We start from the raw sequence: 72089 nt of genomic DNA, 5'->3' as shown, positions 1-72089 counted from the left end.
ACAAATCAGGAATAGGAATTCTTGGTTCTAACATAGATTTCTGATCAATAGTGTCTTGAATCTTTTGTACTCTTGCCGAGAGCTGATCCACACATGAAGACAGACTTCTAATGTCCATTGCTACACCTGTGTCCTGAACCACCCAAATGTCTAGGGGAAAAAAAAGGCAAAACACAGTGCAGAGAAAAAAAAATGGTCTCAGAACTTCTTTTTTCCCTCTATTGAGAATCATTAGTACTTTTGGCTTCCTGTACTGTTATGACTAGGCAATTCAGTACCACAGTGGACATAGAGGTCAGAGCACATACAGTGATCTGACAATAACCCAAAAACATAGAACGAGCTCTGAGACGTGGGAACTCTGTTGACCGCAATCCCTGATCCTCTCCAACAAACACTAGAGGCAGCCGTGGATTGCGCGTAACGCTCCCTATGCAACTCGGCACAGCCTGAGAAACTAGCTAGCCTGAAGATAGAAAATAAGCCTACCTTGCCTCAGAGAAATACCCCAAAGGAAAAGGCAGCCCCCCACATATAATGACTGTGAGTTAAGATGAAAAGACAAACGTAGAGATGAAATAGATTTAGCAAAGTGAGGCCCGACTTTCTGAACAGAGCGAGGATAGGAAAGGTAACTTTGCGGTCAACACAAAACCCTAAAAACCACGCAAAGGGGGCAAAAAGACCCTCCGTACCGAACTAATGGCACGGAGGTACACCCTCTGCGTCCCAGAGCTTCCAGCAAACAAATAGAAAAGCTGGAAAGAAAAAAAAAACAAACAAAATAGCAAAGGAAAACTTAGCTATGCAGAGCAGCAGGCCACAGGAACGATCCAGGAGGAAAACAAGTCCAATACTGGAACATTGACAGGAAGCCAGGATCAAAGCACTAGGTGGAGTTAAGTAGAGCAGCACCTAACGACCTCACCACATCACCTGAGGGAGGAAACTCAGAAGCCGCAGTACCACTTCCCTCCACCAACGGAAGCTCACAGAGAGAATCAGCAGAAGTACCACTTGTGACCACAGGAGGGAGCTCTGCCACAGAATTCACAACAGGTGCCGCACTGACAAACGCCACTAACCACCCAGGCTTGGGTAAGGAAAGCACAGAGGAAGTGCACGGCGCCGTACTGGTGGTCACAGCAACTGGATGCTGTAATGTGTGATTCGTGCAGTAGGATAAGTCGGGCGCTAGATAGCAACCATACACCTTCCGCGAACAGACATTCAATAGGGTAGGGGTATCCAAGGACGACTTGCACTCACAACATACACACATTAACAATTGTACACTAGCGCATGGCCGTGCGGTCATGCGCAGTTTATATAACTGCAGCACAGGAAGTGGCCAGAGAAACTTTGCCCTTCCAAGACCTGCCAAGAGGACCAATGGAATGTGCTGCAGAGCCTGAGCACATGACCCTCGATCTCCAATGGGAGATCTTGCCCTGGGCATGCTCAGTGTGTGCAGACAAGGACTTAGTCCCAGAGAAGTCCGCTCGCTGCTGACCAGCACTGGCTTTAATGGCAGAAGCTGAAGAAGCAGCAGTAACTCTCTGTACAGAGTGAGACCGAGCAAGACGCTGGGACCGACGTCCCTGCTGAGCAGGCTCCACTGCGGCTGGATAAGAATGGGAGACCGCAGCGGAGATGGCCCGAGATTCCCCCTGTGCAGAAGCGGGAACTCGAGACCTAACACACACTATGTCCATCTTTTAAAAAAATAAATAAATATAGGGTGACATGTACAGTGTAAAAAAATACATAATTGAAATACTGAAGGGCTTTTTACTCGGAGAACTCTTTTCAGTCATTCAAAACCTACAAGAAACAAAATGAACAAAACCCTGCTGTAACTAAATATGCAAAAAGCAAAAGTGCTTATAAATAACACAGTTCTTAGTAATATTGGTTTTGATCAAAAGTAGCATAAAAGCCATCCCACCACGACAAGGTGACTCTGATCGGGACAGTCCTACACTGTCTAATTTTAAAACCTTACCATGTGTCAGAGTTGACCTCAGTGTGTGAATAAGGGCAGATAAAAGGACCTGGTCCCAACCAGTGGCCAGTCTGGGGAAGCCTTTAAATGTAATTTCCAGCTCTGGAGAGGGAGGCCACACCCCGGCTTGCACAGAATGCAAAAATGCAAAGAAAATACAAAAACTGAGCTAGGTTTAAGTTGGTATACAGTACAGACCAAAAGTATGGACACACCTTCTCATTTAAAGATTTTTCTGCATTTTCATGACTATGAAAATTGTGATGTTGGTCCTTCGTTTTCGAAGATGACCATGACTTCAGGGTTAGAAGAGAATTAGTAGTTATGGGTCCAGTGGTGGCTGATGAGTTCAATCCGGGCCCTGAAGGTTCGTCCACATACCTGATATAAGGAAGCAGATGTGGTCAGTGCACCAGATTCGACTTGTGCCTTGCGTACAGTGCGCTTTCTTTTTGCGTCAAAGATTTTCCTATCTTCAGCTGCATGCACTCCTGAGGTGATCCTGCCCCGCCAACCTGGACAATCCAGGGCAAGCTCTTCCCATTCATTGGCGTTGACTTCCAGGTTTTTGAGAGACACCTTAAGGCAGTCTTTATAGCGCTTCTTCTGACCCCCAACTGCTCGCTTTCCTTGGCACAGTTCTCTGTACAGCAGTTGTTTCGGTAGTCGGCTGTCAGGCATTCTGACCACATGTCCAGCCCTCCTGGCTTGGACTTTCAGCAGGAGAGTGTAAACGCTGCAGAGCCCAGTTTGTTCCAGAATTGCCATGTCCAGGACATTGTCTTGCCACCTGATGTGGAGGAGTCTGCGGAGGCAACTCATGTGGAAATGATTAAGCTGTTTAGCAGGCCGGCTGTACACTGTCCAGGTCTCGCTAGCATAGAGAAGTGTGGTGAGGACCACCGCACAGTAGACCTTCAGCTTGGTGGTAAGGCTGAGTCCCCTTCCTTCCCAGACATTCTTATGCAGTCTCCCGAAGGCGGCACTGACTTTGGCGATTCTGTTATTAACCTCAGCATTTATGGTTACTTCACGGGAAAGTGTGCTGCCTAAGTAGGTGAAGTTATCGACTGCTTTTAGGTTTTGTTTCTTCACCGTGATACGTGGCTCCTTGTACAGTTTTCCTGGAACCGGTTGATACATGACTTCGGTTTTTCTAATGTTGATCTCGAAACCAAAACTGTCGCAAGCTTGCGAAAAACAGTCCATTTCATGCTGCATCTGCTGTTCCGTGCTAGCGTTAAGTGCACAGTCATCAGCAAATAATAATTCACGGATAAGTCTCATGCACTTTCGTAATCACCTTCAGGCGTTTTGGGTTGAATAGCTTGCCATCAGTCCTGTACCTAACCTGGATTCCATCTTCACAGATGTTAAAGGCATCACTTAACATTGCAGAGAACAGCATACTGAACAGGGTTGGAGCAAGCACACATCCTTTTTTTATGCCGTTTGTTACTGGGAAAGCCTCAGATACGTCTCCATCGTTCAGAATTTTCACCATCATGCCATCATGGAACTGCCGGATGACTGAGATGAACTTGCTCGGGCAGCCAAATTTTGCCATGATCTTCCACAGGCCGTCTCTACTGACTGTGTTGAAAGCCTTGGTCAAATCAACAAAAGTTACATAAAGGTCACAGTGTTGCTCCTGGCACTTTTCCTGATGTTGACGTGCTGAAAAGACCATATCTACTGTTCCACGTTTAGCACGGAAACCACACTGGCTTTCGGGTAATAGTCCTTGCTCAAGGTGATGTAAAAGGTGGTTGAGCAAGAGACGAGTCAATATCTTGCCTGCAGTGGACAGTAGGGAGATGCCTCGTTGGTTGTCACAAGATTGGTGATTACCTTTCCTCTTGTATATATTAATTATGCTGGCATCTTTCATCTGTTGTGGAACCTGTTCCTTTGTCCACATATATTGGAATAGTTTGGTCACTGTTTGCATCAGAACAGGGCCGCCAGCTTTATATACCTCAGCAGGAATAGCATCACTTCCGGGTGCTTTTCCACAAGAAAGTTGTTTTACTGCTTTCCTGACTTCATCTCCACTTGGAAGAACATCAAGCTCCTTGTTGGTTTCTACCTGGGGCAGGCGAGCAATAGCCTTGTCATTGATATTGGCAGGGCGATTAAGAATATTATTAAAGTGCTCAGCCCACCGTTCCAGAATTTGTTTCTTTTCTGTCAGCAGCTTAGGTCCATCTGCGTTAAGCAGATCACTGGGGTCCATATACAGCTTTGAGCGCATCGTAGAAGCGTTTCTGGTCATGGGTATCTGTATAGCCCTGAATTTCGTCGGCCTTCTTGCTAAACCAGGTATCCTTTTCCTTCCGTAGCTTGATTTGTATCTTTCTTTTTATGTTGGTAAAGGCACCTTTCCTAGCTAATGACGTGGGGTCATTTTGATACACCTTATACCGCTGATGTTTCTCTTCTAGGAGTGTCTTTATTTCCTCGTTTTCATCGAACCAGTCTTGATTATTTCTGGCTGCTGATCCGAGATGCTCCAGAGCAGTATTATAAACAGTATCTCTCAGAATTGTCCACTCTTCCTCAACGCCAATCTCCTTGCCTGTAGTATATTTAACAGTCTGCCATCAAGGTCATTGGCAAATTCCCTTGCAATTCTTTTATTTTGCAGCTTATAGATATTCAGCCTCTTTGTCATTTTCTGCCCTTGGGGTCTCCTCGCAGGCAGGATGCGGAGCCTGCACTTAGACACAATGAGGCGATGATCAGTCCAGCAGTCTGCACCGCACATGGCCCTCGTCACTCTAAAGTCCATCTCATCCCTTTTCCTGGTAATGATGTAATCAATGAGATGCCAATGCCTCGAGCGTGGGTGCATCCATGATGTCTTCTTGCGTGTGGGTAAGCGGAATAAAGTGTTGGTGATGACAAGGTCATGTGTGGCATACATTTTGAGGCGCAGCAGGCAATTACTGTTACACTTGCCAGTGCCGTGTCTCCCAATGACCCCTTCCCAGTTTTGATGGTCTGTTCCCACTCTGGCTTTAAAGTCTCCAAGTATAATGAGCTTGTCTGCCTGTGGGATTGCTGAAATAAGTGTGTCAAGTTCATCATAGAACTTATCTTTAATGTCATCTGGATTAGTCATCGTGGGAGCATAGGCACTGATCAGAGTCGTGTGTTTCTTGTTTGTAAGTGGGAGCTGAAATGTCATCAGATGGTCGTTGATGCCCTCCGGAAGCCTGGTAAGTTTACGAGCAAGATGAGTTTTGATAGCAAATCCCACGCCTGCTTCTTGTTTTTCAGTGCTGCCTCGACGACTCTAGAAGAATGTATGTCCACCACTATGCTCTGTCAATTGACCCTTGTCTGCCAGGCGTGTTTCGCTGAGAGCTGCTATATCAACTTTGTAACGAGCTAGCTCCCGAGCAACCAATGCCATTCTTCTCTCTGGTCTGTCTGCCTTGGTATTATCCAGCAGAGTTCTAACATTCCATGTGCCAAGGTTGAGTACCATCAATTTGTTTTTCTTTATTGTGTGTTGACCGCTGTATGGGAAACTCGCCAGTTGCAGTAGGCTTGCCAGGTGAAATGAAGCAGACTATGTTTGAGGCCCTTTTCTAGCCCCGTCCTCGATTGAAGTGAGCAGAGTGATCCTGGACAGGACGGCTCAGACACCCAGGAGGCCGCCTGTTGTGAATTCTGTGGCTGAATTCACTCCTGTGGTCACAAGTGGTACTGCAGCTTCTGAGCTTCCTCCCTCAGGTGTTCTGGTGAGCTCGTTGGCTGCTTTGTTATTTAACTCCGCCTGATTCTGTCTTCCTTGCTCCTTGTCAATGTTCCAGTGTTGGATCTGAGCTTCTGGATCTTTCCTGTGGCCTGCTGCTCTGCTTAGATAAGTGCTTCTTTGCTTTTGTTGCTACTTTTTCTGTCCAGCTTGTCAATTCGTTTTGCTGGAAGCTCTGAGACGCAAAGGGTGTACCGCCATGCCGTTAGTTCGGCACGGTGGGTCTTTTTGCCCCCTTTGCGTGGTTTTTTGCTTTAGGGTTTTTTGTAGACTGCAAAGTTCTCTTTGCTATCCTCGCTCTATCTAGAATATCGGGCCTCACTTTGCTGAATCTATTTCATCCCTACGTTTATCTTTTCATCTTGCTAACAGTCATTATATGTGGGGGGCTGCCTTTTCCTTTGGGGTATTTCTCTGAGGCAAGTCAGGCTTGTTTTTCTATCTTCAGGCTAGTCAGCTCCTCAGGCTGTGCCGAGTTGCATAGGTAGTGTCAGGCGCAATCCACAGCTGCCTTTAGTTGTGTTTAGGATAGGTTCAGGTATTGCGGTCTACAGAGATTCCACGTCTCAGAGCTCGTTCTATTGTTTTTGGGTTATTGTCAGATCACTGTATGTGCTCTGATTGCTGGCACACTGTGTCACTGGATTGCCTACATAACAGTACAAGTAGCCAAGCTAATGATTCTCAATAGAGGGAAAAAAGAAGTTCTGACATCATTTTTTTTTCTCAGCTCTGTGTTCAGTCTTTTTTTTCCCCTAGACATTTGGGTGTTTCAGGACACAGGTGTGGACATGGATATTCAGGGTCTGTGCTCTTCAATGGATAATCTCGTTATAAATGTACAAAAGATTCAAGATACTATTGATCAGAAATCTATGTTAGAACCAAGAATTCCTATTCCTGATTTGTTTTTTGGTGATAGAACTAAGTTTCTTAATTTCAAAAATAATTGTAAGCTATTTCTGGCCTTGAAACCTCATTCTTCTGGTAATCCTATTCAACAGGTTTTGATTATTATTTCTTTTTTGCGCGGCGACCCTCAGGACTGGGCATTTTCTCTTGCGCCAGGAGACCCTGCATTGAGTAATGTCAATGCGTTTTTCCTGGCGCTCGGATTACTTTACGATGAGCCTAATTTAGTGGATCAGGCTGAGAAAAATTTGCTGGCTTTGTGCCAGGGTCAGGATGATATAGAAGTATATTGTCAGAAATTTAGGAAGTGGTCAGTACTCACTCTGTGGAATGAATCTGCGCTGGCAGCTTTGTTCAGAAAGGGTCTCTCTGAGGCTCTTAAGGATGTCATGGTGGGTTTTCCTATGCCTGCTGGTTTGAATGAGTCTATGTCTTTGGCCATTCAGATCGGTCGACGCTTGCGCGAGCGTAAATCTGTGCACCATTTGGCGGTATTGTCTAAGATTAAACCTGAGCCTATGCAGTGCGATAGGACTATGACCAGAGTTGAACGGCAAGAACACAGACGTCTGAATGGTCTGTGTTTCTACTGTGGTGATTCCACTCATGCTATTTCTGATTGTCCTAAGCGCACTAAGTGGTTCGATAGGTCTGCCGTCATTGGTACTGTACAATCCAAATTCCTTCTGTCCATTACCTTGATATGCTCTTTGTCATCGTATTCTGTCATGGCGTTTGTGGATTCAGGCGCTGCCCTGAATCTGATGGATTTGGATTATGCTAAACGTTGTGGGTTTTTCTTGGAGCCTTTGCGGTGTCCTATTCCGTTGAGAGGAATTAATGCTACACCTTTGGCCAAGAATAAACCTCAGTACTGGACCCAGCTGACCATGTGCATGGCTCCTGCACATCAGGAGGTTATTCGCTTTCTGGTGCTACATAATCTGCATGATGTGGTCGTGTTGGGGTTTCCATGGCTGCAAACCCATAATCCAGTATTGGATTGGAACTCTATGTCGGTATCCAGCTGGGGTTGTCAGGGGGTACATGGTGATGTTCCATTTTTGTCTATTTCGTCATCCACTCCTTCTGAGGTCCCAGAGTTCTTGTCTGATTATCAGGATGTATTTGAAGAGCCCAAGTCCGATGCCCTACCTCCGCATAGGGATTGTGATTGTGCTATCAATTTGATTCCTGGTAGTAAATTCCCTAAAGGTCGATTATTTAATTTATCCGTGCCTGAACACGCCGCTATGCGCAGTTATGTGAAGGAATCCCTGGAGAAGGGACATATTTGCCCATCGTCATCACCACTGGGAGCAGGGTTCTTTTTTGTAGCCAAGAAGGATGGTTCGCTGAGACCGTGTATTGTTTACCGCCTTCTTAATAAGATCACTGTTAAATTTCAGTATCCCTTGCCATTGTTATCTGACTTGTTTGCTCGGATTAAGGGGGCTAGTTGGTTCACTAAGATAGATCTTCGTGGTGCGTATAATCTGGTGAGAATCAGGCAAGGAGATGAATGGAAAACTGCATTTAATACCCCCGAGGGTCATTTTGAGTATCTAGTGATGCCGTTCGGACTTGCCAATGCTCCATCTGTGTTTCAGTCTTTTATGCATGACATCTTCCGTGACTATCTGGATAAATTCCTGATTGTTTACTTGGATGACATTTTGATCTTCTCAGATGATTGGGACTCTCATGTGAAGCAGGTCAGAATGGTTTTCCAGGTCCTGCGTGCTAATTCTTTGTTTGTGAAGGGATCAAAGTGTCTCTTTGGTGTGCAGAAATTTTCATTTTTGGGGTTCATCTTTTCCCCTTCTACTATCGAGATGGATCCGGTTAAGGTCCAAGCCATCCAGGATTGGACTCAGCCGACATCTCTGAAAAGTCTGCAAAAATTCCTGGGTTTGCTAATTTTTATCGTCGCTTCATCTGTAATTTTTCTAGCATTGCCAAACCATTGACCGATTTGACCAAGAAGGGTGCTGATTTGGTTAATTGGTCTTCTGCTGCTGTGTAAGCTTTTCAGGAGTTGAAGCATCGTTTTTGTTCTGCCCCTGTGTTGTGTCAACCAGATGTTTCTCTTCCGTTCCAGGTCGAGGTTGATGCTTCTGAGATTGGAGCAGGGGCGGTTTTGTCACAGAGAGGTTCTGGTTGCTCAGTGTTGAAACCATGTGCTTTCTTTTCCAGGAAGTTTTCGGCTGCTGAGCGTAATTATGATGTGGGCAACCGAGAGTTGCTGGCCATGAAGTGGGCATTCGAGGAATGGCGTCATTGGCTTGAAGGAGCTAAGCATCGCGTGGTGGTATTGACTGATCATAAGAACCTTACTTATCTCGAGTCTGCCAAGCGCTTGAATCCTAGACAGGCCCGTTGGTCGTTATTTTTTGCCCGCTTCGATTTTGTGATTTCGTACCTTCCGGGCTCTAAAAATGTGAAGGCGGATGCTCTGTCTAGGAGTTTTGTGCCCGACTCTCCGGGTTCATCTGAGCCGGCGAGTATCCTCAAGGAAGGAGTCATTGTGTCTGCCATCTCCCCTGATTTGCGGCGAGTGTTGCAAAAATTTCAGGCGAATAAACCTGATCGTTGTCCGGCGGAGAAGCTGTCCGTCCCTGATAGGTGGACTAGTAAAGTTATCTCTGAACTTCATTGTTCGGTGTTGGCTGGTCATCCTGGAATCTTTGGTACCAGAGAGTTAGTGGCTAGATCCTTCTGGTGGCCATCTCTGTCACGGGATGTACGTACTTTTGTGCAGTCCTGTGGGATTTGTGCTAGGGCTAAGCCCTGCTGTTCACGTGCCAATGGGTTGCTTTTGCCCTTGCCGGTCCCAAAGAGGCCTTGGACACATATTTCGATGGATTTCATTTCTGACCTTCCCGTTTCTCAAAAGATGTCAGTCATTTGGGTGGTCTGTGATCGCTTTTCTAAAATGGTCCATCTGGTGCCCTTGGTTAAATTGCCTTCCTCCTCTGATTTGGTGCCTTTGTTCTTCCAGCATGTGGTTCGTTTGCATGGCATTCCTGAGAATATTGTTTCTGACAGAGGTTCCCAGTTTGTTTCAAGATTTTGGCGAGCCTTTTTTAGTAGGATGGGCATTGACCTATCTTTTTCCTCGGCTTTCCATCCTCAGACTAATGGCCAGACCGAACGAACCAATCAGACTTTGGAAACATATCTGAGATGTTTTGTTTCTGCTGACCAGGATGATTGGGTGTCCTTTTTGCCGTTGGCTGAGTTCGCCCTTAATAATCGGGCCAGCTCGGCTACCTTGGTCTCTCCATTTTTCTGCAATTCTGGGTTCCATCCTCGTTTCTCTTCAGGACAGGTTGAGTCTTCGGACTGTCCTGGTGTGGATTCTGTGGTGGACAGGTTGCAGCAGATCTGGACTCAGGTAGTGGACAATTTGACCTTGTCCCAGGAGAAGGCTCAACTTTTCGTTAATCGCAGACGCCGTGTGGGTCCCCGACTTCGTGTTGGGGATCTGGTTTGGTTATCTTCTCGTCATATTCCTATGAAGGTTTCCTCTCCTAAATGTAAACCTCGTTTTATTGGTCCGTATAGGATTTCTGAGATTCTCAATCCTGTGTCTTTTCGTCTGACCCTCCCAGACTCCTTTTCCATACATAATGTATTCCATAGGTCGTTGTTGCGGAGATACGTGGCACCTATGGTTCCATCTGTTGAGCCTCCTGCCCCGGTTTTGGTGGAGGGGGAATTGGAGTATATTGTGGAGAAAATTTTGGATTCTCGTGTTTCTAGACGGAAACTCCAGTATCTGGTTAAATGGAAGGGTTATGCTCAGGAAGATAATTCCTGGGTTTTTGCCTCTGATGTCCATGCTCCAGATCTTGTTCGTGCCTGTCATGTGGCTCATCCTGGTCGGCCTGGGGGCTCTGGTGAGGGTTCGGTGACCCCTCCTCAAGGGGGGGGTACTGTTGTGAATTCTGTGGCTGAATTCACTCCTGTGGTCACAAGTGGTACTGCAGCTTCTGAGCTTCCTCCCTCAGGTGTTCTGGTGAGCTCGTTGGCTGCTTTGTTATTTAACTCCGCCTGATTCTGTCTTCCTTGCTCCTTGTCAATGTTCCAGTGTTGGATCTGAGCTTCTGGATCTTTCCTGTGGCCTGCTGCTCTGCTTAGATAAGTGCTTCTTTGCTTTTGTTGCTACTTTTTCTGTCCAGCTTGTCAATTCGTTTTGCTGGAAGCTCTGAGACGCAAAGGGTGTACCGCCGTGCCATTAGTTCGGCACGGTGGGTCTTTTTGCCCCCTTTGCGTGGTTTTTTGCTTTAGGGTTTTTTGTAGACTGCAAAGTTCTCTTTGCTATCCTCGCTCTATCTAGAATATCGGGCCTCGCTTTGCTGAATCTATTTCATCCCTACGTTTGTCTTTTCATCTTGCTAACAGTCATTATATGTGCGGGGCTGCCTTTTCCTTTGGGGTATTTCTCTGAGGCAAGTCAGGCTTGTTTTTCTATCTTCAGGCTAGTCAGCTCCTCAGGCTGTGCCGAGTTGCATAGGTAGTGTCAGGCGCAATCCACAGCTGCCTTTAGTTGTGTTTAGGATAGGTTCAGGTATTGCGGTCTACAGAGATTCCACGTCTCAGAGCTTGTTCTATTGTTTTTGGGTTATTGTCAGATCACTGTATGTGCTCTGATTGCTGGCACACTGTGTCACTGGATTGCTTACATAACAGCTGCCGAACTCCACTGCTACTTCGGTGCAGTGGAGAGTGACCATATGGCCTGGGAAGCCTGCGTGCAGGTTCGTGACTACAGCTTCCAGTGACTCCAGACCTGCTTCTTTGCCGCTCTCCCATCGCCACAGGACTTTTAATAAGCAGTGGTTGAAGTCATGACTTGCGCTTGACTTGGATTAAAGTGAGGAAGAGTTGTGCAGTCGTCAACCCCACTCTCTCGCCCGTACCTATCGAGCCCCAGTTGCAAGAACTAGGCGAGACAACTGGAGATAGGTCAGGGTGCAGTGGATGGCCAGCAGTGTCCTATATGTGCCTCGCTGCGCCCTCTCATCGCTCCACAACGCTGTGCTGGAAATCGCTTGTCTGTCCGTTGAATCTTGGTTTCTTCTGCACAGTCTGCCATATCCAGTCTCCACATGCAAGGGTAGGCAAACCCTTGAAAATCACTGTAGGTCTCAAAGAAACCCAACAGCTACCCTCACCTGGTTTAGCCCGCCTGCCGAGGTGGTGTTCCGGGGAGTACCCGCTGCCGCATGCTAGCAGCTACTTGGAGGTACAGGTGAGAGTTGAGCATCAGATGAGGGCCAAAGATGGAAGAGCTGTCCAAAAAGGACACGGCAAGCACTCTACCGGAGGTGCTACCTCTATCTAGATACCACATATACCCTTATGAAAATTGTACATTCACACTAAAGGCATCAAAACTATGAATTAACACCTGTGGAATTATATACTTAACAAAAAAGTGTGAAACAACTGAAAATATGTCTTATATTCTAGGTTCTTCAAAGTAGCCACCTTTTGCTTTGATGACTGCTTTGCACACTCTTGGCATTCTCTTGTTGAGCTTCAAGAGGTAGTCACTGGGAATGATCTTCCAACAATCTTGAAGGAGTTCCCAGAGGTGCTTAGCACTTGTTGGCCCTTTTGCCTTCACTCTGAGGTCCCGCTCACCTCAAACCATCTCGATTGGGTTCAGGTTTGGTGACTGTGGAGGCCAGGTCATCTGGCGTAGCACCCCATCACTCTCCTTCTTGGTCAAATAGCCCTTACACAGCCTGGAGGTGTGCTTGGGGTCATTGTCTTGTTGAAAAATAAATTATGGTCTAACTAAATGCAAACCGGATGGAATAGCATGCCGCTGCAAGATGCTGTGGTAGCCATGCTGGTTTAGTATGCCTTCAATTTTGAATAAATCCCCAAGAGTGTCACCAGCAAAGCACCCCCACACCATCACACCCATTCCTCCATGCTTCACGGTGGGAACCAGGCATGTATAGTCCATCCATTCACCTTTTCTGCGTCGCACAAAGACACGGTGGTTGGAACCAAAGATCTCAAATTTAGACTCATCAGACCAAAGCACAGATTTCCAAACAAGTCTCTTCAGCTTGTTGTCTGTCCTTAGCAGTGGTTTCCTAGCAGCTATTTTACCATGAAGTCCTGCTGCACAAAGTCTCCTCTTAACAGTTGTTGTAGAGATGTGTCTGCTGCTAGAACTCTGTGTGGCATTGACTTGGTCTCTAATCTGAGCTGCTGATAACCTGCGATTTCTGAGGCTGGTGACTCGGATAAACTTATCCTCAGAAGCAGAGGTGACTCTTGGTCTTCCTTTCCTGGGGCGGTCCTCATATGAGCCAGTTTCTTTGTAGCGCTTGATGGTTTTTGCCACTGCACTTGGGGACACTTTCAAAGTTTTCCCAATTTTTCGGACTGACTGACCTTCATTTCTTAATGTAATGATGGCCACTCGTTTTTCTTTACTTAGCTTAGCAGTACCTGGACCCGTTGAAGCGCATTGCGTGCGAAACGGACGTCGTCCGGTTCACTCCCCACACCCTCTCGTTTTACCTGCAGCCCGAAAGGCATGTCGTTACTCCGATATATGGAAGAATAAAGGATTTTTAATACATCGCTTGGTGAGTGCAACCTTTTTCTTTTTCTTTGGATGTTTAATACGAATTGCCGTTTGGTAGAGCACCACAGCGCGATTGCATTCCACCGTTGGTCCAATTGCCATGAGAGACTTTGATCGATGCAGTAAATTGCTCACTTAAAAGCCATCAAAAATCATCTACCCTGGTGCCGTTATACTTTCTTCTTTTTATATGGACTATTCCTATATTTAACATTAGGGACACAGGTGTCTGCGATCGGTTGTGTTTTGCTGCGTTTGACGACGCATGCGTCGTTTCGTCGTCTGCGGTTTGGCGCGGTAAACGCTACATGTAGTAATTTTAGAGGCCTAGAAACGTATGCGGTTGTTAGCGGAAGAAATGCGGCAAAAAAACGCATTGCTGTCTATGTGAACGCATGCGTTGCACCACAGGAAAACATGTCTAGACACTGATTAGCCACCCCCCACATACAAACTGATAAAAGGAGGGATTGGGCATTGGCAGGTCACTACACAGCAGACTGGGAAGCAGACCAGACACAGGAAAGCACTTTGGAGGAAACAAGACTCTGAACAAGGTGAGTATATCCTAGCCAATGTCTTCATTTTCTATTTTCTGTCTCTATATGTCCTAAATAATTTCTGCCATTTCTTTCTTTCTGCATGCATCAGAATGTCATCTTCTTCTTCTGAGGAGCAACATCCTGGGCCTTCTGAAGTAGAACATGTCAGTGAAGTGAGTACTCAACTCCTCAGATTGGTAAGCATTCACTGTCACATCTACACATATGACAATTTTTTTTTCCTTTTTTTAGAGCACTTCTTCCACTGCGGTAGAGACTGAGCAGGAGCAGTGGGGTCACGGTCGGGTGGCAAGGCGGCAGCGTGTACGTATATGTGGCTGACTGTTTATTGTATCCTCACTTTACTCTTGGATGTTGATTTCTTTACTTTCCTCTTTCTTTCCCTTTTTCTTCTTGACTCCTTTTGTTTCTTGACTTTCAATATTCATGCCAGTTTTCTGTCTCTGTTTGCTTTCTTTTCCTTATGTTAATGTATTCAACATTAATGTCTTTATTTATTTTTTAGGTTCCAGAACGGGATGAGGACCTCATTTAAAATGACCTCCTCATCTCCCTGGTCCATGAGCGAGTCCCGTTGTGGGACACCCAGGTTCCACAGCACTCGGACAACGTGACAATCTGGCGGCTATGGTATGAGGTGGCCAAAGCGATGTGGGATGGCTGGGACAACGCCCCGATTCAGGTCCGAAATGCATTTTGTAAGTATTGCAATGCAATGTGATGCAGCAGAGACCTTGGCCGTGCTCATTAAAACTGTGTGTGATGACCAAACGTCCATTGTCTAACCATTCTTTTTTGTTTTTTCAACAGCGCTCAAAGTCAAAACACGTTGGCGTTCGATGAAGGATCGCTTCAACAAGGACCTTCGTCAAGAGAGCCGGGTTCCTAGTGGTTCTGGAGCAAGGATCAGAAAATATAAATACCACCACATCCTGGCATTTTTGAGACCGGTCCTTGCCCAGAGAACGTACGTATTTTTTTGGTGTATTAGGTTGTGTTGTATTGCCTTAATCTGTATGTTTCTATTCCACAGGAGTTGACGCTTAACTTTTGTAAATGTTTGGTAGTAATGTGTTTTTTTTTGGGCACTTCCCGGCAGCGGCAGAGGGCCTCGGACAGGTCACTCATGCCCGAGTTTTTGCACTTGAGCTTGGTCTTTCATGATGGACTCAAGGCGATAGGTAACCGACTGGATACTGCCATTAGCCATATGAATACACGTATCCAGGAGGTCACCAAAAGCCTTGACCAAATGAAAGCCGACCTCCAGAGGCCAGCACATCATTTTTTTAATCAAATTGAACAGGGCATGTCGGAACACCTTACTCCTGATCTCCAGCTTAGTGTCATGTAGGCCTGCAATGCTGCTTACGTGCAGGCTATGCAGCAGTCAGTATTTTCAGCAGACAGTGGCAGCATATCCACCTGTGCCAACACTGTCACGCTTGACATCAATGCCAAGCTCTGCTGCATAGCACTGCACGGCCACCTCCATGCAAAGCACTGCCGGACACCACTACTGCACCACCACCATGCTGAGTGCTGTTGGACAGCCCACCGCCACCACCATGACAACTGCTTCTCCTGCTTGGACCTCCTCCACTTCCACCACCATGCAGCAGCAGCAACAGCCGGACCCTGGCATGGCCTTCCCCACCACCACAACCATGCAGCAGCAGCGGCACACGGACCCTGGAATGGCCTTCCCCACCACCATAACCATGCAGCAGCAGCACCCAGATCAGGACAGGTCGGCCACCATCACCAGGTCCCAGCTGCAGCAGCAGCAGCACAGGGATCCTGGCATGCTTTTCACCACCAGCATGCACCAGCACCCGGACCCTGGAATGGCTTTCACCAACACCAGCATGCAGCAGCAGCACCCGGACCCTGGCATGGCCTTCCCCACCACCACAACCATGCAGCAGCACCCGGATCAGGACAGGTCGGCCACCATTACCAGGTCCCAGCTGCAGCAGCAGCAGCACCCGGATCCTGGCATGCTTTTCACCACCAGCATGCAGCAGCACCCGGATCCTGGCATGCTTTTCACCACCAGCATGCAGCAGCACCCGGACCCTGGAATGGCTTTCACCACCACCAGCATGCAGCAGCAGCACCCGGACCCTGGCATGGCCTTCCCCACCACCACAACCATGCAGCGGCACACGGACCCTGACAGGTCGGCCACTTTGACCAGGCCGCAACAAATGAGCCCACCAAGGCTCCCCAGACCACAGCACCGTTCCCAAAAAGGGAAACAAAATAAAAAACAAAGGACAATCTCAATTCCTCCCCCCTCACCTCCCAATGTGTCTGTAATGTCAGGTTTGTCTCACCCTTTCAGTATGTCTCTGCCCTCTCGTGCATCAAGCCCCATCCCCAAACTCCCAGACCCCACTACTTTAATTGCCCCTTCTCCTGCCACCCCTGTGTCATCCACATTAAGCCAGGCCTCACAGCTACACAGACCCCATTTCCGTCACTCTACCCCAAGCAGGCGTAGTTAAATTTGTTAAAAAATAAATAATAATGTTTTTTGCCCCCAATAATGTTTGGTTAATTGTGTATTTCACTGCCGGCAACACACACCGTCCGCCGAATAAAACACTTTATTTTTTGGCCAACTCATAATTCCAGTAGTTATTAAGTAGAACACTGCACATTTGTGTGTTTGGTATAGAACTATGAGGTGGCCACAAAAAAACAAAATTACTTGTATTTTCTCCATAATCTCTTCAGTCTGATTAATCTGTGTCACAGACTGAAGAGAAAATGGTGGTAATACAAAGCAGAACTATACTCAACAGGTCATGTGTCATAAATAGTGAGTTCATGATGCACAAAACTCTGCGTCATGAACTCGTTATATATGACACCTGACCTGGTGAGTAGAGAACTGCCTTGTATAACCTCCATTTTTTCTTCAGTGTGCGTAATCTATTTCACACAAACCGAAGAGACAATGGAGGTCATACAAGGGATATCTATACTCACCTGGACAGGTGTCAGAAATAGTGAATTCATGAGGCTGTTATTTTTGCCTCATGAATTCATTATTTCTGACACCTGACTTGATGAGTGTAGATCTGCTTTTTTATTATACCTCCATCTTCTCTAGATACTGCAGAACAGAATCTGGACGTAATGACGTCAACTACCTTACCACTAACAACATAAATGGTTTTTAGAGGAAATACATAGGAGACTCGGTCAAGATAGCAAAACACGAATTTTATTAACAAAAAATATTATTAACATTTAAAACATAACTGGTACAGGCCAAAACCCAACAGGAAATTTTACACAATATTATCGTGCCATGCCACAAGTCCAATATCTGAATCAAAATAGGCAGCAAATTGGTCCCGCATGTGGCCAACTTCAACTGTTGACCGCTGAGGGTGATGCTGGTAATCTGGCAATGGGTTTGCAACAAGTTCATCCAGTTCAATGTTGAGTCGCTCCTTAGCCATTATGTAATTGTGGAGAACCACACAGGCTTTGACCACCTCATCGACTGTCTCCATTTTTAGATCAATGGCTGTTGCAAGAATGCTCCATTTGGAGACAAGAATTCCAAAGGTACACTCAACTGTTCTTCGGGCCCTGGTCAGTCTGTAGTTATAAATCCTTGTAGTGTGGTTCAAGTCCTGACTGGAATATGGCTTCAGTAGGTTTTCACACATCTGAAAGGCCTCATCCCCAACCATAACAAATGACATCAGTGGGCCTTGAGTGTTGGGGAGAGGTCGTGGCAGTGGAAAATTAAAATTTCTTCCATACACACGGCGGCCCATATCCGAGTTCTTGAAAGTCTGTGAGTCATTGCTACGGCCAAAAGGTCCAATGTCCACAGCGATGAAGCGACAGTCTGCATCTGCTATTGCCATGAGCACAACAGAAAAATATTTTTTGTTGAAGTACTCCGATCCTGTTCTGGAGGGTTTGATAATGCGGATGTGCTTTCCATGCACCGCACCCAAACAGTTGGAGAAATCACACACACTCCAGAATTTTTCAGCAATTTCCATCCACATGTCCTCCGTGGGTAGGGTATAAATTCATCCTGGAGAACATGCCACAAAGCCCGGCAGGTGTCCGCAACTATTCTGGACAGGGTAAAAATTCCAAGCCGGTATTGGAAGTGGAGGGATGATAAGCTCTCGCCGGTTGCCAGAAATCTGAAATAAGAATGAAAAAAATTAATTTACAATCAATTCCATTTATGGTGGTGTTTATCTAAAGACATAAAGGAAAATACAAATAATAGATGGCAGACCAACAATAATTATGACTGGTATTTGTTTAGAATTATTACGTACCTTAATGTAACCAGGAGACGTTCCTCTGCTGGAATCGCTCTACAGAGCTGGGTGTCCTGTCTCCGTATGGCTCCTTGGACACGACCAAGTAATTCCCAGAACGAGTCTTGCGACATCCTGGTATATTCCGGGAATTTGTCCGGGTTGGCATTAAGCTCGCCATACAGCGTGTGATATGCTGCACTGCTCTTCCGGAGTTCAATAATGGGATGTCTCCAAAAACGCCTACGCCGTGTCCTTCTCTGTCGTTCTCTATTTCTTTGTTGCTCCCAAGCAAACGCACAGGCAAGAAACAGCTTGATGCTTAAATCCAGATTGAAATAAAAGCTCTCCATGCGAAGATCCAACATGACACAGGGTACAGGAGCAAAATCTGAAAATTTCAGCAGTCTAAGGCCGGCGTCACACTTGCGAGTTTTACGGACGTAAGAGCGCAGAAACTACGTCCGTAAAACTTGCAAAACATACGGCACAATTATTCTCTATGCCCCTGCTCCTATCTACCGTATTAAACTGATCAGTATTATACGGCTTTCTACGGCCGTAGAAAATCGCAGCATGCTGCATTTGTCACCGTACTGCGAAAGAAATACGCCAATGAAAGTCTATGGAAGCGTGAAAAATACGGATTACACACGGACCAGCAGTGTGACTTGCGAGAAATACGCAGCGGTGTTAGAGAGAAAAGCCGGTAATTCAGTGCGGTGTACAGTAAAATCACACTGACAGCTTCCAGTAGAATAGGTAGAATTAATGTCTACACATAGAATAGGTATATATATATATATATATATATATATATATATATATATATGTCATTGAGACACATATATGTAGATATATTAATATTTATTCCAGCGCTATACAGCTTGAAAGCCGGTAATTCAATTGCCGGCTTTTTCTTTCTCCTTCCTAAACCCGACATGATTTGAGACATGGTTTACATACAGTAAACCATGTCTTCTCTCCATTTTTTTTTGCAGATTCCACACTACTAATGTCAGTAGTGTGTATCTGCAAAATTTGGCCGTTCTAGCTACTAAATTAAAGGGTTAAATGGCGGAAAAAATTGGCGTAGGCTCCCGCGCAATTTTCTCCGCCAGAGTAGTAAAGCCAGTGACTGAGGGCAGATATTAATAGCCTGGAGAGGGTCCATGGTTATTGGCCCCCCCCCTGGCTAAAAATATCTGCCCCCAGCCACCCCAGAAAAGGCACATCTGGAAGATGCGCCTATTCTGGCACTTGGCCACTCTCTTCCCATTCCCGTGTAGCAGTGGGATATGGGGTAATGAAGGGTTAATGCCACCTTGCTATTGTAAGGTGACATTAAGCCAAATTAATAATGGAGAGGCGTCAATTATGACACCTATCCATTATTAATCCAATTGTAGTAAAGGGTTAAATAAAACACAAACACATTATTTAAAATTATTTTAATGAAATAAAAACAATGATTGTTGGAGTATTTTAGTCTACGCCCAATCCAGTCACTGAAGACCCTCGTTCTGTAACAAAAAAAACATAATAAACCAACAATATCCTTACCCTCCGCAGATCTGTAACGTCCAACGATGTAAATCCATCTGAAGGGGTTAAAATAATTTGCATCCACGAGCTTTGCTAATGCAATGATGCTCATGGCTGCAAAAACCCCGGAAAATGAAGGTAAAGTAGGTCAATGACCTATATTTACCTTCATTTGCGGTGAGGCGCCCTCTGCTGGTTGTTCCTAGATCGTGGGAACTTTCCTAGAAAGCTCCCAGGCTCGAGTTCATATGAGGACAACCAGCAGAGGGCGCCTCTCATGAACTCGAGCCTGGGAGCTTTCTAGGAAAGTTCCCACGATCTAGAAACAACCAGCAGAGGGCGCCTCACCGCAAATGAAGGTAACTATAGGTCATTGACCTACTTTACCTTCATTTTCCGGGGTTTTTGCAGCCATGAGCATCATTGCATTAGCAAAGCTCGTGGATGCAAATTATTTTAATCCCTTCAGATGGATTTACATCGTTGGACGTTACAGATCTGCGGAGGGTAAGGATATTGTTGGTTTATTATGTTTTTTTTGTTACAGAACGAGGGTCTTCAGTGACTGGATTGGGCGTAGAATAAAATACTCCAACAACCATTGTTTTTATTTCATTAAAATAATTTTAAATAATGTGTTTGTGTTTTATTTAACCCTTTACTACAATTGGATTAATAATGGATAGGTGTCATAATTGACGCCTCTCCATTATTAATTAGGCTTAATGTCACCTTACAATAGCAAGGTGGCATTAACCCTTCATTACCCCATATCCCAACGCTACACGGGAATGGGAAAGAGTGGCCAAGTGCCAGAATAGGCGCATCTTCCAGATGTGCCTGTTCTGGGGTGGCTGGGGGCAGGTGTTTTTAGCCAGGGGGGGCCAATAACCGTGGACCCTCTCCAGGATATTAATATCTGCCCTCAGTCACTGGCTTTACTACTCTGGCGGAGAAAATTGCGCGGGAGCCCACGCCAATTTTTTCCGCCATTTAACCCTTTAATTTAGTAGATAGAACGGCCAAATTTTGCAGATACACACTACTAACATTAGTAGTGTGGAATGTGCAAAAAAAAAATGGAGAGAAGACATGGTTTACTGTATGTAAACCATGTCTCAAATCATGTCGGGTTTAGGAAGGAGAAAGAAAAAGCCGGTAATTGAATCACCGGCTTTCAAGCTGTATAGCGCTGGAATAAATATTAATATATATACATATATGTGTCTACTGACATATATATATATATATATATATATATATATATATATATAGACAGTATATATATATATATTTTTTTTTGGGGACACATGGATCACTTCTATAGCGGTATGTTGGTTTTGCTAGCCTGCGGGAAAACCACGCAGTACGGATGCCATACGGATTACATACGGAGGATGCCATGCGCAAAAAACGCTGACACACCCTGCCTACGGAGGAGCTACGGACCACTATTTTCGGGACTTTTCAGCGTATTACGACCGTAATATACGGACCGTATTGTTTTACGCTGTGTGTGACGCCGGCCTAAGGGTCTATATATAGACATCCCATAATACACGCCCCCTGTAGTCCCATTGGTGCTGTCTGGTTATCTAGATTTTGTTTCTGTTAAATTTTTCACCATGCGCACAGAAAACGCAAACGAATGGAAAACGCATGGAAAAGCGTGAAGACGCAGCGTTTTTTAAACCGCATGCGTTACCTTATGCGCCTAAAAAACGCTACGTTTGTACGCATTTCAAAGCGTTTTTTCCCTTCATTTGTGGTTGCGGATTAAACACTGCGGATTCTAACGCAAATGTGAAACTAGCCTTAGGGTATGTGTCCACCTTCAGGATGGCCGGCGGTTTGGTCAGAGCGGCAAACACGCTCTGCGCTAAGCTCCGCCCCCTTCTGTGACGCGATGATGACGGATGTGTTCATAGCACACATCCGGAATCATCGCACCCCACACATAGGGCCCTGTGTTATACCTTGTGGCGATGCAGCGTCGCCGCAAGGTACACGCTGCGATCTTAAAAGACGCGCCGCATGTCCGGAGTCACAGGGCCGCCGGATGCGTGTTACTATGCATAGTGGAGACGGGATTTCATAAAATCCCCTCCACTATGCTGTAACATCTGGACGCTGCGTGTTTAACGCTGCGGCCCCGCCTCTGAGGGTGTTTCCACGTTCAGGAAACGCTGCGTTTGACGCTGCGTGGAGCCGCAGCGTCAAAAATGCAGCCTCCAGATGTTACAACATAGTGGAGGGGATTTCATGAAATCCCATCTCCACTATGCAACAAAAAACGCATGCGGCACAGCCGCGAAAACGCACATGTGGCGCGTCTTTTCAGAACGCAGCATGTCGTTACAATGAGCAAAACACGTAAGAACAACGCAGGTGACCTGCCAGTGACCTCAGCTGCAGATTTGGTCAAGATTTTACCTGCATAAAATCCTGACCAAAACCTGAAGCAATCCTGAACGTGTGCACAGACCCTAAGGGTATGTGCACACGTAGTCTGGGTCCACTGCGGATTTTTCCGCAGCGGATTCCAGCAGATTTGATAAATCCGCAGTGGAAAACCGCTGTGGATTTATTGCGGTTTTCCTGCGGTTTCCACTGCGGATTTACAACTGTGGTTTTCCATAAGGGCAGTTGCAAATCCGCTGCGGAAAATGCACAAAAGAAGTGACATGCTGTGGATTGTAAACCGCTGCGTTTCCGCGTGTTTTTTTCCGCAGCATGTGCACAGCGGTTCTTTTCCCCATATGTTTACATTGAACTGTAAACGCAGGGGAAACTGCTGCGGAGTCGCAGTAAAATCCGCATGGTGTGCACAGCCTCACTCTCACACCGCTCTGGCGGCCCACAACGGGACCTTCTCCTCTCCACCTGTAGGTAGCGCCCTCTGCTGGCCGCCGGCAGCATTGAGAGAGGCAGTGGGAGGAGCTCCTGCGCCCCGCCCCTTCTTGTATAACAACATTGCGGCAGTGACAGGTTCCGGGCGCACAGGACAGACATGGCCGCGGTGACCAGACTGTTCGCCGGCTCCCGCTGCCTCCTGGCCGTGGGTAGGAGCGGAGTGTCCTCCGTGCAGCGGCCGCTGAGGGCTGCAGGGTGTCTGGGCCCCGGAGCTGCGCGGCCCTTCAGGTAACCGCTGGTTATGACGCAGGTCGCGGTGACCCCGGCGGGGCGGACAGTCGCTCCTATAGCCGCCACTGACAGCCGCTTCTCACACTACTGTCCTGGGGAACTACAGCTCCCAGCAAGCTGCTCGCGGCCTTACGGTTAATGATAGCGGAGTCTGCTCGCAGGGCTTTGTGGGAAGTGTAGTTTTGGAGGCTCCTGGTGTTTGTGGCAGAACTTTCTTCTCTTCCCGGACAGGACCTGCTGCGTCTTGTAGTCCCACGGTATGGCCACATGGTGACTGGTAATGAGGGGCTCTGCGGGGGTCTGGTTACCTGGGCACAGGCTGGCCCAGTGAAGGTGTGCTGGAGACCCTGGTGCTTCCATCATCAGGTGACAGGGCATCACTGGGGTCTGTGGTGACCCTGGGGGTACAGTGCTGGTGGGGTGCGGGGTCCTGCGGACAGGGGGCCATGGTGGTCTCGCCTGTGTGCCGAGAAGACTTTCCTTCAATCAGTGATCTACCAACACATTGGGGGGGTGGGGGTGGGTGGGGGGGTCTCCTCTGGGTGAAGGAGGAGGGGGGGGGGGGGTCTCCTCTGGGTGAAGGAGGAGGGGGGGGGGTCTCCTCTGGGTGAGGAGGAGGGGGGGGGGGGGTCTCCTCTGGGTGAAGGAGGGGGGGGGGGGTCTCCTCTGGGTGAAGGAGGGGGGGGGGGGTCTCCTCTGGGTGAAGGAGGAGGGGGGGGGGGGTCTCCTCTGGGTGAAGGAGGAGGGGGGGGGGGGGTCTCCTCTGGGTGAAGGAGGAGGGGGGGGGGTCTCCTCTGGGTGAAGGAGGAGGGGGGGGGGTCTCCTCTGGGTGAGGAGGAGGGGGGGGTCTCTGGGTGAGGAGGAGGGGGGGGGTCTCCTCTGGGTGAGGAGGAGAGGGGGGGTCTCCTCTGGGTGAAGGAGGAGGGGGGGGGGGTCTCCTCTGGGTGAAGGAGGAGGGGGGGGGTCTCCTCTGGGTGAGGAGGAGAGGGGGGGTCTCCTCTGGGTGAGGAGGAGGGGGGGGTCTCCTCTGGGTGAGGAGGAGAGGGGGGGTCTCCTCTGGGTGAGGAGGAGGGGGGGGGTCTCCTCTGGGTGAGGAGGAGGGGGGGGGTCTCCTCTGGGTGAGGAGGAGGAGGGGGGGGTCTCCTCTGGGTGAGGAGGAGGGGGGGGGGGGTCTCCTCTGGGTGAGGAGGAGGGGGGGGGGGGTCTCCTCTGGGTGAGGAGGAGGGGGGGGGGGGTCTCCTCTGGGTGAGGAGGAGGGGGGGGGGTCTCCTCTGGGTGAGGAGGAGGGGGGGGGTCTCCTCTGGGTGAAGGAGGGGGGGGGTCTCCTCTGGGTGAAGGAGGGGGGGGGGGTCTCCTCTGGGTGAAGGAGGGGGGGGGGGGTCTCCTCTGGGTGAAGGAGGGGGGGGGTCTCCTCTGGGTGAAGGAGGGGGGGGGTCTCCTCTGGGTGAAGGAGGGGGGGGGTCTCCTCTGGGTGAAGGAGGGGGGGGGGGGGTCTCCTCTGGGTGAAGGAGGGGGGGGGTCTCCTCTGGGTGAAGGAGGGGGGGGGGTCTCCTCTGGGTGAAGGAGGGGGGGGGGTCTCCTCTGGGTGAAGGAGGGGGGGGGGTCTCCTCTGGGTGAAGGAGGGGGGGGGGTCTCCTCTGGGTGAAGGAGGGGGGGGTCTCCTCTGGGTGAAGGAGGGGGGGGGGTCTCCTCTGGGTGAAGGAGGAGGGGGGGGGGTCTCCTCTCGGCGCCTTGAATATGAAGGCACTGGTTGTGTTTCACTTTTGACTTTTGGTTTAAAAAAAAAATGACCTGTGCTTTGAGGTTATCATCATCAATGTTCTTGTTTGGGAGAAATAAAATATATAATCATAAAAAAAAATTTTTATTTTTTTTTTTCTCTGACTTTGTAGACTTGACTGGCTGACTGTCCTGACACCCGGAGACTGGTGCAGGCCGGAGTTGTGCTTTATTTTTTTTTCCCTTTTTTCATGGTTTGTACCTTTTGAATGACATTCATACTGGTGCTCAAAAAGGTGAGAAGTGGCACACTCGAATAAAAAGATGGTGCACAAAGGACAAGGCAATATATCAAGAAAGAGAACCTTTTAGCACTGAAGTAGTCCACAATATATTTTCATAGAGTGGTTTTATTAACAATCAGCCGACATTTATGGAACAGACATCATAGTATCCCAACGTTTCGGCAAAATCTGCCTTTTTCAAGGAAGTCTATAACATTAAAGAAAAAAAAGAAAAACCAAATGAACAATTATCAAATGTATAGTATTCGTCACATAATGAAGAAAAGGGGCAAATACAAGGTATGCGGCTGAATAGAAACCAATATCAAGGATGTAACCAGTGACATGGTATAAAACGGATCGTGTAGAGTAAAGGGTCCCGAAACAGTGTAAAATACATACGTTAAAAAGCAAATCTAAGGAAAAAAGGGGACAGCAATGTCTTATAGAATACATATATCAAATCCACACAAGTCATAGGAAAGTGAATGAACGAGCAAAATGAGGAAATCCCATGAAGAGTATACCAATACACATAACACCCCCCAACAGTGATAAGTCATGCCCAAAAAAAGAAAAAGAATTATGGGTCTACACACAGACCCATCTACTAAATAATTGTCTAAGGGTCACGTCTGTCTGTACTTTTGTCTGTCACGGATATTCATTGGTCGCGGCCTCTCTCTGTCATGGAATCCAAGTCGCTGACTGGTCTCGCTAGCTGCCTGTCATTCAGCGACGGCCACAGTCGGCGCCCGCTCCATACTCCCCGCAGTCACCGCTCACACAGGGTTAATGCCAGCGGTAACAGACCGCATTATGCCGTAGGTAACTCACTCCGATACCGCCGCTATTAACCCTGTGTGACCAAGTTTTTACTATTGATGCTGCCTATGCAGCGTCAATAGTAAAAAGATCTAATGTTTAAAAATAATGTAAAAAATCATTAAATACTCACCTTCCGCCGCCTTTCCCGCTCCTGGCTAAGCTCCGGTGACCACTCCTTGCAAGCGGCAGGTTCCGATGGCAAGGATGGTATGGGAGAATGACCTGCCATGACGTCACAGTCATGTGACCGAACTACAAGGGGTGCTCGGAAGGTGAGTATATGTTTATTTTTTTTTTTCTTTTAACCTGTGACATACGTGTCGCTGTGCAATATACTACGTGGACATGCATATTCTAGAATACCCGATGCGTTAGAATTGGGCCACCATCTAGTCAAAGATACCTGTATGAAGTAACTTATGCGCAAGGTATAATATATGCCATTAGGCAGGTAGACTCAACAGCGCTAAAATTAGTGCCCAAAAAGAATGGCGATCAAAAAATAGTTCATAAATATCGCCGACACATCGCACAGTTTCTTACTGTGACCTGAATAGAAAAAAACGTTGACCTAAAACAATAAACTGGTAAGCCTGTGGCGGGGAGTAAGTCGGAGTGCGTCCTGTGTCCTCCGGCATTGAGGTATACAGTGTGGTCGGAAAAGGGTATAAATGCTGCAAAGCCGTGATGTAACTTCCAGTGCGGGGTTCGTAAATTCTCCGGAAAAACACGATATAGGAACACACGCATGTGCAGTGTACCGCCGGAGTCCCGTAATAATAGCAAGGACAGTCCGCATATGTATCGTTGGTGTAATAAGGAAACTAAAATAACATGGAATGAACTAAATGGTACACAAACGGCCCTATACGGATATCATAATAATAATAATTAATAGCCAATGCATGACTCGGTTATAAAGCCACAAATAGGACAAGTATAGAGAGGGAATAGGTGTCACCCAGTAGAAGAACGAACTTTGAGAGAAGTGTTGGAATCACCGTGGTATCTAGAAAGAGAGAATCAGAAAACGCAGGTTAATAAACCGCTCTCATACCATTTGTATTGTTATAAATCAATGGATATCAGCAAAACATATAATATTACAACTCATCTCTGAAGAGCCTTGTATTCCCTATTCATCCCTCGTGGGTGGAGGGTCTGGAGCGTGTATATCCAAAATGCCTTTCTTTTAACTTAAGAATCCTGTTACCACCACGTCTCGAGGAGGAAATACGCTCAAGGACCTGAAACCTCAGCGGGGATACCGAATGTCCCACTGAAATAAAGTGAAAGGGGACTGGTAGCATCATGCGTTTGCACCGAATGGTCGACTTGTGTTGAGCTATGCGGTCTTGGATATGCTGGGTGGTCTCCCCAACATACCCGAGACCGCAGGGGCATTTAATTAAATAAATAAATAACAAAGGTGGAATCGCATGTAAGAAAAAAAAAAAAAAGAAAAAAATTGATCTGGAAGAGTTTCCCAGACCTAGGTTGGGAGAATGTGTCCCCCTTAGTAACGTTGGAACATTGCAGACAATGTAGACAGGGAAATGTACCTCGTCTGTGTGGCCAAAAGGGATTGTCGTTGAACCACTTTAACCGAACCTACGTCGGCTTTAACCAAAATATTTCTGATGTTCTGAGGTCTCTTGTAACATATCAAAGGAGGAATAGAAAACTCTGGAATGGAGGGGTAAGACTTACCCAACAGTGGCCAATGTTCTAATACACAGCTTTTAAAGAAATGTGTATGGATGATATGTAGTAACAAAGGATTTCTTATTCCGATCGGAGGTTGCTTGCAAGGCCTTCTCCAAGACTAATGGTGGGTAGCCGCGATCCGAATACTTTTCGTTCATCTCTATAATGCGTTGTGTTTTTAAGTTAGGATCCGTAACTATACGTTGGATCTGGGATTTAGGTAATGATTGTTTGACGTGGGCTGGGTGACAACTAGAAAAAAGTAACAAGCTGTTTCTATCTGTGGGTTTGGTATATAAGTCAATCTCAAGTGAATTGTCCTCTTTAATCATCACCAAAGTGTCCAAAAAGTTCACACTACGTTGGTCTTTAGATATTGTAAATGTCAGGTTAGGTACCCAAGTATTGATGTCATGAGAAAATTGTGTCAGAGGCTTCGTCACCCCTCCATATCAGAAACACGTCATCAATGAACCTTTTCCAATATAGCGAATGTCATTGAAAAAGATCATGGGTATAAAAATATTTAAAATTGAGAGTCCTCAGTGGTTTATACCTTTTTAATTGCTAACTGAAAAGATGGTAACAAATTGCAAGCTTTCGAGACTACACAGGTCTCTTCATCAGGCAAAGACTAAGAAATTCTGAAGAATCACATACGGTATTTATGCACAACATAGCACAGAAAAAAGGAAAATCCGTGGATAAGACAGGTGACATGAAGCAGAATTACCATGAGTGATAAACAGTTATGTCCATAAATATTGGGCCAGTTCTTAGATAAGGATTGTTTTATTGTTCTGTGATTAGGGTCTCTGTTGTGGTGACCCTTCATAGTCTGAGGGGCAAGTTCCTTAGTTGATGTAAAAAGACATAAATCCATGCGACACATTCATTCTTGCATTAAGACTGTCAAAGGTCGTCATCAGTTTATATTCCCATACTCTTCTGTCTCTCTGCGATTTGAAGCTACCTTTTAACACAAGTAATTTCATGTCCATAATGTTATGATTTGGGAGACAAATGTATTGCCACAGGTAGATCCATTCTTTTTTTTTCTCTTATTGTATGGCGGTGAGAATTAATTCTTGTTCTAAGCTTTTGCCCTGTCTCCCCTACATACAGACCCCCAGTTGGACATTTAGTACAAATAATTAACCCCTTTCTGACATCAGACGTACTATCCCGTCGAGGTGGGGTGGGCCCCTATCACCACCGACGGGATAGTACGTCATATGCGATCGGCAGCGCTCACGGGGGGAGCGCCGCCGATCGCGGCTGGGTGTTAGCTGCTTATCGCAGCTGACATCTGGCACTATGTGCCAGGAGCGGTCACGGACCGCCCCCTGCACATTAACCCCCGGCACACCGCGATCAAAGATGATCGTGATGTGCCGGCGGTGCAGGGAAGCATCGCGCAGGGAGGGGGCTCCCTGCGGGCTTCCCTGAGCCCCCCGCAGCAACGCGATGTGATCGCGTTGCTGCGAGGGTCTTGCCTCCCTCCCTGCCTGCTCCAGCCCCGGATCCAAGATGGCCGCGGATCCGGGTCCTGCAGGGAGGGAGGTGGCTTCACAGAGCCTGCTCAGAGCAGGCACTGTGAAGCCTGCAGCGCTGCAAGTCAGATCAGTGATCTGACAGTGCTATGCAAACTGTCAGATCATTGATCTGTGATGTCCCCCCCCTGGGACAAAATAAAAAAGTTAAAAAATTTTTTTCCAAATGTGTAAAAAAAAAAAAAAAAAAAAAAAAAAAAAAAAAAAATATATATATATATATATATATATATATATATATATATATATATATATATATATATATATATATTCCCATAAATACATTTCTTCATCTAAATAAAAAAAAACAATAAAAGTACACATATTTAGTATCGCCGCATCCGTAACGACCCAACCTATAAAACTGGCCCACTAGTTAACCCCTTCAGTAAACACCGTAAGAAAAAAGAGGCAAAAAACGCTTTATTATCATACCGCCGAACTAAAAGTAGAATAACACGCGATCAAAAAGACAGATATAAATAACCATGATACCGCTGAAAGCGTCATCTTGTCCCGCAAAAAAACGAGCCGCCATACAGCATCATCAGCAAAAAATAAAAGTTATAGTCCTCAGAATAAAGCGATACAAAAATAATTATTTTTTCTGTAAAATGGTTTTTATCGTATAAAAGCGCCAAAACATAAAAAAATGATATAAATGAGGTGTCGCTGTAATCGTACTGACCCGAAGACTAAAACTGCTTCATCAATTTTACCAAACGCGGAACGGTATAAACGCCTCCCCCAAAAGAAAATCATGAATAGCTGGTTTTTGGTCATTCTTCCTCACAAAAATCAGAATAAAAAGCGATCAAAAAATGTCACGTGCCCGAAAATGTTACCAGTAAAAACGTCAACTCGTCCCGCAAAAAACAAGACCTCACATGACTCTGTGGACCAAAATATGGAAAAATTATAGCTCTCAAAATGTGGTAACGCAAAAAATATTTTTTGCAATAAAAAGCGTCTTTCAGTGTGTGACGGCTGCCAATCATAAAAATCCGCTAAAAAACCCGCTATAAAAGTAAATCAAACCCCCCTTCATCACCCCCTTAGTTAGGGAAAAATTAAAAAAATGTATTTATTTCCGTTTTCCGGCTAGGGTTAGGGTTGGGGCTACAGTTAGGGTTTGGATTACATTTACGGTTGGGATTAGGGTTAGGGGTGTGTCAGGGTTAGAGGTGTGGTTAGGGTTACTGTTGGGATTAGGGTTAGGGGTGTGTTTGGATTAGGGTTTCAGTTATAATTGGGGGGTTTCCACTGTTTAGGCACATCAGGGGCTCTCCAAACACGACATGGCGTCCGATCTCAATTCCAGCCAATTCTGCGTTGAAAAAGTAAAACAGTGCTTCTTCCCTTCCGAGCTCTCCCCTGTGCCCAAACAGGGGTTTACCCCAACATATGGGGTATCAGCGTACTCCGGACAAATAGGACAACAACTTTTGGGGTCCAATTTTTCCTGTTACCCTTGGGAAAATACAAAACTGGGGGCTAAAAAATAATTTTTGTGGGAAAAAATTTTTGTTTTATTTTTATGGCTCTGCATTATAAACTTCTGTGAAGCCCTTGGTGGGTCAAAGCGCTCACCAGACATCTAGAGAAGTTCCTTAAGGGGTCTACTTTCCAAAATGGTGTCACTTGTGGGGGGTTTCTACTGTTTAGGTACATTAGGGGCTCTGCAAACGCAATGTGACGCCTGCAGACCATTCCATCTAAGTCTGCATTTCAAATGGCACTCCTTCCCTTCCGAGCCCTCCCATGCGTCCAAACAGTGGTTCCCCCCCCACTTATGGGGTATCAGCGCACTCAGGACAAATTGGACAACAACTTTTGGGGTCCAATTTCTCCTGTTACCCGTGGGAAAATAAAACATTGGGGGCGAAAAGATAATTTTTGTTAAAATATGATTTTTTATTTTTACGGTTCTGCATTATAAACTTCTGTGAAGCACTTGTTGGGTCAAAGTGCTCACCACACCTCTAGATAAGTTCCTTAGGGGGTCTACTTTCCAAAATGGTGTCACTTGTGGGGGGTTTCAATGTTTAGGCACATCAGGGGCTCTCCAAATGCAACATGGTGTCCCATCTCAATTCCAGTCAATTTTGCATTGAAAAGTCAAACGGCGCTCCTTCGCTTCCGAGCTCTGTCATGCGCCCAAACAGTGGTTTACCCCCACATATGGGGTATCAGCGTACTCAGGACAAATTGTACAACAACTTTTGGGGTCCATTTTCTACTGTTACCCTTGGTAAAAGAAAACAAATTGGAGCTGAAGTAAATTTTTTGTGAGAAAAAGTTAAATGTTCATTTTTATTTAAACATTCCAAAAATTCCTGTGAAGCACCAGAAGGGTTAATAAACTTCTTGAATATGGTTTTGAGCACCATGAGGGGTGCAGTTTTTAGAATGGTGTCACACTTGGGTATTTTCTATCATATAGACCCCTAAAAATGACTTCAAATGAGATGTGGTCCCTAAAAATAAAAATGGTGTTGTAAAAATGAGAAATTGCTGGTCAACTTTTCACCCTTATAACTCCCTAACAAAAAAAATGTTGGTTCCAAAATTGTGATGATGTAAAGGAGACATGTGGGAAATGTTACTTATTAAGTATTTTGTGTGACATATCTCTGTGATTTAATTGCATAAAAATTCAAAGTTGGAAAATTGCGAAATTTTCATAACTTTCGCCAAATTTCCGTTTTTTTTTTCACAAATAAACGCAGGTACTATCAAAGAAATGTTACCACTGTCATGAAGTACAATATGTCATGAGAAAACATTGTCAGAATCACCGGGATCCGTTGAAGCGTTCCAGAGTTATAACCTCATAAAGGGACAGTGGTCAGAATTGTAAAAATTTGCCGGGTCATTAGCGTGCAAACCACCCTTGGGGGTAAAGGGGTTAAGTACACCACATTAGAAGTGATGCAGCTGAAAGTACCTGGTATCTTGTAGTCCTGAGGTGAATTGGGGATCTTTATCTTAGGCATTCAGTTAGCCATTAAAAGGTAACTATCAACCACTTAGGACTCTCAATTTTAAATATTTTTCTATCTTCTGGCTAACACGGTACCAAGATATATATCTTTCCTGTATCAACATGGGTATAAACAAACTTTTCAAAAAAAAAATGCCATAAAGATATTAGCGTATGGCGACGATAGGATTGAGATTGATAGTGGCAAAGTGTGCCTTAAGCCTTAAATTCCTAAAAAACCTTTGGAGTTCCTGGTCTAATTGGAATCCATTAAAGGATGGTGTGGGACAGAAAGAACGTTGTTCCATAAATGTCGGCTGATTGTTAATAAAACCACTCTGTATATGAAAATATATGGTGGACTTCGAGTGCCAAAGGTTATCATTCATACTGGTGATGTCTGTGGTTTGTTTAGAATGGGCAGCACTTGGGCCCAAAATCCATTTGTGTGAACTTGGCCTAACAAGGATCGTGCACTCGGCTTCAGGCTAATCCTGACTCTGTATACATCTAGGAAGTGTGTGGTGGTTTTTTTTTTTTTTTTATGGCTCCATGTGCTGTTAAAATCTGACGGTGCGTGGACAAGTCACGCAGAAGTGTTTATGTAACTGGCCCCACTTATGTATGCTTATTTCATGTGTGCGTCTTATATACTAATCTAATGATCACATGTTATTTGCATTACAGCAGGGGAAGTGCTTTATCTTCTGGAACATTCTCCTTTACTTTTCTGATCAGTAGGTGCACTCGTATTTACCTCTATAGGCTAAAAACTTTTAGCCCATGTTTAGATGACTGTTGCACATACTTGAGATAGATAGATATATACTAGATGGCTGCCCGATTCTAAAGAATCGGGAGTCTAGAATCCATATATACTTTATTTATTCAAATGTAAGAATAATACAATTAATAAATGATAGTAAGAAAGAACAAAAATAATAGGCAGTATATGGAGAAAACACCAAACAAAAGTTCAAAATTTAAATATATATAGTTTTGGTAAATGGTATTATAATAATAATAATAATAATAATAATAATAATTTTTATTTATATAACGCCAACATATTCCGCAGCGCTTTACAAATTATAGAGGGGACTTGTACAGACAATAGACATTACAGCATAACAGAAATATAGTTCAATACAGATACCAGGAGGAGTGAGGGCCCTGCTCACAAGCTTACAGACTATGGGGAAAAGGGGAGACACGAGGTGGATGGTAACAATTGCTTTAGTTATTCGGACCAGCCATAGTGTAAGGCTCAGGTGTTCATGTAAAGCTGCATGAACCAGTTAACTGCCTAAGTATGTAGCAGTACAGACACAGAGGGCTATTAACTGCATAAAGTGTATGAGAACATGATGCGAGGAACCTTTTTTTTTTTTATTATTATTATAAATAGGCCACACAGGGATCGTTAGGTTAATGCATTGAGGCGGTAGGCCAGTCTGAACAAATGAGTTTTTAGGGCACGCTTAAAACTGTGGGGATTGGGGATTAATCGTATTAACCTAGGTAGTGCATTCCAAAGAATCGGCGCAGCACGTGTAAAGTCTTGGAGACGGGAGTGGGAGGTTCTGATTATTGAGGATGCTAACCTGAGGTCATTAGCGGAGCGGAGGGCACGGGTAGGGTGGTAGACTGATACCAGAGAGGAGATGTAGGGTGGTGCTGAGCCATGGAGTGCTTTGTGGATGAGGGTAGTAGTTTTGTACTGGATTCTGGAGTGGATGGGTAGCCAGTGTAATGACTGGCACAGGGTAGAGGCATCGGTGTAACGGTTGGTGAGGAATATGATCCTGGCTGCAGCATTCAGGACAGAATGTGAGTGAATGCAGCAGCCAGAATATAGATTATACAAAGAAATATGGTGAGTATTTGTGCTGTTTCAAGTGAATATGGATTAGATTTACCGTATATACTCGAGTATAAGCCGACCCGAGTATAAGCCGACCCCCCTAATTTTGCCACAAAAAACTGGGAAAACTTATTGACTCGAGTATAAGCCTAGGGTGGAAATGCAGCATTTACCGGTGAATTTCAAAAATAAAAATAGATCATTATTTCCCCATAGCTGTGCCATATAGTGCTCTGCACCGTTCATATTTCCCCATAGGTGTGAACCATATAGTGCTCTGCACCGTTCATTGTGCCCCCTAGCTGTGCCATATACGGTGCTCTGCACCGTTCATTGTGCCCCATAGATGTGCCATATACGGTGCTCTGCACCGTTCACTGTGCCCCATAGCTGTGCTGTGCCATATACGGTGCTCTGCACCGTTCACTGTGCCCCATAGCTGTGCCATATACGGTGCTCTGCACCGTTCACTGTGCCCCATAGCTGTGCTGTGCCATATAAGGTGCTCTGCACCGTTCACTGTGCCCCATAGCTGTGCTGTGCCATATACGGTGCTCTGCACCGTTCACTGTGCCCCATAGCTGTGCTGTGCCATATACGGTGCTCTGCACCGTTCACTGTGCCCCATAGCTGTGCTGTGCCATATACGGTGCTCTGCACCGTTCACTGTGCCCCATACATAGCTGTGCTGTGCCATATACGGTGCTCTGCACCGTTCACTGTGCCCCATACATAGCTGTGCTGTGCCATATACGGTGCTCTGCACCGTTCACTGTGCCCCATACATAGCTGTGCTGTGCCATATACGGTGCTCTGCACCGTTCACTGTGCCCCATACATAGCTGTGCTGTGCCATATACGGTGCTCTGCACCGTTCACTGTGCCCCATAGCTGTGCTGTGCCATATACGGTGCTCTGCACCGTTCACTGTGCCCCATAGCTGTGCTGTGCCATATACGGTGCTCTGCACCGTTCACTGTGCCCCATAGATGTTCCACATAAATTTGTGCCGCCGCTGCCGCAATAAAGAAAAAAAACCACATACTCACCTCCCTTGATTGCAGCTCCCGGCGTCTCGTTCCGGCGCCTCCATCTTCCCGGCGTCTCTGCTCTGACTGATCAGGCAGAGGGCGCCGCGCACACTATATGCGTCATCGCGCCCTCTGACCTGAACAGTCAGAGAGCAGAGACGCCGGGAAGATGGATCGGCGCCCGGCGGCTGGAACGAGGACAGGTGAATATGCTATACTCACCTAGTCCTGGCGATCCTCGCGCTGTCCCCTCCTGTCTTCGGTGCCGCAGCTTCTTTCTCTATCAGCGGTCACCGGCACCGCTGATTAGAGAAATGAATAAGCGGCTCCGCCCCTATGGGAGGTGGAGCCGCTTATTCATTTCTGTAATGAGCGGTCCCACGTGACTGCTGAAGAGAGGAAGAAACTGCAGCGCCGAAGCCCGTGGGACGGCAGGGACAGCGCGAGGATTGCTGGGACTAGGTAAGTATACCTCAGCGCCCTCACCCCCTCACCTGCCGACCCCACCGCTACCGTGACTCGAGTATAAGCCGAGGGGGGCACTTTCAGCCCAAAAATTTGGGCTGAAAATCTCGGCTTATACTCGAGTATATACGGTAGTTTTTCTTACCTGTCTCCTGCCCAGTCTAACTGCCATGTTATAACTGCCGAGTACTTAGAAAAAAAAGTACTTTGAATAAAAAATACACGAATAACAGTGCACGAATGCACCCCTGCACGAATGCATCCCCAAGCTAAATCTACATTTATAGAAGGCTAGCCCTTAGATCTCCCTTTTTTTTTTTTTTTTTTTTTGGGTTAAAGCTCGTTAGCAATCAATCTAACTCAGTTGAGACAACAGGACACAATAAATGTAGTGATCAGATAAACAAATGTCCAGGTCTACATGGATCATAAACCACTTTGAAACAGTTATGTGATCTCTCTGAGTAAGGACATGCAAAAGTGAGTTAAATATCTATAAACACAAACAAAGGCATAATAGGATGACTAACATATATAGATACATGCAGGATTCAATGCCGAAGATCGAATGACTCGGATACCATCCAAGCTGCTTGCTGTCAGGGACTGGAGCAATAGAAATGCAGGATATTTCAGCTCAGAGAATGAATGATATGTTTACCATCATTGTATTATCATTTTTTTGACGAAATTCGGCAGGAGCTTGAAGAGCAACGTCACTGGGCCCGCCTCCACGCAGTAGAAACTTGCTGTGAGGTAAAAATTCAAAAATCACACCAAAATGGCGGGCGGAGTGTGTCACAGTACGGCACGTTTCTGATTGGTCGCTCGCAGCAGGCGGCAACCAATCAGACACTGGACACTGTTGACGTCACTTAGCTCCGGACATTAGCTCCGGACATTAGCTCCGGACATTAGCTCCACACATTAGCTCCGGACATTAGCTCCGGACAAAGCCACGGAAGTTGGCAGAAATTGCAGGAAGTAGTATTCTAGGCAATTATATATTAGATATTTCTCCAAAAAAAGGAAAGTGGCACAAAAAACTGAAAAAAAAAAAAAAAAAAAAATACGTGGACTTTATTGCCTGAATGGCGTGGCGACGTTTCGGATATAGTATCCTTTTTCAAGCCTATAAAAAGGATAAACTATAAAAAGTTGCAGATTATTATGGTATTGTGTACTAGACAGTTTGTGTGATGGCGGTTTTGTTTAGAATTCCTTGGTTGGTTACATACTGTTTACTGTATTTTGCGGACTATAAGACGCACTTTTCCCCCCTCAAATTCGGGGGGGAAATGAGGGTGCGTCTTATAGATGGAATGTACCTGTAAATGGGGTTCGCTGGAGCTGGAATGCAGGAGCTGGAATGCAGGAGCTGTGAGCCATGGAGGTCCGTCAGCGCTGCCAAAGCCGCCGGCGGTGGAGCGGCCCTGCTGGAGCCGCCAGCTGTGGAGTCACGGAGGTCTGTCTGTCGTGGAGCTGCCCTGCTGGAGCGGCGGTGTGGGAGCCGCCGGCAGAGCCGCCATCTGTCCGCAGTGCAGGGGCCTCTGCGGGAGCCGCCGGCGGCGGAGCTGCAGTGTGGGAGCCGCCGGTGGAGTGGAGGTGGTCTGTCGGCAGAGCAGCTGCTGTGTCTTGGCGCAGCCGCTGTACTTCGGAACTTCTGTATACTGCGGCCACGCTAAACAGGAAGTAGGAGGTCTCACATCCGGTCACGTGCTGCAGTGTACTGGCCTACTGCGGCTCGTGATCTGGATGGGAGAACGTCTTCCGTACTTCCCCTTCTAGCGTGGCCACGGTAATTTAGAGCAAAAGTTAAAAAAAAAAAAAAAAAAGTTGCAGTAAAACACTCACTACTGTTGCAAACTACGGTAACTCCCAGCATGTTACAGGAGCTGCATATTGGGAGGTACGGCTAGGGTCACATTGCGTTAGGGCAGTCCGTTTAGCGCATAGCGCTACGGACTACGCTAACGCAATGTCCCAAAAGGATCGCGTTAGCGAGGAACGGACCGCGAACGCTGCAAGCAGCGTTCGAGGTCCGTCACTCAAATGACGGCACATCGCTAGCACACGCCCAATGTGGGCGTGCGCTAGTGATGCGTTCACCATTACAAAGAATGGCGGCGTTAACGGACTACGTTACACCTCGTTATGCTGCGGTGTAACGTAGTCCGTTTAACGGAGTCACATAACACAATGGGTCCTGTTTCCATGTGGCATAATACATATGAATTTGCTGCGGATTGGATGCTGCGTACATCCGTAGAGTCCAATCCGCAGCGTCCAGATGTTACAGCATAGTGGAGAGGATTTTATGAAATCCCGGCTCCACTATGCGTGTATCCGGACATGGGGCGCGTCTTTATAGACTGCAGCATGTCTATCTTGCGGAGACACTCCATCTCCACAAGATATCGTAAATATCAGTCAATTACGATGTGGTGCTTCCGCATGTGCTCAATGAAAACATTCGGAATCACCGCGCATACAACAGGAGCGGTGCTTTGGGCGGAGCAGGGCATCCGCTGCATCCAAAGCGCTGAGTTTCCTGAATGAACGTGGAAACATAGCCATGGTCTCCAAAGCACTTGACATACGGTACAATAAATGGCACCTATGACATACGGTATTAAAGGTGATACCGTATGTTTTCTAAATACACTATGTCCAATGCATAGGCAGCGTGCATTAGTGTAGCAACAAGCTGTATGACTTTAGCCACTTTTTCCTCTGAAATGCCAGAGCATTTCAGAGGAAAAATAGTGGCTAAAGTCATACAGCCCACTGTTACGCTAATACCGTACATGCTCTGCATTAAACAGCCCGTACTTTAAAAGCCACCTAAAGACTAGTCTGACAGGTCCCAAGCCGCTTCTCCCCATCCGCTCCCAATGAGTGACAATTTTCTTCCTGCGTGCGCATACAGGAAGAGACCTCTCAGTGATTGGCAGCAGGAGGGGAAAAGCCAAAGGTCCGGTACAGCGTGTTTTTCTCTGAAACGCCGTAGCATTTCAGAGTGAAGCATACCATACCTGGCTTATGGTAGATAATACAGCCAGTGTCTGATATTGTACATGCTGTCCGTGGATTACGGTAGCATGTATCAGCTGTCAGGTTCCCTTTATACCGTAGTGTTTACGGTACTTCCGAATTGGGAGGTGAGCTGCATTCACATGTGGACAGATGCATGATTGGCAACTACAGTGTCATGCAGGTGCCTTGAAAACCATAAGTACGGTACCATACCACAAATTGATACCAATAAAAACTCCAGCTTGTTAAAAAAAACTCACACATACGGTGAACAGAAAGATTACCACAGAGTTCCCGGTAGTGGTCAATTCCGGTATCAGTTTTACCGTATCTTTTATTAAGCATTGCCTATGGTACCGTATATTGGACTATCCTATTCCACAGCATTTTACATACCGTACATTATCATCACTGTCCCCATTGGGGCTCACAATATCTCTATCTGTATGTGTTGGAAGTGTGGGAGGAAAGCTGAGAATGCGGAGGAAACCCACACAAACCTGGGGACAACATACAAACTCCTTGCAGATGTTCTCTTGGTGGGGTGTTGTTCTGTACAACAGTGTAGCACTACCTGTGGCCCTCCAGCAACATATCCCCCACCATAACAGTGGCAGCAGCAGGACAAAGTACCGTACTGATACCATAATTTTGTATTTTCTTGCAGAAAGATACGTTACCTTACTCTTCTGGAAAGATGTCCAAGCAGAGAAGGATTTCATATAAAATCCCTTTTAAACTGGAGGTAGTGAAGTACGCCAAAGAACATGGGAACAGGGCAGCAGAGAGACACTTCGGGCCACCTCCAACAGAAAAAATGATACGGGAATGGAGGAAACAGGAGGATCAGCTTCAAAAAATGGACAAAGATAAAAAATGTTTACGTGGGCATGCTGCAAAGTGGCCACATTTAGAAGTGGATGTGAAAGAGTGGATCATACGTCACAGGAACAATGGATATTCTGTATCGACAAAAATGATCATTTTTGAAGCTAAACGTCTGGCTGCAGAGAAAGGCATTCAGGACTTCACAGGAACACCATCATGGTGCTATCGATTTATGAAGCGATGTGGCCTTGCTATGCGCACAAAAACTAGGATAGCACAAAAAATGCCTAAAGAATACGAAACCAAGATTGTCTTTTCACAAATTTGTACTGGAAGCGAGAAAAAAAAATGGATATGAAATGACTCCGATTGGGAACATGGATGAAGTCCCGTTGACCTTCGATGTTCCGTCAAACAAAACGGTTGATGTGAAAGGTGCCAAAACTATAGCCGTGAAGACGTCAGGGCATGAGAAAACCCATTATACCGTTGTGTTGTCCTGCTGTGCAGATGGCACCAAATTGCCTCCACTGCTGATTTTCAAGAGAAAAACCATGCCAAAAGAGACAATCCCAAAAGGAGTCATTGTTCATGTTCACGACAAGGGATGGATGGATGAAAATGGCATGAAGATATGGATAGAAAAAGTGTGGTCCAAACGTCCTGGGGGGCTTCTGAAAAAAACTGCTCTATTAGTGCTGGACCAGTTTAGGGCGCATCTCACTGAAGCCACAAAAAGGAGATTTAAAGAAGAGAAAACCCATATTGCCGTAATTCCTGGGGGGCTTACCAGTCAGTTGCAACCTTTGGACGTTTCCATCAACAAGCCATTTAAAGTTTTCATGAGAGAAGAGTGGAATAAGTGGATGGCTGCTGGAAACCATGATCTGACACCAACTGGACGAATGAAGAGGCCTACAATTACCCAAGTTTGTGAGTGGGTGAAAACCTCATGGCAGTCCGTTAAGGATGAAACCGTTGTGAAGTCCTTCAAAAAATGTGGCATCAGCAATGCCTTAGATGGCTCTGAAGATGACATCCTCTATGAACAGAGTGAAGACAGTGATACTAGTGATTCTGAGGAACCGAGCTTCTTAAATACAGACAGTAGTGATGAGGAGGAGTTCTTGGGGTTCCCTGATGACTGAAGAGTTTCTGTACTTAAATCAGTAATGGTTGTTAATGTTGCTGCTGAGTTCTGTTTACATTTCCATTGGTGAAATATTATGTTATTTATGTTATTAAATATTTTACCCCGTTATTTGCTGCAAAACATTTTTTTTCCTATTTTCAACCTCTAAAACTTAGGTGCGTCTTATGGTCCGGTGCGTCTTATAGTCCGAAAAATACGGTAAACATTGCATGGTGTTTTGTAGGGGTATGATCCGGAAACTCTACTTATAATTAGGGAACTCTAGGGTTAGAAGGGTGAGCTGCTGAGGAGCGGGGGTGCCATATTGCATTCAAGAGGGTGCCAACCTCCGCTAATAGGGTTAAAGGGAACCTGTCACCCCGAAAATCGCGGGTGAGGTAAGCCCACCGGCATCAGGGGCTTATCTGCAGCATTCTGTAATGCTGTAGATAAGCCCCCGATGTTACCTGAAAGAGGAGAAAAAGACGTTAGATTATAATCACCCAGGGGCGGTCCCGCCGCTGGTCCGGTCGGATGGGTGTCTCCTATCTTCATTACAAGACGTCCTCTTCTGATCTTCAGCCACGGCTCCGGCGCAGGCGTACTTTGTCTGCCCTGTTGAGGGCAGAACAAAGTACTGCAGTGCGCAGGCGCCGGAAAGGTCAGAGGCCCGGCACCTGCGCACTGCAGTACTTTCGGTGTGACAGGTTCCCTTTAAGTTAGGGGTGGAGAGGGTGAAATGGGTATATCCATACTCCAACCTACCTATGATTTGGTCTAGTATGGTGGGTCAATAGTGACCAGGTGTTATATTTTATGTTTTGTTTTTTTTTAATAAACTTTATAGATTTGTATGGTATTAGGTTTTTTTTTGTGAGCCTTGTTCTATACCAGGGGTCCCCAACCTGTAGCTCAGGAGCCACATGTGTCTCGCGGTCCCATGAATTGTAGTTCGCGGCTGTCTGTCAGCTTGGTGCATTAGCTCCATTTCTAGCAAACAAATATGAACAGCACATTTGAAAATGGTGAATTTCGTGAGCAGGACTTAGGGGTTTTGAGATGATTTGGGTATGGTACGCTGGAGACAAGAGGACACCACCTGTCAGACGAGGTGCTTGAAGCTGGATGTGACAGTGTCTTGGGAGTGCTTTATAGGAGAACACTGAATGGGGGTATTGTAGGAACCCTTGGATCTTTGTATACTGCTTTGGGGTGATTGATTTTTGTGGAAAAGCTTTGGTTACCATTATGCCTGTAATGGGGGCTTTTGTTGCCACTATTGTGTGGGGGCAGGAGCTGAATGTGGCTCACAACCCTATCTCAAGGCTGAATGTGGCTCACAACACTCTCTCAGCTGAATGTGGCTCTCAAGGTCAGAAACGTTGGGGACCTCTGTTCTATACTAATTCAGTCAATATAGCAAATATACATTGTAGTACTGTACCCAATTTATTATGTATTTTAGGAGTTTGTCAGTCCCATTTTATTCCTACTCCACCAAAATGGACTCCGACTCCAACTCCACAGCCCTGGTCACAACTGAGACCATTAGAATTCAATGGATTGCATCTTGCAGACCTCTTTCCATCCACGGCTAGAGATAGGAGCCTGACTACAACTTTACCCTGTCCGGGCGATGATCTGTGTGCTAATAGGACCTGTCAGCAGATTTATGCAGCCAGAACCACAAGTAGCCGGAATCGGAGCCCGGCTGTGTAATTGCAGTCATGCATGTCTTGCTTTGCAACTCTGGCATATCAGAGAAAATATACATTAGAGTACCACTCCAACAGTTTTTTTTTGTTTTTTCTTTTTGCGGTTCTGGAGTGGTGCTACTAATGTAACACCCTTGCACTTGGTGTTACCATCCAAAACCTGAGATGGGGGAAACATATCTCCTGCTGTAAGTAAGAAGCAATACTGCATATAAAATGGGACACTTGGTAAAAACTGTTTTTTGTTACAAACAAGTGAAAAAGCCATCCCACCTGCATCAAGGTGTACCCAGTCAGGACGGTCCTAACATCTAGCATTAAAACCTTTATCCTGTAACAATAATGACCTCAATGTGAGTGAGGGTCGAGCAGGATCAAGGCCCAACTGTGGACATCCAGCAATGGGGAGCTATATAAATGTAATGTCCAGCTCAAAGAAGGGAAGACTGCACCCTTGTGTGCAAGAACCTAAAGCAAAACTTAAGGAAATAAACCTGAGTATAAGTTGCTATACATGCAATCCACTCTGGTCTCCAGCAGTTTGTGACCTGCAAAATTTCTTGTGTTTGCTGGGTGAATCGGAAGTCACTTCTCAATGTAAAGTCTCGTTCTGGCTCCCATAGATTTTAGACCTCTTTCGCAAGTCCTGATATTTCTGGTACTGGAGAGGTGTGTGTGTGTGTGTGTGTGTGTGTGTGTGTGTGTAATACTTGTGGCAACTGCGTGCAGCATCAGTGTGACACGTACCGGTGCCAGGGAAACAGCGGTACTGTTCACACTGTGCAAGGTGCTGAAGACAACTCCTCATTCTCCCCTGCTCATGCTACAATCGGGAGAATGTTGAGTTGTATGCAACTGATAACAGCGAGAGCAGGCGGCAGCTGATGGGAGTATTCATCAGCTGCCGTTTACACTATAAATAAAATGAGGTGTGGGTTCCCTGCATTTTTTTGATAACCAGCCAGGCAAAACTGACAGCTGCAGGCTGCAAATTTCGCCTGTCTGCTTCAGCAAGGCTGGTTATCAAGAATCGAGGGGTCCCTATGTCTGTGAAGAAGTCACATAGTAACGTCAGTTCTCACTTCTTCTGGGTAGTCCATTTCCTCCAAAAGAAGCGAGTGAAGGGGCCCGTTGGTGCCCACTGGTTGCAGAGTTCACATGACGTCACAAGAGACTCCGTGCCAACATTGCTGGAAACGGTGCTGACACCTGAGTAGTACATGTTGATAGATATATGAATGTGTATTATTTATTTTTCTTTTTTTTTGCGTAGTGGACAACCCCCTTTAATCAAAACTGCACCGGAGAAAAGGTTCAGTATAACCTATACGTTAACCCTTTAGTGACCGGTCCAAATTTCTCAAATCTGAATATCACTTTGTTGTAATAACTCGAACGCTTCAACAGCTCTAATTTGTTTTCAGATAGTAGTTTGTTTTTTTTTTTTTGTATTTTTTTGGGACACGTTGTACTTTATGTTAATATTAAATTTGTGATATTTTCTGTTTAATTATAAAAATTTCAAAAATTTCTCAATTCCTAAAATTGGCAATCTTCAAACTTTGTTTTTTTGTTTTTTTTTAAAATCCCAAGTCATACCACATCAGTCATTAAATAACATTTCCCTCATGTCGGCTTTACATCAACACCATGTTGGAAGCTTTAAAACTTTAGCAGTAATTTTTCATTTTATTTTCAAGGAAATTTTGAACAGGTCCCAAAAAAAAAAAAAAAAAAAAAAAAAAAAAAATTTGAAGTGACTTTGGGGTACTTATATGTTGTGAAAATCCCCAAAAGTGAGACCACTTTAACCCCTCTCTGACCTTCGACGAACTATCCCGTCGAGGTGCCCTGGGCCTATCTGACCCTCGACGGGATAGTACGTCATGCCCTTTAATGCGATACCGCGACTTAAGTGATCGCATTAAAATTCCGCCGCCATCTTACCTGGGGGAAGATGGCCTCGGCATCCAGGGCATTGGCGTCGCCCACCCGCCCTCCAGATCGCTGTGATTGGCTGTTCAATTCTGAACAGCCAATCGCAGCCAATCGGAGCGGCTGAAACAACGAGGTGACAGGCTAGGATCGAGTACCGATGTACTCGATCCTAGGTCCGGTGCCTGGCAACAACACCCCGGATTGGCGCGATTGCATCGATCGCGCCAATCGCAGGGCACCGCGCGGTATTACCGCGCTGTGCTCTGCCGGAACCTGTGTGGATCGGTGCTCTAATAGCACCGATCCTAGGATAAAACATAGTACAGGCCCAGCAGGGCCTGCAGGAGCTGATTGGCGCGATCGATGTCATCGTCGATCACGCCAATCACAGGGCACAGCGGCGATCACGCTGTGACCGCTCTGTGCCCTGCAGGTGACCTGGCTGTGACCTGCCTAGGAACAGCGCCGATCCTAGGCAGGTCACAGCCAGGTCACCAGGAAAGCTCTGATTGGTGGGATCGATGTTATGGTCGATCCCACCAATGACAGGTCACAGCAGCAGCATGACCGCTCTGTGACCTGTCTGTGTCACCTGCCTGACCTGTGTATGACCGCTCTGCAGGGGTCCTCACTCTAGCTGAGGATTCCTACAGAGCGGTCATACTGCTGGATCTCCCTGCTGGATTTTGTGCCTGGATCTCCCTGCCGTGCTGGGTATTGTGGTGCCACAGCAGCCTGTAGCACCACAATCCCTGCTAAAGAAGACGACAACTAAAAGTAAGTTTTATCCCTGCCCAATCCCCGTTCATCCACCCCAATCCCCGTTCATCCACCCCAATCCCCCCTTCCCCCTCTTTTTACCCCCTCCACCCCCATTTGTGCCGCCTCCGTGCGCACATTTAGTAGCCGCCGAGCATTGATTGGTGACGCAGTTCAACGCTCGCGCTCGCTTTTTTTCCCTCGCCCCCGTTGCGCCAACTCCGTACACACATCCCGCAGCCGCCAAACTTTGATAAGTGACGCAGTTCTCTTACCAGAGTTTGTGCCTGCCGTTTTCCTTTTTTTTTTTTTTTTTTTTTTCTTTTTTTTACAGGTTTAGGCCGGCTTCACACTCGGCGTATGAAAATACGGTCCGTATATTACGGCCGTAATGCGCTGAAATGTCCTGAAAATAGTGGTCCGTAGCTCCTCCGTAGGCAGGGTGTGTCAGCGTTTTTTGCGCATGGCATCCTCCGTATGTAATCCGTATGGCATCCGTACTGCGTGGTTTTCTCGCAGGCTTGCAAAACCAACATACGGCTATACAAGGGATCCATGTGTCCCAAAAAGAAAAAAATATATATATCAGTAGACACATATATGTATATATATTAATATTTTTTCCTGCGCTATACAGCTTGAAAGCCGGTAATTCAATTACCGGCTTTTTCTTTCTCCTTCCTAAAACCCGACATGATTTGAGACATGGTTACATACAGTAAACCATGTCTTCTCTCCATTTTTTTTGCAGATTCCACACTACTAATGTCAGTAGTGTGTATCTGCAAAATTTGGCCGTTCTAGCTCTTAAAATAAAGGGTTAAATGGCGGAAAAAATTGGCGTGGGCTCCCGCGCAATTTTCTCCGCCAGAGTAGTAAAGCCAGTGACTGAGGGCAGATATTAATAGCCTGGAGAGGGTCCACGGTTATTGGGGCCCCCCCACCCCCGGCTAAAAACATCTGCCCCCAGCCACCCCAGAGAAGGCACATCTGGAAGATGCGCCTATTCTGGCACTTGGCCACTCTCTTCCCATTCCCGTGTAGCGTTGGGATATGGGGTAATGAAGGGTTAATACCACCTTGCTATTGTAAGGTGACATTAAGCCTAATAATGGAGAGGCGTCAATTATGACACCTATCCATTATTAATCCAATTGTAGTAAAGGGTTAAATAAAACACAAACACATTATTTAAAATTATTTTAATGAAATAAAAACAATGGTTGTTGGAGTATTTTATTCTACGCCCAATCCAGTCACTGAAGACCCTCGTTCTGTAAGTAAAAAAACATAATAAACCAACAATATACTTACCCTCCGCAGATCTGTAACGTCCAACGATGTAAATCCTTCTGAAGGGGTTAAAACATTTTGCAGCAAGGAGTTCCGCTAATGCAGGCTGCTCCTTGCTGCAAAATCCCGGGGAATGAGGCTAAATATAGATCAATGATCTATATTTAGCTTCATTTGCGGTGAGGCGCCCTCTGCTGGATGTTCATAGATCGTGGGAACTTACCTAGAAAGCCTGGGAGCTTTAGTAGTGTGGAATCTGCAAAAAAAAATGGAGAGAAGACATGGTTTACTGTATGTAACCATGTCTCATATCATGTCGGGTTTTAGGAAGGAGAAAGAAAAAGCCGGTAATTGAATTACCGGCTTTCAAGCTGTATAGCGCTGGAATAAATATTAATATATATACATATGTGTCTCACTGACATATATATCTATTTATGTGTACACATTTATTCTACCTATTGGACTGTAAGCGGTCAGTGTGATTTTACTGTACACCGCACTGAATTACCGGCTTTTCTCTCTAACAGCGCTGCGTATTTCTCGCAAGTCACACTGCTTGTCCGTGTGTAATCCGTATTTTTCACGCTTCCATAGACTTTCATTGGCGTATTTCTTGCGCAGTACGGTGACAAACGCAGCATGCTGCGATTTTGTACGGCCGTAGAAAGCCGTATAATACTGATCAGTAAAATACGGCAGATAGGAGCAGGGGCATAGAGAATAATTGTGCCGTATTTTTTGCGAGTTTTACGGACGTAGTTTCTGCGCTCTTACGTCCGTAAAACTCGCAAGTGTGAAGCCGGCCTTAGAGTGTATGAAGGGAAGGACAGCAGGATTGAACCACCTGAGTGTCCTCCTGTCCTGGGAGTGAGTAGGAAGATCGTGTGGGATTTGGTGCACCCACTGCTGGATAAAGGTTATCACCTCTATACTGATAATTTTTATACCAGCATCCCACTCTACAAATCCCTCTCTGCGCGAGGTACCGCAGCCTGTGGTACTGTCCACAAAAATCAGAGAGGCCTCCCAAAGACGCTACTTGGGCAGATGCTCAGAAAAGGTGAGAGCAAGGCCCAATGTAGCGACCACCTGCTGGTGGTCAAGTACAAGGACAAGAGGGATGTCCTTCTCTTGACCACCATACACGGTGATGGCAGCGCCCTCAGCACTGTACAGGGTACCTCTACACAGGTCTGCAAACCGGACTGTGTACTGGGCTACAACAAAAGCATGGGGGGGGGTTGATCTCTCTGATCAACTCCTCCAACCGTACAGTGCTTTAAGAAAGGCCAAGGTGTGGTACAAAAAGCTGTCCGTGCACATCGTACAAATGGCAATGCTCAACGCTTTCCTGCTGTTACGATGTGCACGCCACACCGATACGTCGTACCTTCAGTTCCAGGAGGTAGTGGTTAAGGCCCTGATATTTGGCACTCCGGAAGGAGAGGGCCCCAGTACTTCCGGAACTGAAGGTGCTCTTATCGTACCAGGCCAGCATTTTCCGGGGGTGGTCCCGCCAACTGATAGAAAAGGTAAGCCGCAAAAAAGGTGCCGAGTGTGTTACAAAAGGGGAATACGCAAGGACACCATTTATCAATGCGACACCTGCCCCGACACACCTGGCCTGTGTATGAAGGATTGCTTCAGATTGTACCACACCTCCATGCACTACTAATTTACTTTACAAGAAAGCGTACATTAGTTCCAAAAAGGGGGCACATCTAGATAAGTTCCCTGGGGGGGGGGGGGGTCTAGGTTCCAAAATGATGTCACTTCTTTTTTTTTTTTTACTGTTTAGGCACATCAGGGGCTCTGCAAACGGAACATGACGACCGCAGAACATTCCATCAAAGTCTGCATTCCAAAACGTCACTACTTCCCTTTCGAGCCCCAACGTGTGCCCAAACAGTAGTTCCTCCCCACATATGGGGTATCAGCGTACTCAGGACAAATTGGACAACAACTTTTGGGGTCCAATTTCTCCTGGTACCCTTGGGAAAATTAAAAATTGGGGACTAAAAGATAATTTTTGTGGGGGAAAAAATAGGATTTTTTATTTTCACGCCTGGAGATTACAAACTTTAGTGAAGCACGTGGGGGTTCAAAATTCTCACCACACACCTAGATAAGTTCTTTAGGGGGTCTAGTTTCCAAAATGGGGTCACTTGTGGGGGGTTTCCACTGTTTAGGCACATCAGGGGCTCGCCAAACGCGACATGGCGTCGGATCTCAATTCCAGCCAAATTTAGCTTGAAAAAGTCAAACGGCGCTCCTTTCCTTCTGAGCCCTGCCATGCGCCCAAACAGTGGTTCCCCCTCACATGTGGGGTATCGGCGTACTCAGGATAAATTGGACAACAACTTTTGAGGTCCATTTTCTCTTTTTACCCTTGGGAAATTAAAAAGATTATTGCTTGAAAGATCATTTTTGTGACTAAAAAGTAAAATGTTAATTTTTTTCCTTCCATGTTGCTTCTGCTGCTGTGAATCACCTGAAGGGTTAATAAACTTCTTGAATGTGGTTTTGAGCACCTTGAGGGGTGCAGTTTTTAGAATGGTGTCGCTTTTGGGTATTTTCTGCCATATAGACCCCTCAAAATGACTTCAAATGTGAGGTGGTCCCTAAAAATAAAAAAATGGTTTTGTAAATTTTGTTGTAAAAATGAGAAATTGCTGGTAAAATTTTAACCCTTATAACTTCCTTGGAAAAAAAAAAAAAGTTTGTTTCCAAAATTGTGCTGATGTAAAGTAGACATGTGGGAAATGTTATTTATTAACTATATTGTGTCACGTAACTCTCTGGTTTAACAGAATAAAAATTCAAAGTTGGAAAATTGTGAAAATTTTCAAAATTTTCGCCAAATTTCCATTTTTTTTTCACAAATAAACGCAAGTTATATCGAAGAAATTTTAGCACTATCATGAAGTACAATATGTTACAAGAAAACAATCTCAGAATCGCTAAGATCCGTTGAAGCGTTTCTGAGTTATAACCTCATAAAGAGACAGTGGTCAGAAATGTAAAAATTGGCCTGGTCATTAACATGCAAACCACCCTTGGGGGTAAAGGGGTTAAAAACGGCACCCCTCAACAAATTAAAAACTGCTGTTAAGTAGTTTATTAAAAAAGGCTCATACAGCAGGGTGTCAGCTATAGCAGGGTTGTCAAACTGCATTCCTCAAGGGCCGCAAACAGGTCATGTTTTCAGGATTTCCTTGTATTGCACAGGTGATAATTTAATCACCTGCACAGAATTATTTCAGCACCTTGTTCAATGCTAAGGAAATCCTGAAAACATGACCTGTTTGCGGCCCTTGAGGAATGCAGTTTGACACCCCTGAGCTATAGGGTGCAGTTGACAGCTGCTGCCTTTTCACCAGTGAGGTCGTAAAGACGTATTGGTTGTCACTAAGGGGTTAATCATTCAATCCTGTGATGATGATTTTTTTTTTTTTTGGTCAAGTGAGCGATGTCTCTGCATATGCCATTGCCTAACTTATCAGTGTTGGTTATCGAAAGGTCACCCGATCCCGTACATTAAGGTTATGGACTGCAGATAACGCCCTGTGTCTCCCACGTAGGCAGCGGTGGAATGCACATCGTGGAGATGCAGAAGAGACGAAGGTTGAGGTTTGATCCATTGAATGAACTATCGTGTGAGACTCCATGTTTCCCCAATGCTTCTGTACACATGAATCCACATAGGCCCCTGGAGTCACTGTTATGTATGGTCTTCTCTATTTTCCTTAGCTCGTACAGTGGTTTCCATCCTGTGACTTTCCAGCTATTGCTAAACTACAACCACCATCATGTCATGACTGCCTCTAGCTGGGCATTGTGGAGTACCTAGAAATGGTAAAATGCCACCATGTTAAGGTTGTCTGAGACCTACAGCCTCCACCTATGAAGGTTGCTGCTTCTAAGTCTATGCCGACCCTTTCACGAGCCCTGCAGCATGACTTAAAGCCCAAGTAGATGGGCCTATAATAATGGCTTGTGCAAACCTTCCAGCAATCACTTTGATGAACAAACATAATGCATCATTTGTTGGTTTATAGTGGATCGACCGTCGTTTTATGGCAGCTGTTGACTAGTGTAATGGCTAAGCCAAATCGGGGACGCCTCCATCTGCAGACAACTGTTTTGGAAGTTCCACAAGGAGAAGCTGTAGCCCCTCGGCAAACTGCATATGGAGGTTTCTTCCTTTTTGGTGAAGACATTATTTTGAACATATAGTTTGTTTAAAGAAAATTTGTGAAGAAATTTGTGGTTCTTTAATTTCCAGTTGAAGTTGTCGGGTAATGATGTTTAGGTGCATTGGGTCTTCTGCTCCTCCTGCTTCTGATGTTTTTGAAGTTTTGCGCTGGTGCTATCATTGCCGCAGGCTGCATGGGCGCAGATTGACTTTCTGGTTGGTCTTCAGTAAAATGTCACTGGGGCGATGCATGAGCATATTGAGATCCCGGCTCAACCACGTCTTTAAAATTTCATGCTTGTGAAATCTCTTAAACCGGAGGCGGGTCGATAGGGGGGAAAAAGCAGTGACCTGCAGTTCAGATGGAGGCAGGCGGTGGGATCGATGGTGGAGCAGAAGACCCTGTAACAGTCCGGCCCCCCTGTACGCTGAAATCTCATTATCTTGAAACTTCCAAGTGCGGATTTCTTCACTAAAGGTATCTAGTTAAACTGTGTAACAGCGCTATTACTACAATGTCTTTAATTTGCAAAATCGTGATGACCTGTTCTTCAATGGGTCAGACATTGACTTGTAACTGGTAATGAGTGACCGTGACTGGATAAGGCGTTATTCCAGCATGCTTGGGTGCTAACTGAGCGACTTCAGCATGCTCAAATAATATGTTCAAGTCCCTGTGGCTGCATGTCTCATGGATGTTAGACAGCAGCAACACATATAGGGATTGTCTAATAAACGGGCAATGCCTGCATGTTTTGCAGCACACCGAAGACACTCGGTTAGCACCGGGCATGGCGGATTACACCTTATCTGAGCCAGTTTGTTCATCATGACTTGTAAAGTAACTAGCTCCAGTAGGTGGCGCTAGAAAGTCTGCTTCATTTATACAATTCGCATATACTGGACTTAAAACTGTGAAGGGGGGAAAAAAAACACCATAATGATATATTAAAACGTCCAGGAATATCCTACATGTTTTTTCGCAACTTATCAAACACTTGAGGAGCGCAAAGCCTGTTGTACAACAAGTTTGGCAACTTTCACGCACTCCCTGGCATTGATATCTGTAGTAGTGAGGGAAGTGCCGCCGTAAAGCGTTACCTGTCTGCACTTTTTATGACTCCCTGATTACAAGACTAGGACTAGTTGAGCCGACGAGTCCTAGAGTCGCATGATGACTCGCATCGGTGTCTCTATAGGGAAGGAAAAAGAAGCCCGAGCCCGTGTGCAGATAAAGCTTCCCCTATGTGCACATTACAATACTCAAAATCTGAAGCATACATGTGATCAGAAGAAATCTAACACCTGCCTCGGATTTATACCCATTTTGTTGTGAATTTTTTTTTTTTTTTTTTTTTTTTTCTTTTTTTCCCCCCCTCCCCTATTTATTTAAAAAAAATTGGAGGTAATCCAATCTGAACAAGTATCTGCTGGATAACTGAAATTCTAGAACCTCCAGTCACCAGTAGATGGGTCATGGCTTCAGTAGCCCTTTAATATACGTGGACTAAAGGCCATCTGTGGTGTGTACACATGGCCCAATGGCCTTACCAGAAATCTTCTATGTTCTTGTTGGTTATAGGTCTCTGGTTTGGCCAGTAGATGGGATGTTCACTGTGTAAATTAACCTTTTTATTTCCTCTTTTCTCTTCACAGCTCAGAAGACAAAGTTACAGTAAAGTTTGTAAATCGGGATGGGGAGGCCATTGTGGCAGAGGGAAAGATCGGAGAATCACTTCTGGACCTTGTTGTAGAAAAAAACTTGGACATAGATGGTTTTGGTAAGTAGATGGCGATGGCTGCTGCAAAAGGCCGTGAGTTTTATTTCAGGAACACAGTGGAATTTTTACAGGTGTGGAAAGAACGCTTTCAAAAGTTATGTATGTTTAATGAAATGCAAAGTGAATTAAAAGAATTATTAATCTAATCAATATTTGGTGTGATTGCCCTTTGCCTTCAAAACGGCATCACTTCTAGGAGCGCCAGTTTTTTTTTGTTTTTTTTTAAGGAACTCTGCAGGGATGTTGTTCCTACTTTCTTGGAGAACTGACCACAGATCTTCAGTAGGTGTCACTTATACATATCTTTCGGTCTTTGTGTAATGCCACAGACTCTATATTGAGATAAGGGCTATATCATCACTTCCCAGGACTTTGTTCTGTACAATGAACATGGTTCTTAAAGGAATCTTCTAGTGATGAACGAACGTGCTCAAAAAATGTCTTAACCGAGCATGCTTGGGTGCTTGGAAGGGAAGCAGCACCATTTGACTTTTTGAATGCAAAAATTGGCTGGAGTCGAGGACATGTAGCATCTGGAGCGCCCCTGATCTGCCTAACCGGTTACTCCATATTTGAATTGATTGCGTCTTCCTGGTATGTGAATATTTTTGTTGTGGCATACACCTTTTGGAACTGAGCAAAGGTCCCGGTCCGGCCTGCACATTGTGATTTCATGAAGGAGTAATACATTGCCATCTGTGTGATGTGCACTGCCAGCTTATTGCACCACACCTTGGCTTTTCTCATGGCACTGCTGTGTAGCTCAAACTCGGAGAGATCAACAGTTTGTAGAGCTTAATACAGCCCACGTACTATATAACACAGCCCACACAGTATATAGCAGCTATGCAGTATATAACACAGGCGACGTAGTATATAACACTTGCCACGCGGTATATAACACTGGCCAGATAGCATATAGCAGCCACGCGGTATCTAACACTGGCTACATAGTATATAGCAGTGTGGGCACCATATCCCTGTTAAAAAAAAAAAATATATATATATATATATATATATCATTTATATACTCACCCGCCGCCATCTTCCGTTCCCAGGATGCATTGCGAAATTACCCAGATGACTTGGCAGTCTCGTGAGACCGCTAAGTCTTCTGGGTAATTTCGCAATGCATCTCTAGGAGCGGAAGCTGGTGGCAGCCGCGCACGCCTCGGCGGACTACGGAAGGTGAGAATAGCAGTTTTTGTTTTTGTTTTTTTTATTATTTTTAACATTACATCTTTTTACTATTGATGCTGCATAGGCAGCATCAATATTAAAAAGTTGGGGACACACAGGGTTAATAGCAGCGTTAACACGGGCACAGTTTGGCAGCAACATGGCCGCTCCTTCCTCCCCGCAGTCAGTACCCGATCCATACTCCCCTCCAGTCAGCGCTCACACTGGGTTAATGGCAGCGCTAACGGACCGCGTTATGCCATGGTTTAATGCCCTCCATTAACGCTGCTATTAACCCTGTGTGACCAACTTTTTTTTACTATTGATGCTGCCTATGCATTGCAGTCTCGCGAGATGACGTTTCGTGAGACCGCTACGTCATCATCTAGCGAGACCGCAATGCACTCTTGACACCGGAGCGCACAAGGAGCGTCGGTAAACGCTTCCTGGATCCGGGGGCCAACGGAAGGTGAGTATATAACTATTTTTTATTTTGAGTCTTTTTTTTTTTAAACAGGGATATGATGTCCAGATTGCTATGTACTGCGCGGGCCGTGTTATGCACTGCGCGCGCGGGCCGCGTTATGCACTGCGCGCGCGGGCCGCGAACAATCAGCGACAGGTGCAGTCCGGCCGCGAATTGGAGTTGAACCACACTTCGCTAATTGGTCGCGGCCGGCCAAATCCTGTGTACCCGATGCGTTAGAATCGGGCTACCATCTAGTGTTTGTATGTATGTATGTTCCTCCCATCAAATTATGTATCTTAATATTAAATATTTTATATAATATTAATAATATTATTTGTTTGAATATCCCATTACTTTCTGTGGGCGACACAATTTTTGTCTTGCCAAAATCTGACCATTCTGTGTTCATTAAATGATCAATATTTCTGCATTGATGCCAATTTATTTTCTTAACCCAAACTACCATTCGGAGGGTTTCGGCTTTCAAAAGAATAATTTATACAACTAATGAATGAATTTAACATGAGGTTATAAGCTTTTATTTACATAACATGGGTAAGCGACAACTTCTGTCGGAGTGTATATTGCAGTCATCATATTATATAAAGCACTGTGTACTTTCAGTTGCTTATTTTGCCTTTCTACTCTTTTCTCTTTTCCATTAGGTCTATGACATCAAGTGATTAAAACTAGAAAACTAGCTGCATCCGTCTAAGCCAGGGGTGAGCGATTAATTTTGCCATGGGGCCGCATGAGAAATTGGGATGGTTTTAGAGGGCCGGACTAATATAATTAATTCTGCTGTACAGGTATCGGCTGGGTTAGTTGCAGTTTCTAGTGTTTTACCTATTTACCCCTGTGAGTTGTTACACAATCAGAATACCGGTGTGACGGAGACACTGAAGACATGGGGCCAATACAGACCTGGTCCTGGCAGCAGAGTGAGACCTGAAGGGCCACACTGAGGCCATGTCATAGAGGAAGGAACAGGTGCCTTGAGGGGCCACACTGAGGCCATGTCATAAAGAGGAAGGAACAGGAGACTGGAGGGGCCACACTGAGGACATGTCATAAAGAGGAAGGAACAGGAGACTGGAGGGGCCGCACTGAGGCCATGTCATAAAGAGGAAGGAACAGGAGACTGGAGGGGCCACACTGAGGCCATGTCATAAAGAGGAAGGAACAGGAGCCTTGAGGGGCCACACTGAGGCCATGTCATAAAGAGGAAGGAACAGGAGACTGGAGGGGCCACACTGAGGCCATGTCATAAAGAGGAAGGAACAGGAGACTGGAGGGGCCACACTGAGGACATGTCATAAAGAGGAAGGAACAGGAGACTGGAGGGGCCACACTGAGGACATGTCATAAAGAGGAAGGAACAGGAGACTGGAGGGGCCACACTGAGGCCATGTCATACAAAACAAATCATCTGCACTAATAGGAGAAGACAGCATGTGCAGAGTCTGTCTGTTCTCCCCGTGTTTCCTCCCGCATTCCAGAGACTGATAGGGAATTAGATTGTGATGTCTGTACAGCGCTGAGGACTATGGTGGTGCCATATGAGTGACAGAAACACACACATACCTCCTCCTGCAGATCGGCCTCGCCGTGTGTGGACAGGACCTGTGTGACGTCAGTCATGTGATCTGTCACATGGGGAGGGGTCACATGATCAGGGGCGGAGCTCCAGATTTCCAGGACTCTGATATGCTAGAATCCGGTCACAAGAATGATTGACACAGCCGGGAGCCAATGGCTCCTGATGCTGTGTCAATCACATCCTGACCCTGGAACTGCATGCGCATGCGCTAAATAATAAGTTGGGTAGAAAGACTAAATGAGCAATTGTAAGTACACAGGGCTGTATGATATGATGATTGCAATATATTAAGAGGATAATCCTTTGATGGGAGGGGGAAGGCTCCTTTAATTGACTATACAGGTGTGCTGTGGCCAATATACAAACACATACTTACACGATGCGTTGGTACATTGCGATTAATGAATACATAAACGCCAATATTGCTGTAAGTGTTAAAAACATAAGGTACAATGTAACACAGGGAATAGCTGCGCATACATCGCTGGAATGGCCTCTTTAGGAGGAAAGTATACACTGCTTTTATTTTAATTTGGATCCTAAACTGATTAAGCGGAGGTTGTCTGGTAGTCTAAAGAAGTGTTCATTAGGGCAGCGCAGTGGTTAGCACAGCAGCCTTGCAGCGCTGGAGTCCTGGGTTCAAATCCCACCTTGGACAACATATGCAAAGAGTTTGTATGTTCTCCCCGTGTTTGCGTGGGTTTCTTCCGGGCACTCCGGTTTCCTCCCACATTCCAAAGACCATACTGATAGGGAATTTAGATTGTGAGCCCCATCGGGGACAGTGATGATAATGTGTGCAAAACTGTAAAGCGCTGCGGAGTATGTTAGCGCTATATAAAAATAAAGGTTATTGTAAAAATACAAGAAGTGATGGTATGGCCCCAACAGAGCCCTGATCTCAACATCATAGTCTGGGATTGCATTAAGACAGAAGGATTTGCACAAGTGACATTCACAGGTCTGTGGTCAGTTCTCCAAGATGTTGGGTACAATCTCGCTGCACACAGTTTTTGAAGAAAACTTCAAAACGACGTAATTTTTTCTAGATACACTTACAAAGTGCGGTCGCACCAAATATTGCTTTGATTTAGATTGTTTTTGTTTTTTTACTTTGCATTTTGTTATTTCTTTAAAAGTAGCGGATTGGAGATATGAGGGGTTAACATCAGGGGCGGACATACTATTGATGCAACCTGTGCAGTGCAAAAGGGGCCCAAGAGGTAACGGGCCCATTTCTACCTCCAACGCAGGTTCAATTTTGCATTTTTAGGAGCTCTTGGGTTGCAAAGGGCCCATATAATCTTGCACAGGGGCCCCTTCTGTCTGTGCCCTCCAGTGGTTCATGTATCTACATTTACAGCTTTTTTTTTTTTTTTTTTTTTTTTTATAGATTTAAAAAAAACAACAAAAAAAAAAACCTCGTTTGTGGAGATGGTAATTTCTGGCTGATGGGGATCTGTTCCATCTAAAGTCGCAAATGTATATATTTTATTTTATTTGGAGTTTCAAAATAAAACCTGGATGTAGCTGTGAACTAGGCTTAGGTCCGGTGTAAGCCAATACAGATCTCTTATGTCCTTGGCTACTGACCTCTTCTACAAAACAATGTTTTTGATGCCTTCTGGTAAAGGAAAGGGATAATTAATATGAACACATTTCAGGAGTATTTGACACTTCTCCTAATCTAATAAACAATGATTGCTAAAAGCTAGCCTTGTCTTTTGGGTTAGGCAAATTTTGGGAAAGCAAAAACTTATACTGGTTATAGGTCTGAGAAAATTAGTATGACACAATTAACCTATACTCTAAAATATATAACAATACTTATTTTATTAATTACATGAATCCACAAAACAACCACGAACATAATACTACAAACAACCGTGCTCTCTACGTAGCCCTAAACAAGGGGCCCTCAATGACCACTGCCTATCAGCGGAGATTGGCACCCTACACACAATTGAGATTGGCACCCCCACTCAACGTCGGCTAGCCCTCGTACTCCTGTTGATGCCCTACACACGTGTCACATTTGGGCCTCCATTTACTCAACAGGAAATAATTGGGTAGAGATGAATCAACAGCCGATATAGCCCGTAATGATGCTGGGCTCAAAAAATTGACAGGGTGAGAGACACAGACATACAAAGTGCAAAAAATAAAGTGCTTGTTGTGAACAAAAAATCCTTGCTATACTGCTCCCTATGAGCTCAATACCTGCCTAGCCGCGGGGGTTGTTAGTCACCCATAGGGACTCCTAGGGATAGCCGACATGGAGTGGGGGGCGCCATTTCCGTGGCTAGGCAGGTAATGAGATCATAGGGAGCAGTATAGCAAGGATTTTTTGTTCACAACAAGCACTTTATTTTTTGCACTTTGTATGTCTGTGTCTCTCACCCTGTCAATTTTTTGAGCTCCGCATCATTACGGGCTATATCGGCTGTTGATTCATCTGTTGATTCATCTCTACCCAATTATTTCCTGTTGAGTAAATGGAGGCCCAAATGTGACACGTGTGTAGGGCATCAACAGAAGTACGAGGGCTAGCCGACGTGGAGTGGGGGTGCCAATCTCAATTGTGTGTAGGGTGCCAATCTCCGCTGATAGGCAGTGGTCATTGAGGGCCCCTTGTTTAGGGCTACGTAGAGAGCACGGTTGTTTGTAGTATTATGTTCGTGGTTGTTTTATGGATTCATGTAATTAATAAAATAGGTATTGTTATATATTTTAGAGTATAGGTTAATTGTGTCATACTGAAAGCAACCCTACTGCAAAAATGAGCAGCTCTTCTTTTAAAGCCATCTGCATCAGTGTACATGAGACTGCTGATTGTGAGCTTAGTACACTAGCTTGGGGGTGGATAATGTTCCTCATGGGTGGGTTCTGCCCCATGACATTAGGTAATCACCTGACCACTAAAGGCACCAATGTCAAATGCATAAAGTTGATGGCTATCATTAATTGCGTTCATCTGCGTCGTTCCTTGCAGAAGTTGTCCCTGACGCTCCTGAAGGGTCCAGTTAATGGAGACTATTTTACAAAGTGGAGTTGGTGCTGCCAAAACCATGAGGACAGAGGGGCACTCGGGGACCTGCTGTGCCCACTAGGAAAGTGTAAAGTTTACCTTGGTGATGGTATAACTGTTCTAGTTATGGGATAATTGCATTCAGAAACTGGAGCATCCCGTTCGTTTCTGGTTGCTCTTGTCTGGTGAGGAGAGTAGTTGTTGTTTTAAGTAACCTTTGGACTTCAGTTGACTCCACTACTTGTTGCGTTTTTTTTTTTTTTTTTGTTTTCCTTACAAGAGTTTCTTGCATATACTGCATTATTTTCCAAGAACTATACTTTTTTTGCATGTTGCTAATATCATTTGCAGAGAGCCTAATGTGGTATACTTCCATTGACTAACGCAGCCTTCATGTCTCCCTCCAGGTGCTTGTGAGGGGACGTTGGCCTGCTCGACTTGTCATCTCATCTTCGAGGATCATATATTTCAACAGCTGGATCCGGTTACTGATGAGGAGATGGACATGCTGGATCTGGCCTATGGACTCACTGACACGTAATGTCTCTTCTTGGCCTTCTGCTTATTTCTTTATCGAGTCTGTAAGATTCTCTCGCCAGTTTCCTTGCAGAAACTGGGTAACGTGTGTGCTTCCGCAAGATTTGCATAGATCTCTGAAGTATTGGCCTTAGACCCCAGACCGTTGCAGAAATTTTGCCACCTGCACCTACCACTAAGCTGAAAATGGGAGGGAACAAGAAAAGTGAAAGGGTTGTCTCCTTCGGCAGTAGCTCACCGCGTACTAGACTTGCAGCCTCTTTCTGATAGAGCTTGTTGGTTCTTCTCTGGTGAAATATCAGAGCCCACTACTATCCTGGATGGCATCTGTGTAATCGCTCTCTACTGATGATCACGGTTTGGGTCAGCAGCGCAACAATGCAGCTGGTCGGAACAGTGACCCTTGCACCCTAGATGTCTGCTATCACAAATCAACACAACAGTGATTTTCATGTCCCTCCGTGTTGCACGGTCAACTTGCATTTTTTTTTTGTGGAGAGTGACCTCCTTGAATAGGGACTGTCTTTTCATCTACGTTGTTGTGTTTTTTTTTTTTTTCTTAACCCCTTCCCGACCCATGACGCCACGTAGGCGTCATGAAAGTCGGTGCCATTCCGACCCATGACGCCTATGCGGCGTCATGGAAAGATCGCGTCCCTGCAGATCGGGTGAAAGGGTTAACTCCCATTTCACCCGATCTGCAGGGACAGGGGGAGTGGTAGTTTAGCCCAGGGGGGGTGGCTTCACCCCCTCGTGGCTACGATCGCTCTGATTGGCTGTTGAAAGTGAAACTGCCAATCAGAGCGATTTGTAATATTTCACCCATTATAACGGGTGAAATATTACAATCCAGCCATGGCCGATGCTGAAATATCATCGGCCATGGCTGGAAATACTAGTGTGCCCCCACCCCACCCCACCGATCGCCCCCCCAGCCCTCCGATCTGGCCGGTACACTGCTCCGGCTCCCCTCCGTCCTGTGCTCCGCTCCCCCCCGTGCTCGTGTCCGCTCCCCCCGTGCTCCAATCACCCCCCCGTGCTCCAATCACCCCCCCTGCACTCCGATCCACCCCCCCCCGTGCTCCGTTCCACCCCCCCGTGCTCCGTTCCAGCCCCCCCGTGCTCCGTTCCACGCCCCCCGCGCTCCGTTCCACCCCTCCCGCGCTCCGATTCCCCCCCCCGTGCTCCGATCCCCCCCCCCCCCCGTGGTCCCCCCCCACCCTATCATACTTACCGATCCAGCCGTGGTCCCGTCCGTCTTCTCCCGGGCGCCGCCATCTTCCAAAATGGCGGGCGCATGCGCAGTGCGCCCGCCGAATCTGCCGGCCGGCAGATTCGTTCCAAAGTGCATTTTGATCACTGAGATATAATCTATCTCAGTGATCAAAATAAAAAAAATAATAAATGACCCCCCCCCTTTGTCACCCCCATAGGTAGGGACACTAAAAAAAATAAAGAAATTTTTTTTTTCCACTAATGTTAGAATAGGGTTAGGGTTAGGGGTAGGGGTAGGGTTAGGGGTAGGGTTAGGGGTAGGGTTAGGGGTAGGGCTAGGGTTAGGGGTAGGGTTAGGGGTAGGGGTAGGGTTAGGGTTAGGGGTAGGGCTAGGGTTAGGGGTAGGGTTAGGGGTAGGGTTAGGGGTAGGGGTAGGGTTAGGGCTAGGGTTAGGGTTAGGAATGTGCACACGTATTCTGGTCCTCTGCGGATTTTTCCGCTGCGGATTTGATAAATCCGCAGTGCTAAACCGCTGCGGATTTATGGCGGATTTACCGCGTTTTTTTCTGCGCATTTCACTGCGGTTTTACAATTGCGATTTTCTATTGGAGCAGTTGTAAAACCGCTGCTGAATCCGCACAAAGAAGTGACATGCTGCGGAATGTAAACCGCTGCGTTTCCGTGCAGTTTTTCCGCAGCATGTGCACAGCGATTTTTGTTTCCCATAGGTTTACATTGAAATGTACACTCATGGGAAACTGCTGCGGATCCGCAGCGTTTTCCGCAGCGTGTGCACATACCTTTAGAATTAGGCCATGTGCACACGGTGCGGATTTGGCTGCGGATTCGCAGCAGTGTTCCATCAGGTTTACAGTACCATGTAAACATATGGAAAACCAAATCCGCTGTGCCCATGGTGCGGAAAATACCGTGCGGAAACGCTGCGTTGTATTTTCCGCAGCATGTCAATTCTTTGTGCGGATTCCGCAGCGTTTTACACCTGTTCCTCAATAGGAATCCGCAGGTGAAATCCGCACAAAAAACACTGGAAATCCGCGGAAAATCCGCAGGTAAAACGCAGTGCCTTTTACCCGCAGATTTTTCAAAAATGGTGCGGAAATATCTCACACGAATCCGCAACGTGGGCACATAGCCTTAGGGTTAGGGTTGGAATTAGGGTTGTGGTTAGGGTTAGGGGTGTGTTGGGGTTAGTGTTGTGGTTAGGGGTGTGTTGGGGTTAGGGTTGTGATTAGGGTTATGGCTACAGTTGGGATTAGGGTTAGGGGTGTGTTGGGGTTAGTGTTGGAGTTAGAATTGAGGGGTTTCCACTGTTTAGGCACATCAGGGGTCTCCAAACGCAACATGGCGCCACCATTGATTCCAGCCAATCTCGTATTCAAAAAGTCAAATGGTGCTCCCTCACTTCCGAGCCCTGACGTGTGCCCAAACAGTGGTTTACCCCCACATATGGGGTACCAGCATACTCAGGACAAACTGCGCAACAATTACTGGGGTCCAATTTCTCCTGTTACCCTTGTGAATCTAAAAAAATGCTTGCTAAAACATAATTTTTGAGGAAAGAAAAATGATTTTTTATTTTCACGGCTCTGCGTTGTAAACGTCTGTGAAGCACTTGGGGGTTCAAAGTGCTCACCACATATCTAGATAAGTTCCTTGGGGGGTCTAGTTTCTAAAATGGGGTCACTTGTGGGGGGTTTCTACTGTTTAGGCACACCAGGGGCTCTGCAAACGCAACTTGACACCCGCAGACCATTCCATCAAAGTCTGCATTTCAAAAGTCACTACTTCCCTTCTGAGCCCCGACGTGTGCCCAAACAGTGGTTTACCCCCACATATGGGGTATCAGCGTACTCAGGAGAAACTGGACAACAACTTTTGGGGTCCAATTTCTCCTGTAACCCTTGGGAAAATAAAAAATTCTGGGCTAAATAATTAATTTTGAGGAAAGAAAACGTATTTATTATTTTCACGGCTCGGCATTATAAACTTCTATGAAGCACTTGGGGGTTCAAAGTGCTCACCACACATCTAGATAAGTTCCTTTGGGGGTCTAGTTTCCAAAATGGGGTCACTTGTGGGGGGTTTCTACTGTTAAGCCACATCAGGGGCTCTGCAAATGCAACGTGACGCCCACAGAGCATTCCATCAAAGTCTGCATTTCAAAACGTCACTACTTCACTTCCGAGCCCCGGCATGTGCCCAAACAGTGATTTACCCCCACATATGGGGTATCAGCGTACTCAGGAGAAACTGGACAACAACTTTTGGGGTCAAATTTCTCCTGTTACCCTTGGGAAAATAAAAAATTGCAGGCTAAAAGATCATTTTTGAGAAAATAATTTTTTTTTTTATTTTCATGGCTCTGCGTTATAAACTTCTGTGAAGCACTTGGGGGTTCAAAGTCCTCACCACACATCTAGATTAGTTCCTTTGGGGGTCTAGTTTCTAAAATGGTGTCATTTCTGGGGGATCTCCAATGTTTAGGCACATAGGGGCTCTCCAAACGTGACATGGTGTCCGCTAATGATTGGAGCTAATTTTCCATTTAAAAAGCCAAATGGCGTGCCATCCCTTCCGAGCCCTGCCGTGCGCCCAAACAGTGGTTTACCCCCACATATGGGGTATCAGCGTACTCAGGACAAACTGGACAACAATATTTGGGGTCCAATTTCTCCTATTATCCTTGGCAAAATAGGAAATTCCAGGCTAAAAAATCATTTTTGAGGAAAGAAAAATTATTTTTTATTTTCATGGCTCTGCGTTATAAACTTCTGTGAAGCACCTGGGGGTTTAAAGTGCTCAATATGCATCTAGATAAGTTCCTTGGGGGGTCTAGTTTCCAAAATGGGGTCACTTGTGGGGGAGCTCCAATGTTTAGGCACACAGGGGCTCTCCAAACGCGACATGGTGTCCGCTAACAATTGGAGCTAATTTTCCATTCAAAAAGTCAAATGGCGCGCCTTCTCTTCCGAGCCCTGCCGAGTGCCCAAACAGTGGTTTACCCCCACATATGAGGTATCGGCGTACTCGGGAGAAATTGCCCAACAAATTTTATGATCCATTTTATCCTACTGCCCATGTGAAAATGAAAAAATTGAGGCGAAAAGAATTTTTTTGTGAAAAAAAATTACTTTTTCATTTTTACAGATCAATTTGTGAAGCACCTGAGGGTTTAAAGTGCTCACTAGGCATCCAAATTAGTTCCTTGGGGGGTCTAGTTTCCAAAATGGGGTCACTTGTGGGGGAGCGCCAATGTTTAGGCACACAGGAGCTATCCAAACGCGACATGGTGTCCGCTAACGATGGAAATAATTTTTCATTCAAAAAGTCAAATGGCGCTCCTTCCCTTCCGAGCCTTACCATGTGCCCAAACAGTGGTTTACCTCCACATGTGAGGTATTGGTGTACTCAGGAGAAATTGCCCAACACATTTTAGGATCCATTTTATCCTGTTGCCCATGTGAAAATGAAAAAATTGAGGCTAAAAGAATTTTTTTGCGAAAAAAAAGTACTTTTTCATTTTTACGGATCAATTTGTGAAGCACCTGGGGGTTCAAAGTGCTCACTATGCATCTAGATAAGTTCCTTGGGGCGTCTAGTTTCCAAAATGGGGTCACTTGTGGGGGAGCTCCAATTTTTAGGCACACGGGGGCTCTCCAAACGTGACATGGTGTCCGCTAAAGAGTGGAGCCAATTTTTGATTCAAAAAGTCAAATGGCGCTCCTTCCCTTCCAAGCCCTGCCGTGCGCCAAAACAGTGGTTTACCCCCACATATGAGGTATCAGCGTACTCAGGACAAATTGGACAACAACTTTCGTGGTTCAGTTTCTCCTTTTACCATTGGGAAAATAAAAAAATTGTTGCTAAAAGATAATTTTTGTGACTAAAAAGTTAAATGTTCATTTTTTCCTTCCATGTTGCTTCTGCTTCTGTGAAGCACCTGAAGGGTTAATAAACTTCTGGAATGTGGTTTTGAGTACCTTGAGGGGTGCAGTTTTTAGAATGGTGTCACTTTTGGGTATTTTCAGCCATATAGACCCCTCAAACTGACTTCAAATGTGAGGTGGTCCCTAAAAAAATGGTTTTGTAAATTTCGTTGTAAAAATGACAAATCGCTGGTCGAATTTTAACCCTTATAACTTCCTAACAAAAAAAAATTTTGTTTCCAAAATTGTGCTGATGTAAAGTAAACATGTGGGAAATGTTATTTATTAACTATTTTGTGTCACATATCTCTCTGGTTTAACAGAATAAAAATTCAAAATGTGAAAATTGCGAAATTTTCAAAATTTTCGCCAAATTTCCGTGTTTATCACAAATAAATGCAGAATTTATTGACCTAAATTTACCACTAACATGAAGCCCAATATGTCACGAAAAAACAATCTCAGAACCGCTAGGATCCGTTGAAGCGTTCCTGAGTTATTACCTCATAAAGGGACACTGGTCAGAATTGCAAAAAACGGCAAGGTCTTTAAGGTCAAAATAGGCTGGGTCTTGAAGGGGTTAAGGATCACAGTCTACCTGGTCTTGACTACCACCAATACCTGCCATGAAGCGTGCATGATCCCTGCTGATCGTTCGCACATTCCAGCAGGTGTCTGATATTTCCTCACTTGCCCTGTTTGCCTTTGACATATGCCTTGTGGCTTTCCTTCATAGCCCATCTGACCCCAGTGACTTCTAATGTGGAGCCTCCAGGGATTCTGTAATGTCATAGCACAAACAGCGCTGCTTTGGTGGCTCGGTAGCTGTCAGCACATAAGTGAGTTTAGCGTCTTGTGTGTAAATCTTCTGCCATATTTTGTTCCCCTATAGCTCAAGACTCGGCTGCCAAATCTGCCTCCGGCCGTTCATGAACTGGATGACTGTGAAGGTTCCTGAAGCCGTGGCCGATGTACGACAAGCCGTGGACATGGGCAAAAGTTCTTAAAATAAGCCAAATATGAAGCAACTCAACCTCTTATAGTTCCTAATCTTATGTAATGAGGTGTCTTATCCTATAGGACGCCAAATAGCAAAATGTATTTTTAAAACTTTTTTTTTTTTTTTTGTCAAGCAGACAGTCCTCGTTTGTCTGACAGCCTGTATCGTCGGTGTATTATGGATATTTGGAGTAGCGTTGCCTCTACCACCTTCCTAGTACTTATAGGAGCCCCCTATTACCTGGAGACAGGGGGCAAGGAAATCGTGAGTGACGTATGGACAAGTCGTCTATAGATGAGCGCAGTCCTCCAGTCCCGAGAACAGAAACTCTATGCATCTATCAGACTTGTTCCCACTCCTCCTTCTCATCATTGATCTAGTCTTCATTTATGTCCATTTTATAAAATTGCAATATGATCACATGTTGTGGGAAAATTTCCGCAGTCACAACCCACATTTGTCACTTGCAGACTTCACCCTGAAGCATTGACTAAAAACCGTGTAAGAATGGCTGTGCTCCATATTTAATTTTTTTTAGCAATGTGGGAAAGTGATGTAATGGACTTTTCACAATCTGAGAAATAAAGTTGGTGTTCTGGGTATTTTGGCCTAGAAAGGAATCAAAATTGACAATATACCAAAAATCAGGGGCATATGGACGCTTACTAGGAGCTGCTGCGCTGAGACTGGGCATCAATAAAAGACTGGGCTAATCAGAGGAAAGTCTTGGCAACATGTCGTAATTTTTTCTCTTTCAGTAAAGGTAAAATCTAACATTTTTATAATGTACAAGTTTTGGGTGAAGTTAGAACTTACAGATAAATCTCTTCCTACCAGGAAACCATCTAAGAAAAAAACAAACAAAAAAAAAAACAGGCTAGCTGCTGTTGAGTACTTTATTTTAGTCTCATGTTGTGAACCTTAGTCCTCGGTCATCGCTCGGCTTTGTTATATCTTTGTTCACACTTTCCCATCTTGAGATACACATAATTATTTTTTTTTTGTTACACTGCACTTTTGTTCTTGCACGTGACTCTATGTATTCCAGCAGACTGTGACTGTCAGGCAGCATCTTGTTCTTTGAGCTCCTTCTCAAAAATATAAGCTGATCACAAGATGTCCTACTGCTGGAGCCCACACGGGAAAGGAAACGTTGCCAGCGCCATCTTTACAGGTCCCCCAACCTTATGCACTGAAAAGTTCATGTCATAGCCGTTGCCCACAAGGTAAAAATGTACCCAGCTCCTGCTGACAGCGACACTAATAACGATGTGTGGAGCTTCTCTGCAACAAAGCATGTTTGGTGACCATGGATTAATTCGGATACAAAAGGAAAGGAGATTTATTTTAGAATTGTTAACCCAATGAAATAATTTTCAATAAAATACCTTTTCCAGATGTTTGTATGGATTCCCTTTTTTATTTTTTATTTCTTGATGTTTTGTACTTCGCACACAATGCAGAATCATTAGGGAAGTGAGTATTTTTAGTGTACTATCACTTTTATGCAGGTTTTCGGACTCTGAGGCTGTGTAAATGTGACTGCTTTTTGGATGGAGCAGATCAGGTGATGTGTAATGAGGGGCATGAGGCCTAAGGATACAGCACTTTTTATCAAGATTCCTCAGAAAATTGGCCAAAAGAGAACAGTTTTTTTTTTTTTTTTGCTTTGAAATTAACGTGTTTTCTTTTCTTTTTTTGGGGAGGGGAATCACAGAGCCATCAAGAGTTTTGTTGCAATTAGTTAACTGGGTGGCAAAAAAAAAACAAAAAAAAAAACATGTTGAGAAAGAGGACCGCCCGTTAACTGCCAAAGATAGAAGAATCAAATGTGAAGTGACCAGAAAGCCATTATCTGGCTGGACATGGCTGTGGTAAGGCTGGCTGGACCTGGCCAAGAAACAGAAGAGTAAATGTCAAGATTGGGACAAGAAATCTTAAGACAAGTTTTTCAAACATTTTGCGGACTGATGAGATGAGTGACTCTTGACCGACACATATGGATGTACCTGTGGCTAAATTAGAAACTGGCACAGACCTCTTCCAGCAAGGTGGAGGCGAGGCACTGCTATGGGCTGGAATTACTTAAGATGAGCTAGCTGAAGCCCCACCCCTCCCCTTCAAGTCGGAGATGGACTCAAAATAGACTCCAAACCTACTGACGGTTTTTAGAAAACCGTTTCTTCAAGCAGTGGTACAGGAAGAAGTCTGTATTTAGGGTTGTCACGTATCCCTTCTCCGTGGAGTCACTTATTCGTCACGTGCCTGCTCTCACACGTGACTTTGGGCTGTGCCTGCAAGGGTTAATCTATCTCCCCACTCTCAGTCCAGCATTCAACCTCTGTCCTATGCTGTAATGGGAGCATTAATCACTGACCCAGGCCACACACCCGCTCATACACGCTGCCACCGCTCATACACGCTGCCACCACTCATCGAATACACGGGCGATGAGTCCCAGAAATAACTAATAAAAATATGTTTATCACTCATAAGGCTCGCACACCTCTAGGCTACAGATTCTTTAGAACATTCAAGGGCAAACTTATTAAAGTTTTATACTTTAATAGCAAAAGGTTCAATGCTTACAATAAGAGAAAGGTATCAAAATATGATAATAAAAAGACATACAACTTATGCAAAACAGTGTCAAAATAAACAGGAGAAAACTTACAGAAATTATCTAACTGGTAGTTGCTTTCTGCACCCTGAGGGGGGGTGAATGGAGTTTGAACACATCAGCTTCTCAGGCTGCCCTCATCATGTGAACACAATTCTGTCTGCAGCCTAAATTTATAACTTTGGTCTGAGGTCAGGTTTCTAGACCGGCCCCTCAGGCCAATATCATAACTGCTGCCTGTTTGATTGGGCCACGGCCGCGCTACTAATGAGTATATGTTATTTTCCTCTGGAGACACTTGTGAGATGGTTCCCAGGAATAGCTAACCCTCAAGCCGCAATTAGCATCTCCCCTCCAAGCACTCAGAGGTGTCAAGTGTTCCTTTGTTCTTGGCCTTAGCCAGACCTCCTGGTGAGATTTGGAGACAGAGGTCTAAAGGTACCGTCACATTAAGCGACGCTGCTGCGATATAGGCAACGATGCCGATCGCTGCAGCGTCGCTGTTTCGTCGTTGTGTGGTCGCTGGAGAGCTGTCACAAAACAAAACACTACATACTTACATTCCGGTGTCTATCGCGTCCCTCGCCGTCACCTTCCCTGCACTGTAAGCGCCGTCCGTAAAGCAGAGCGGTGATGTCACTGCTGTGCTCTGCTTTACGGTCGGTCGGCGCTGACACAGTGCGGGAAGCTGACGGCGAGGGGATGCGACAGACACCGGAATGTAAGTATGTAGTGTTTTTTTTTTTTTTTTACATTTACAATAGTAACCAGGGTAAACATCGGGTTACTAGGCGCGGGCCCTGCGCTTAGTAACCCGATGTTTACACTGGTTACAAGTGAAGACATCGCTGAATCGGCGTCACACACGCCGATTCAGCGATGTCAACGGGTGATCCAGCAATGAAACAAAGTTCTGGCCTTCTAGTTCCGACCAGCGATCTCACAGCAGGATCCTGATCGCTGCTGCGTGTCAAACACAACGATATCGCTAGCCAGGATAGTAACATAAGGCCGAAAAAAGACATTTGTCCATCCAGTTCAGCCTATATTCCATCATAATAAATCCCCAGATCTACGTCCTTCTACAGAACCTAATAATTGTATGATACAATATTGTTCTGCTCCAGGAAGACATCCAGGCCTCTCTTGAACCCCTCGACTGAGTTCGCCATCACCACCTCCTCAGGCAAGCAATTCCAGATTCTCACTGCCCTAACAGTAAAGAATCCTCTTCTATGTTGGTGGAAAAACCTCTCCTCCAGACGCAAAGAATGCTCCCTTGTGCCCGTCACCTTCCTTGGTATAAACAGATCCTCAGCGAGATATTTGTATTGTCCCCTTATATACTTATACATGGTTATTAGATCGCCCCTCAGTCGTCTTTTTTCTAGACTAAATAATCCTAATTTCGCTAATCTATCTGGGTATTGTAGTTCTCCCATCCCCTTTATTAATTTTGTTGCCCTCCTTTGCACTCTCTCTAGTTCCATTATATCCTTCCTGAGCAGTGGTGCCCAAAACTGGACACCGTACTCCATGTGCGGTCTAACTAGGGATTTGTACAGAGGCAGTATAATGCTCTCATCACGTGTATCCAAACCTCTTTTAATGCACCCCATGATCCTGTTTGCCTTGGCAGCTGCTGCCTGGCACTGGCTGCTCCAGGTAAGTTTATCATTAACTAGGATCCCCAAGTCCTTCTCCCTGTCAGATTTACCCAGTGGTTTCCCGTTCAGTGTGTAATGGTGATATTGATTCCTTCTTCCCATGTGTATAACCTTACATTTATAATTGTTAAACCTCATCTGCCACCTTTCAGCCCAAGTTTCCAACTTATCCAGATCCATCTGTAGCAGAATACTATCTTCTCTTGTATTAACTGCTTTACATAGTTTTGTATCATCTGCAAATATCGATATTTTACTGTGTAAACCTTCTACCAGATCATTAATGAATATGTTGAAGAGAACAGGTCCCAATACCGACCCCTGCGGTACCCCACTGGTCACAGCGACCCAGTTAGAGACTATACCATTTATAACCACCCTCTGCTTTCTATCCCTAAGCCAGTTACTAACCCATTTACACACATTTTCCCCCAGACCAAGCATTCTCATTTTGTGTACCAACCTCTTGTGCGGCACGGTATCAAACGCTTTGGAAAAATCGAGATATACCATGTCCAATGACTCACCGTGGTCCAGCCTATAGCTTACCTCTTCATAAAAACTGATTAGATTGGTTTGACAGGAGCGATTTCTCATAAACCCATGCTGATATGGAGTTAAACAGTTATTCTCATTGAGATAATCCAGAATAACATCCCTCAGAAACCCTTCAAATATTTTACCAACAATAGAGGTTAGACTTACTGGCCTATAATTTCCAGGTTCACTTTTAGAGCCCTTTTTGAATATTGGCACCACATTTGCTATGCGTCAGTCCTGCGGAACAGACCCCGTCACTATAGAGTCCCTAAAAATAAGAAATAATGGTTTATCTATTACATTACTTAGTTCTCTTAGTACTCGTGGGTGTATGCCATCCGGACCCGGAGATTTATCTATTTTAATCTTATTTAGCCGGTTTCGCACCTCTTCTTGGGTTAGATTGGTGACCCTTAATATAGGGTTTTCATTGTTTCTTGGGATTTCACCTAGCATTTCATTTTCCACCGTGAATACCGTGGAGAAGGTGTTTAATATGTTAGCTTTTTCCTCGTCATCTACAACCATGCTTGGATGCTGCAACGTCACGGATCGCTATCGTTATCGTTCTAAAGTTGCTCAGTGTGAAGGTACCTTTACTCATCCCAAGGAAGCACCTATTAACACCTAGGTGCGACTTGCCTTCAGGACAGATGCTACATTATCACTAGTCACACATATAACCCTAGACAGATGTCCCTACACACATATAGATATATATATATGCACACACATATTTCACCACACCAACCTCCTTATGAACGTGCATGGGGGTTGACTTACAGGTCAGCTCCCAAGCACATATCTGGTTCTGTCCCATCTTGGCGAGACGACAGGCCATCGGCATTGCCATGATCAACTCCTTTCTTGTGCTGAATTGTGAAATCATATTGCTGAAGTATCAAACTCCATCTAAGCAATTTCCCATTGTCCCCAACTACTTGGTTGAGCCAACTCAGTGGGTTATGATCTGTGATCACGGTGAAGTTGCACCCATAGAGGTATGGTTGCAGCTTCTGCAGAGCCCACACAATTGCCAAACATTCTTTTTCAATGGTGGCATAAGCCACTTCTCTGGGCAGGAGTTTCCTGCTTAGGTACAGAATTGGGTGTTCCTCTCCTTGTTGGTTCACCTGGCTGAGAACTGCCCCTAGGCCATAGGTGCTGGCATCTGTCTGCACTACAAACAGGTGAGTGAAATCTGGGGCCTGCAGGACGGGTGAACTAACCAATGCCGACTTTAGGGCAGAAAATGATTCTTCACACTGAGGACTCCAGGAGACAATTTTAGGAAGTCTCTTCCTGGTCAGATCAGTTAACGGTTTGGCCAGAGCACTGTAGTTTGGTACAAACCTCCTATAGTAGCCAGCCGTACCCAGGAAGGACAGTACCTGCTTCTTGGTTCGTGGGGTGGCCCAGGCTGTAATGGCTTCTACCTTCCCTGGCTCAGGTTTTAGCAGTCCTCCCCCCACCTGGTGTCCCAGGTATTGTACTTCCCACATGGCTACCTGACACTTCCCTGGCTTAACAGTAAGACCTGCAGTTTTAACCTTTTGCATCACCTGCGAAAGATGTATGAGGTGTTCCTCCCAAGAATCACTAAAGATGGCTATATCATCAAGATAAGCAACGGCAAAACCATCACATCCTTCCAATAAGTGATTGACCAACCTCTGGAAGGTGGCAGGGGCATTCTTTATACCAAAGGGCATCACCAGAAACTCAAACAGCCCGATTGGCATTATAAAGGCAGACCTCTCCTGAGCTTCTCTGGTCAGGGGTATCTGCCAGTATCCCTTCTCAGGTCCATGATGGTAAGGTATGATGCTTTAGCAAGCTGCTCTAACAGCTCATCTATCCTCGGCATGGGGTAGACCTCACATGTAGTCAGTACATTTAATTTTCTGTAGTCTACACAGAATCGGGTAGTACGGTCCTTTTTTGGGACAAGAACCACAGGCGAGGCCCAGGCACTCTGGTATTTTTGTGTCACCTTGAGTTTCAGCATCTCCTCTACCTTTTCCCTCATATGTGCCTTCACCTCAGCTGACACACGGTACGCAGACTGCCGTACTGGGGAATTGGTACCAGTTTTCACATGGTGAACTGCTAAGTGTGTCCTCCCAGGCTCCCCTGTGAAGACTTCTGTGAACTCGCTGAGCACCCTCATCAGCTCAGACCTCTGACTGGGATAGCTCAGGGTTAAACTCTGCTGACTCCAGGGACTCCATGTACTGAGTCCCGGCCCCCACATGTAATAACATCAGCCTCCCCCTCTTCCGGCAGGCTACAGACAGGTAAGACACAGGCCTCCCTGG

General features: G+C 45.6%; 1 protein-coding gene across 1 annotated transcript; it reads left to right on the top strand.

Moving 5' to 3' along the window:
• The first annotated feature begins 22678 nt into the window (after positions 1–22678).
• Positions 22679–65071, top strand: FDX1 (ferredoxin 1). The gene is made up of 4 exons (XM_069759070.1): positions 22679–22852; positions 51845–51969; positions 58653–58782; positions 64837–65071. The coding sequence occupies exons 1-4, from the start codon at positions 22722–22724 to the stop codon at positions 64949–64951; spliced, it is 501 nt and encodes a 166-aa protein (XP_069615171.1). The 5' UTR covers positions 22679–22721; the 3' UTR covers positions 64952–65071.
• Positions 65072–72089: the final 7018 nt, after the last annotated feature.

The sequence above is a fragment of the Ranitomeya imitator genome, chromosome 3 (assembly GCF_032444005.1).
Source record: "Ranitomeya imitator isolate aRanImi1 chromosome 3, aRanImi1.pri, whole genome shotgun sequence".
Classification (NCBI taxonomy): Eukaryota; Metazoa; Chordata; class Amphibia; order Anura; family Dendrobatidae; genus Ranitomeya; species Ranitomeya imitator.
This window is presented reverse-complemented; position numbering and strand designations above follow the sequence as displayed.

Excerpts from the sequence above, each read along its gene's own strand:
- FDX1 (XM_069759070.1), top strand. The coding sequence starts at position 22,722 with ATGGCCGCGGTGACCAGACTGTTCGCCGGCTCCCGCTGCCTCCTGGCC. Across the intron at positions 22,853-51,844 it reads GGAGCTGCGCGGCCCTTCAG|CTCAGAAGACAAAGTTACAG; the intron begins GTAACCGCTGGT and ends TTCTCTTCACAG. Across the intron at positions 58,783-64,836 it reads GCCTATGGACTCACTGACAC|CTCAAGACTCGGCTGCCAAA; the intron begins GTAATGTCTCTT and ends GTTCCCCTATAG.